The 71,038-nt window shown below is 46.5% G+C and overlaps 1 protein-coding gene across 1 annotated transcript; it reads left to right on the top strand.

The window, feature by feature from the left end:
- Nucleotides 1–242: 242 nt before the first annotated feature.
- Nucleotides 243–31,157, top strand: NSG2 (neuronal vesicle trafficking associated 2). Its single transcript, XM_056502542.1, has 5 exons — nt 243–412; nt 1,375–1,525; nt 13,463–13,582; nt 27,910–28,020; nt 29,355–31,157. Exons 2-5 carry the CDS (start codon nt 1,397–1,399, stop codon nt 29,544–29,546), a joined length of 552 nt encoding a protein of 183 aa, XP_056358517.1. The 5' UTR covers nt 243–412; nt 1,375–1,396; the 3' UTR covers nt 29,547–31,157.
- Nucleotides 31,158–71,038: the final 39,881 nt, after the last annotated feature.

Raw genomic sequence — 71,038 nt, forward strand, 5'->3', positions numbered from 1 at the left:
AGCAGTGCCCGTGCAGCCCCGGAGTGTGCCAGCAGTGCTCGTGTCCCCACGCAGCCCCGGAGTGTGCCAGCAGTGCTCGTGTCCCCACGCAGCCCCCACGATCGCGGCGCTGGCAGTGCCGGGCAGAGCGCCGGGCCGCGCTGTCCCTCCCGCCATGGCGGCTCCCTCAGGCGCGGCCGCCAGGGGGCGCTGTCGCGCGCGGGCGCTGCGGGCCGCCAGGGGGCGCGCGGGGCGCGGCGCTGAGGGCGGGCGCGGATGGCGCCGGGCGGGGGGGAAGGAGCCGCCGCCCCGCCCGCCTCAGTCACCGGCGGAGCCGCAGCGAGCGCAGCGCTGTCCCTTCAGCACCGCTCCCCCCGCGGACACCGCGGGCTCCACACCGGCCCCGCCGCCGCCTCTCGCCGCCTGCTTGGCAGTAAGTAACGGAGCCGTGCCCGGACCGAGCTGGGGGACGGGGAACAGCCGAGTGCTCCGGGATGTGCAGGGGACAGGGATCTGAACCCTCGAGGGGGCTGCAAAAATGGGAGAGGGGTAAAAAAACCCTCCTGGGGTCAGTGGGAGACGCGCCGTGTCCCGCTGCGTGTCCGCGGTAGTGGCGGTGCTGGTGACATCCCGGCGCTGCTGGTGACATTCCCACCGGTGATGGTGACATTCCCAGTGGTACTGGTGGCTCTCCTGCCAGCACTGGTGATATTCACGGTGATGCTGGTGACATTCCCACCAGTGCTGGTGACATTCTCAGTCGCTTTGGTGACATTCCCACCAGTGCTGGTGGCTCTCCCGGCGCTTCGGGATCCGCCGTGTTTGGGCTGACAGCGAGAGGTTTGTTTAAAGGGTATTTGTGGGATTAAAGGCTGTTTGTGATGGTAAAAGGTTTTATGTGGGGTTTGGAGGCTGTTTGTGATGGTAAGAGGATTTTTGTGGGGTTTAAAGGCTGTTTGTGATGGTAAAAGGATTTTTGTCGGGTTTGGAGGCTGTTTGTGGAGTTTAAATGCTGTTTTTGGTGCTAAAATGCTGTTTTGGGGGTTTAGATGCTGTTTTGGTGGTTTAGAGAGTGGTTTTGGGGTTTGGAGGCTGTTTGTGGCGTTTAAAGGCTGTTTGTGATGTTAAAAGGCTGTTTGTGGGGTTTAGAGGGTGTGTTGGGGGTTTAGAGGGTGTTTTTGGGGTTTAGAAGGTGTTTGTGGGGTGAGGGCGATTTTGGGGGTTTAGAGGGTGTTTGTGGGGTTTAGAGGGTGTTTGTGGGGTGTCGGTGTTAAGGCGAGTGCTCTGGTGAAGTGACATTCCCTGAAACCCGGGCACCGCCACCTGAACCCAAAGCTCGGCAGGAATTGTCCCTTCCAGCCCCCCTGTGACACTGCTCATCTCCCCCGCTGCCAGGTCTGGAAAGCCGGCTGCAAGGATGGTGAAGCTGGGGAGTAATTTGAACGACAAGAACAACAAACCACCATCCAACGAAGATGGTTTTCAGACAGTTCCTTTGATCACGCCTTTGGAAGTAAACCACCTGCAGTTCCCGGCTCCGGAAAAGGTAACACAAAATCGGAATGTGCTCCTGCATGGCTGCGCACACGGACGTGTCCCTTGCTCTGCTGATGGCAATTGTGGCACATTCATTCAATAAATAAAAAGGGCTCATCTTTCACTGTGTGTTTAAATGTTTAAACGTGGCAAATAAGCACGCAGCAGTCCCCCAGTGCTCTCCCTCCTCAAAAAAGAACCCCAAATATTCATAAATACAGCTGGAAAAAAAGGTTGGTGTGTTTCTCTTGCAAGTGCTGGAGAAACTGAGGAGCAGTGTGCGATATGTTATTATCAGTGAGATTAATGGTCTGCTTTGAGAGGAGGTAATGTGATAACTCTGCCGAAATAAGCAGCTGTTTTAATTATCTCAGTTAAGCTCCGCTTTTTTCTCTGGCTTTGCAAAGCTGATTCGGGCGCTGAGGATGCTGATTTCTCTGGGGAGAGTGGCTGAGTTCCTGGGGGACAGGGACATTGTTCTCCCCTGCCCTCTCAACTCTCTCACACCTGAATGCAGCACTAAAAATCCCAGGAATGTGCGATTGGCTGCGGGTTGTGTTGGGATTTTTTGGCTGCGGCGTGAACTAGGAAATCTTTTGTCTACATCCCCGTGGGGATGATGCGTATCAGTATAACCTGGTGAGGACATGATGAGACTGTAAAAATCCGTATTCCCCAACAGCCCTCACCAAAACAAAGCCTGTCTGCAATGTAGTTCCCAGTTACCACAGAGGTGGAGCCAGCCCACCCCAAAGTACAGACAGAATTATTAGATCTCGCAGGGTAATGGAATAACAGCAAAATTAACACTGATGGTTATTGAACATATATCCTGCTTTTACCGTGGTACAAAGTGAATTTTCCCTAAAGACGTTAGGAGAACATGGTGATGGATGCGATAAACCTGGCTAGGTAGACAAACCGTGTTTATTTTAGGATAGAGCTGAGTCAACTGCCTTGACATCCTGGGAACCAGAGCTGTGCCAAACAAAGGAACTGGTTCCATTCTCCACGTGCCTCACCGCAATCGGGAGCAACTCGGCTGCATTCAGAGAGCTAGACTTCTATGAACTGTGAATCAGAGGCTAAACCAGCCCTTATCTGTGACTCTGACATATGAGATTAAGCAAAATAATTCGTACAAAACAATACGATTTGTCATGAATTTCTGAAAAGCTCAGGAGAAACTGTGGGTGTGTAAAAGTCGCTCCTTTGATACCAGTGCTGAGAGCCCGTTGAGATCACCCATTGTCACATGACAAAGTGGAAATTAAATGACTTGTGGGGCAGGTGAGACGTGGATTACCCAACAAAGATCTTTTCAAGCTGATCAAGTGGTAACGAGTGTTCTCAGGACCACCGCAGTTCCAGTTGCATGTTGGTGAACAAACACTGGCATGGATCAGTGTGGTGTGATTCCATGCTGATTTTTCTGTTCAAACATGCCCACATCAATAATTCACGTGTTGTTAGGTTACATTACCTTCATTAGCATATATTACTGCCAATGCAGCTACCGACATCCATATTTTTCTTTGCTGGAAGTGTGGGATGTATCTCCGGGCGTGCTGAGCGTGATTTAGAACTCATTAGAGTCAGAGCTATTGATTTCTGCAGGCTGTGGTTCATCTCCTCCGTGCAGCAGGCCTGGAGTTAACGGGCTGGAAATCCCTTCACCAGGAGGAGAGGTTATTTATGAGAAAAGCAAAATAATTCACGAGCTGTTTCCTTTGCTCTCTGTAGAAGGGGTTCTGGTAGGGTGAGTTCACCCCGGGGCAGAGGGGCTGTTTAAAGAGCTGATAATAGGGAGCTGAGCCTCAGGTGAAAAGCTTGGGCAGAGGTTAAGTGAGAGGGGCAAGTTGCAGCTTTGTTCTTGAGAAAGGAAAGCTGCTGCTGAAGTCAGGCGGGCTGTCCCCCTGAGGAGGAGTGGACATGGATTTCAAGTCTTTCAGGGTATTTTTTTGTTTGGACTTGCCTTGCTCTCAGGAGACTGGGTTGAGAAAACACCTCAAATTGAATTTTTGCCCGTCTCTTCCTAAAACCTGCGAGCATTTGATTTTTAGCCAGGGAAAATAAGATGATGAGACAAGGTGCTTCCTGTGCCTGGTGCTGGGATGCTGCAGGAGCGAGCGGTGCGTGTGTCAGGGTCACGGGTGTCAGGGTCACGGGTGTCAGGGTCACGGGTGTCAGGGACAGCTCCGTGGGCTCTCCAGCCTCGGGCTCTCCTGCCATCCCCTGCCAGAGTCCCAGGGCGGCAATGCTGCCGGGCAGCTCCTGTATCGCATCCCCGGCACTCCCCAGCCAGGCGTGCATTGTCCTGGCTCTGCCCTCTGAGTGAAACCTGAGAAACATCCAGCCCTGCCAAGTGTTCCCCTCGCTGGGCTTCCCTGCGCTGTCAGAAAGGATCTTCATTGAGGCAGCTCTGAGCTTTTGACCTGGATCTAACCTTGGGGTCAGGGCAATCCAGGGTGCATCAAAACCAGGGCAGGGAGGGTTGGGTGCAGCTCAGGGCTCTGTCCTTGCTCTTTCTAGGGCAGGAGGAACAGCTTTGGATAGTGACCCAAGGGTGCACGAGGCTTGTGCTGGCAGCCCCGCTGCTGTCCCTGCCTTCACCTGGGCTGGATTTGCAACTTCTGCTCCTTTATAGGCTTTTGGTTTCAGGGGAGTCTTAGATACCTGCATGCAAGCTGAAGAGCATCAAACCAGTTGTTTGTTGGATCCCTAAAAGCACCCCACAAAGCCTGTGGAATCTACAGACTGCAATTTACTGTTTAAGGACATTAAATTCCTGATTTTTATTTTTTTTTTTCATTTTAAGGACATTTTTGTAGCTGAATCACTTTGAGAGTCACTCGAAGTGACTCTCAGCATTACCTATGTGGGTGTTTCATAGTTTCCATCATCTCTTGCCAAATGTTTTTTGTGTCTGGCTCCTCTGTCAGAGAAAGGATACAGAGATAGAATATAAAAAAGAGGCTTTTGCTGATGTGATGTAACCCCTGAAGTCCAGCTCTTTTCAGATAGTTCCTTGAAGAAATCATATGGGGATTGAGAAAGGAAAACTCATAAAGGTGTGCTTAAATTTGCTGTCTGTCCTTTTGGGGGTGCTTTCCTAACAGGCTTGTTCTCCAAAGCACTGAGAGCTTAGCAGCTCCCTCTGACTTCCACCTTGCTGCTGCTGGAAAAATGCAGGCAGCATTTCAGGAGGCTTCAATCTGGCAATTTTTCTTTTTTAAAATTGCAGGACTGGAATGTCTTCTTTCTCCCACCAAAGGAGGGTGTCCCTTCCTCGTGCTGCTCCTCCTGCAGCATCAGCATTCTCATCCTTCTGTCAGCACTTGTGTGGCTGCAGGGAGACAAATGGACCCAGGACAGGAATTGTCCCTCTAAGGTGCTAAGCCTGCTGTGCATTTAAATTTATTTACAATCTTCAAGCATTTCCCTTGTCCCCTGCTCCCTTGCTGGAGCAGAAGGCAGAGTCAGGTGCTCCTAAATCATTTTTGCATGGCCTTTTTGGTGAAATCCATCCATGTAACAGCAATAATAGCCCCATCAACAATGACAAGCCCTTGACCTGGCTTTTTATATCTCTGAATTTCATTTCTTCTGATTCAAAAAGCAAAAAAACCCCAACATAAGTCTTTTATCTTTTAGGACCAAAGGGAAAAAGAGGAGCTGTTGCCTTGTTTTCCAAGGCATAGACAAAAAGCTTCAGCTGTCATTGTGCCCCTGCAATGATAATCCTGAAAGATGTGCAGCTTTTCAGGGACCATTCTGTTCACTGAAATGTTAAATGAGACCAACAACTGGGGACCCCTTGGTCTCTTGGCTCGTTTCAGTGTAATCCAGCAGGAAATACCTCTGTTCTGGCAGTAAAATCCTAATTTTACATAACACAAAAGTGCATGAAAGCTCTTGTCAGGCTGTAAAAAACATCCTGCATCTCTTTTGTGGTGAAGGCTGCAGAAGGCTTATCATGTGGTCCATTGTTCTTTATTTTGAATGCATCAGGAGGCTCGAGAATTAATTTCTCTAGAGGCAAATTCCTGCCACCCGCCTAGGAAAAAAAAAAAAGAAAAGAGATGTAACAGCTCCGTTCAAATGCCTTTCCCACCCTGTGCTCCTGCCCCTGGCTACATCCCTCTCGGAGTGGCTGGGGCCGTGCATTTGCACAGAGTTCCTGGTGTTCACAGCCTGTCCCTGTTGGTTTAACAGAAAATAACGTTTGGTCCTGGCCAGCTGAGCAGGAATAATTAAGAGGAGCTGGATGAGTGCTCCTGTACCTCGGGGACTGCCTGGAGCTCTGTCCTGGATCCCGGTGTCAGGCAGCCACGAGCTGTCGGGGCACTGTGGGGCTGCCTTTGGGGAGCTGCTGCTCCTGCTGGGGCTGGGGGCGGCTCAGCATTCCCGGCTCAGCATTCCTGGGAAGCTGCAGGAGCTCTGGATCCGCCGGGGACAGGCGGCTCCTGCCCCTCTGCTGGTGGCATGAAGCAAATGGCAAAAGGAGGGATGAGGCAGGGGAGGAAGGAAGAGGGAGGAGGAGGATGCAAAGGGAAAGAAAACATGGATAAAACAAAGGAAGGGAATAACAAATAAAAAGGAACAGCATGTGTTGTCTTTTCCCATCCTTTCCTTTCTCCACTTGGAATACTCTGCCTCATGCTGACAAATAGCAAAGTCTGAGTCTTCTTCTTGCCCCCCTTCTACACCTCCCCCCTTCTACACCGTGCACATTCCTTTGTCCTCTGGATGTGTATTAGACCTGAGCACCACCCCTGCTCATTAGGCTCATGAAGCTGTAATAAATCCTTGCAGCACAGCAGCGTTTGGGGAACCTCCTTGATGTTGTTTGCACGTTTTGGACAGCCCTGCTCGTGTCCTTGGCAGCTCCTGCTCCTGTTTGGATGTCACTCGGTGCTGGCCTTCCTCTCAAACACCAGCCCCTCCACCAGGGCTGCTCACACGGTGCTCACAGGGACCTGGAGCAGCTTCCAGCAGCCTCCCATCATGCAGAGAATGTGCTGCTGCAGCAGAGCTTCACTCTGAACATCCCAGGATTTGTGGAGCCTGGGCAGAAATCTCCCTCCTTAACTGCTCTGCCATCAGTGCCTGAATTAGGGGCTTTAAGGCTGCCTGGGTCTGTGAGCTCCATTACCTGTCTTAAGCCCAGCTTTGTCTGCACTGCCATTCCTGGAGCTGCATCCTGCACAAACAGCAGCAATGGACACGGGAATGGGTGTTGGGCTATGGAGTTCTTTTTTCTGCCATGAAAGCCCACGGCTGAGGGTGCAAGTGATTTCAGCAAGACTGTGAACCCCACACAGCAGTTCCTTGGTCTGGAAAGGAGAACTGGGCAGGAATCTTGGCTGCTGTAAATCAGAGCAGCTGAAGGGAAATCAGTGGAGCTCTGCTAATTCACCCTGGCCAATTTGTGACTGATTCTTTTGTCTGCTTTGCCAAACCCTCTCCTGGATGAACCTACTGAAATCAATTTTTTTCACCCCATCTCCTATGGGTTCCTGGTGGTTATGGGCACCCAGGGATTTGTAGGGAATGGCTGAATAAATTCCAAGCCACTTTTGTTCTTGGGGCTGTGCCTTGCCCTTCTCAGCTGCTTTCAGCTCCCAGTGCAGCCTTTGCATTCTGTGCTGCCTCTCACTGGTGATGCCAGGGCTGATTACATTTGCTGTCTTTGTCCTTTTGCAATGTTCCTTATGCCTGGAATATCCTCCTGGCACTGAGTCAAGAGACCATTTATTTTCCTACCACCCTCTGTGAAACTCATTTCCAGCACAACACCCATTAGATGAGCTGATAGAGGGTAAAAAAATAGCAGAGTACTGACCCTGCCTTTCTCCAGGGACTATGGATTTGATCCAAGGCATCATTTCCTTAAATTTTTCATATTTTTACTTTGTTTGCTGCTAGATATTCCAGGTATTTTATGTATTCAAATAATGACTAGGATACCATTACCTACATCCCAAATGCCAATTTTAATATCAGCCTTTGGGAAGTCTGCTGAGGTGTAGATTTAGAAGCACAGCTGCCATTCCTGTAGGATGGGACATAGCCATAACCATTTGGGGAAATTTAAAGAATTAGATTCTTGAAAAATCTGGGAATTTGCAGCATGAGCATTGCCAGGCAATCTGAGATTTGTCCACTTTATCCAGTTTCTGGCAGTAGCCAGGGCAACAGTCAGGAGGAGGCACAGGAGATGCTGCATGGAGCTGCTCATGCCTATCAATGTTTCATCCTAAGCCTGCAAGGCCAGGATTGTTTTAAGCCCTGAAACACGATTTTCCCATCTCTTCTCCTCTATTCTTTTAGTGCTGAGCATTTTAACTTCAGCTGCCCTTGGCAATGTGCACATCTCATTTGCTCCTTGGAGCTGGCTCTGTGTGAGGATTAAGCTGGAGGATTGTGTGTGCAGCTGGTGCATCCTGGCCATTGCTTGGCTTGGAGCACTCGAGGGGAGAACCTGCCCCAGTCCCAGCAGGTTTGGTCCCAGCTTTAGCCTGGGGGCACCTTTTGCTGCCACCTGGCCCTGCTGCACCCTGAGGTGCTGCTCAGCTGCTCAGGCTTTGTTGGGTGACAAAGGCAAAGGGAACCACTGCAGTGCTGCCAGTGAGAAGCTGATATTTTCCCTTCTGTTTCTGCAAGGAATGGAGGAAAGTGTGGAAAGGGAGGAAGCTGAGTCTCATTTTCATTTAAAAGTGAGCCTGACTAATCTGCCTGGAAACGGGTGGGGGTGTTACAACCATTTTATGGGACTACAAAGTCCAGCTTTGAACTTGGAGGGACCCTTTCTCCTTGGTAGCAGCAACACATTTTGTTTATCACTTCTGTCAATCTGACAGCCACTCCGACTGAGAGTCTCTTCATTATTAATAATCCCAGGAAGTAGTATTTTAAATTTTTATGGTTTGTGCTTTGCAGCACCTGAACCACAATATATTACATGCACCGTGGCAGTGGAGTGGGAATTACAGCAGGGCTGCATGTCCTTTTCCAAATGAATAATTTAAAGTTTTCACAATGCCAGTTATGTTAAATATTATTACTCATTTCTTCAGGGAAAACCATAGAGCTCGAACGCAAATATAAAGTGGCAATAAATGATGTTACATTTAGCCAGTTGGAGACAAGGCTCAGAATTCATATCAGTTCATTTTCTGAAACACTTACTTCATCCCTTTGCTGGAAAATCCTTTTCAAGGTTCTGTGCTTAATGGGATATTTTTCAATTTGTCACATTTCACATCGACTCTGCTCCTTCCTCCTCACAGCAAATGCTTTTAATATAGCCCACTTGGTTAGAAGCTTGCTTTCTTTTCCCTTTCAGCAGCCCAAATCCCTGGATTTCCCAGCACTCTCCCACTGTTTACCTTCTCAAGGTTGTGGATGATGGATTTCCTGCTGATGTAGGCAGACTCTCATCTGTTGTTTCTCACCTCAGCACACATATAATTTTCCAAAGCATCACTACAGAGAGGGTGCATGGTCCTGCATCCATTAAAGCTGAGGAAAGATTTCCTATTGATCCCAGTCTTGGCACTGGCATTAAGCCTGGAATAATAAGAGCATTTAGGTTTGGGACTCAATAAATGTATTAGCAAACAGCATCATTAGAAACATCTTGTGTGGAGCAAGGTGATGGATGTGGCTTGTGGTCCTGTTGTGGTGGGTTTCACAATTTCCTCAGGCCATTCCCTGCAGGCTGCTCTGAGCCTTCAGAAGTGTTTGAGGGACTGGAATGAGGACCCAGAAGATCCAAGGAGGAGAACAGAATGTCAAAACCTTTCCAGAAACGGAATGATGTTAGTGCATCTGCTGACCTGGGATGGCTGAGGGGACAGTTCTGCAGAGAGCTGCCATTTTCCATAGGTTGTGTGGCTGCCTTCCCACCCCTCATCCTTTGCTAGCCCTTAAGCCCAGAAATGGGATATTTGTGTGGAGAACCTGCTGGAGCTGCCATTGTCTCTCATTAATGAAAGTCTGAGAAAACAGTGCCTTGTGAGCAATGAGCCAGCCCTGGTGTGAACTCCTGACTCAGCCACCAACTGGGACTCAGAACATTACTGAGATGCTTTTTTGTCTTTTTTCCCTACTCCTCCATGAGTAATATGGGATGCTCGGGTCATGCTGTGTGTAGAGCCCTGAGCAATTGATGAAGAATTCCCCAGGATCCCCAAGCATGTGAGAAGGAGCCTGAAGCCAGCTCGACAGGCCAAAGCCTTTAAATGCACACTTAACTCAAAATACCCGGCTCATCCCGCTGATGTTAATAGGACTACTTGCATGCTTAAGTGCTTTGCTGAATTGCTGGTTAATTAGCTCAAATTCTAAACCAGCCTGGTTAAGGAGGAAGCTGCAAGGACTGCAGTGTGGGTTCCCATAATTAGGTGTGACTTTTTGCTGGTCCATGGATGTGGACACTGCAGAAGGCTGGTGGAGAACCTAATCTGTTTTTTTCTGGAGAACCTAATCTGTCTTTTTCCCAGGTTGTTGACTTTTCTCAGCTCCAGCCTAATTCTTTCCCAGGCTGGAAATCTTTCTCAGAGACAAAACAAGGAAAGGTAGGAAGAAAACACAGACACCTGGTGTTGACCACCGAGCTGTGTGAGCGTGTTGTGATATTTTGCACAAAGCATGTTTTCAAAGAGGTGTTGCCTTCTTTGACCAGTGAGTCTTTTCTACTTTGTTTTTCTCGATCTCCCTTATATTAATGCCATGGCTTTTCAATAAATCACTCCTTGCTGCTTGGAAGAGGAGTCTGTTGCTGCATTCTTTTGCCACTTTCCAGCCCCACAGTGACACATGGAAGCCCTTTCCCTCCTCCCATATTTTCACAATCACTCTGCAAAGCCCATCTAGGAAGCAACTTTCAAAGAACAGCTTTATTTTGGATGTAAAGTGAAGAAAGTCCCAGGTAATTTACTGGTGTCCCCTTTACTGCATATGCAACGAACAGCTCTGTTCCTGCCACTTTAGGGTGGTGTATCTCTGGGAAATGGTGTGAAAACCTTAAGAACAGATCACAGGAGCGAGATCATCTGCAGGGAGATTCCCTGAGCTAAATCCATCTGGAAGTTCCCCCTTGGAGCAGCTCTTTTCCAACGTGCCAACATCCCCGAGGAGGGAAGAAGATTTTCCCTTCAGCTTCCCTGGAATTGCAGCCTCCTCAGTTTCCCCCTCCCTTTCCCTGATTTCAGTCCAGAACAATTCCCAGGGCAGCACCGCTGCAGAACAGCCGAGGAGAGGGGCTGGGGAACATTCTGTGGGTTGTAATAAACGGCAGCAGCTCTCCCAGGAAAGCTGTCGTGGTGCGAGATGGATGTTCCTTCTTTGTATGGGAACTGTGGGATCTGCAGCTGCTCGGGGGCAGCCGCTGATAAACGAGCGCTGCTCATTGTCCCCACTGCCGAGTCTGGAGGCTTTTATTACTCGACGTTCAACAGCAATTTGGGGAGAATTTCTGGAAGACTTCACTGCCAGGATTTTTTTTTTTTTTTTTCTCGCTGACAAACTGGAAGAAAGAAGGTGAAAAAGGAGTGATGGCAGGGAATGGGGAATTCAAATCTTTCCCACCCGACTCAAATCAAAAAGCTGGAAAGTGAAAACAGAAAAAGCAAAAAGAAGAATTTTTAAAAAGCTAAAAGTGTGGAAATGTTCCTTTATAAGATTATTACTCCGTTTCTAAATTTGCACTTTTAGCTCTGCAAGAGTGGCATCCATGCTCAGGCTGATTTATTTAGCCTGTGGGGGACTGAGCAAGAAGCAGCTCAGTTCTTCTCAATGTACACCCCATGCCCTCAGCAAAATTACATTTTTATCGTTGCTGCCACAATACTGAATGGTGCCCCCAATGCAGGTTTTCAGTTTTCTGTTTGACCTTTGTCACTTCTGTGCTGTCCTCTAAAAAGGAGACTTCACTGCCTGCCTTTTCTTCTGCTGAGTAATTCCAGTGAGTGTCTGGCAAAGACACTTCTGGAGAGCAGCTTTTTAACTTTTGCCATGCTAAAAGCCCTTTAGCAAAGGTGCTTCTTCCCTCTTCTACCAAAGCTTCTTGATACCTCTGCAAAACACTGCCCAGGGTGACTCTGGCTCTGTGCACACTCATTTCACTGCTGGCACACTCAGCAAATTGTGTTTCAAGGACCTTCTGATCTGGCTGGGGCCTGAGCTTGTTTATTTATTCCCAGATGTGACAGAATTGCTGCTGGACCTCAATCTGATGCCTGGTGAAGGAAGAGCTGTGTGGGTTCATTTTCAAACTCTGTATTCCTACAGACAGCATGATTCAAACTTTCCTACTTATGGTGCAATGGAACAGTTAAAAAAATAACCATAACAAAATTGGTGTTGATGATGAAGAAAATTAAATTATAGCTAGAAACAAGGAAAGTTTTTAATTTGATTTTTTTTCTTATATTCTGCCTTCATGGTCTTTCATTAAGACCCAGCATTACAGTTAGTGGAAAAGCTCTCATATAAGTTTTTAAAAATTGTCTGCAGCTAAGATTTATATCAAGCAAGAAGCATGAATTTGGGAGAATTGGATATTGTCTGAAAACAGAAAGAGAGCAATTTCTAAACACTGGCTGGCAGGTGCTGCTGGCTGATGCTCTATAATTTACTGTACTGGGTGTACAAAAGGCCAGGGAGAAGACTGAAGGCTGGCCAGCTGCACAAGGCTGGGTGCATTTGCCTCCTTTTGAGGGAAAAAATGAGGTTATTGCATGTTTGGAGCTCAGAGCTGACCTGGGCCACTTGGTCTTGGCTGCAGAGGGAGCTTTGCTTTATTTTGCCCTCAGTGTACTGGACAGGGTGGGCAAAATGGGACAAAATTCAACAGTGGGTTCAGAGCAGGGTCAGGATCCAGCCCAAACCTGCCCAAGCTTGTCCCCATGGGTCATTTCCCCTCTTTGTGTTGTGTCATCACAAATCCCCAGCTCCCAACTGCTCACAGAAATGTGTTTGAGTGGCTTTTTGTCCCCTCTTCTCACCAAGTATTAATATTGCAAATGCTCCTGTAATAAATACCATTGAGAGGGATTCACTGGAGGATGTAAATATTCATCAGCCTTTAATGATTTGCATTTGAATCCAGAAAATTGGCTTATGACTCCTCAGTGCTTTTCTCTTGCTCTGATTTCCACACACATTAAATGCAGGAGGATTAAATACCTGGGGTTCTCTTTGCTCCAAAGCAGACTTTGCTGTCTTCATTTGGCAATAAGTCCTTGATTAGCTGGGAACTCAACCTTGTGCATCACTTAATCTGTTCCAATCCTTCACCACGGTTTTGTTTCTAACTAAGAGCTTTAGGATCACTCTTGTCACTCTCATCTGGAGCAGCCTCCACTCCTGGAGTTTTTCATGTCCACCAGGCTGCAGCTCAGAATGGGGAGCCAGAAAGTGGAGCCAGAAAGTGGAAGGGTCTTCTGGTGTAAATCACCTCATTTTATTACATTAGTAGGACCTGGATTAATCAGACAGATCTTAGGGGAAAAGCCAAGGTGATAATAAAAGATAAATATTGATATTCTGGAGCCTGAATGAATGAGTCACCAAATGGCCTAAATTTAAATCAGCTTCAGCAGAACTTGTTTGGACAGAGCTTTTAATTAGTGAGGCTCTTCTTTAGGATGGGCTATTCTTCTGCCTGTTGAGCATGATATAAAAATTAAATACTCCTAAACAAAAGTGGGTGTCAAACATTTTGCTGCCAGCTATTTTAAGGCTCAGTGTGCTAAGCTCACTGTCCTAGTTCTGTGTATCTGCTGATTTATCTGCCTCTCCTGTTCCTGAGGGGGTGATGGTTGGTGTTCATTTATGGTGCTTGTGTAGGTCCAGGGGAAGGTTTATATAGAAAAGCTTTGATAACAACCCAAAAATCTCTGCTGTGGGCAGAAGCCTTAAAAGTGTTGTTATTTTCCAGGTAATTGTGAAAACAAGAACAGAATATCAGCCTGACCAGAAGAACAAAGGAAAACTCAGAGTGCCCAAAATTGCTGAATTCACAGTCAGTTTCACTGATGGGGTAACAGAAAGACTAAAGGTAAGAAATGGTTCTTCTGCTGCCTTCTGATGCAAATGCCATTCATTTTAAAACAACTGAATCACAGTGACAGGAAAGACATAACAAATTTAACACTCCACTCATCACCAGGGTCAAAAAGAGGTTTATCTGTATGAGTGTAAAGTTTTTTTTAGGACAGGCATGAAAATACCTCCTTAGCTACATCTCAAGTAGGAAATGCTTTTCTCTCCCAAGAAAATGATGAAAATATATTCCAGCCCAATCTGAAAATAAACCAAATTTGAATCCTTTTTCTTCTCAAACATTGGTGTTTAAAAGGAATATTTTAAAATCCCAGTGAAGATGGATTGAAATATTTTGTTTAGCCTTTTAAAATTCCTTTTGTCTCATAGCCAGACAACCCTTTTCATATTTAAAATACTTTATTATAATTATTATATTACTACAGATTAAAAACTACTTCAAAATGCACAGAAAAAAGGTATTAGAGAAGTATCCAAGCATATCCTGTCCTGTAAGCAGTTTAGCTTCACAAGAATTAGAATTTTCTGATGGAAAATGTTTCCTTGGGAAATTTTCAACAGGCTCTGCTCAAACATGGAAGGAAACTCATGAATTATTGAGTGCCATTGGTTCCTGTTGACTGCAGCACATTAGAATGGCTCAGTTCCTCCTAAAATTAGACTCCAAATGTGTAGCTGCCCGTTTTTCCTCCCTTTTCCCTGGGAAGACCTGGTGCTTTTTCTGAGCCACAGAGCATGGCAGTGATAGAAGTGTGAGATCTCATTGCTCACTTTCCAAGTCAGAGGAGATCTCAATAATTTTGAGTAGAAAACAAGAAAGTGGGCAGTGCCTGGTGACATTCCTGCTCCTTCCAAGGCATAACTTATTCTTAAGAGTTGTGGGAATAAACATTTATGGCTCTTGGTTTTGGATTGTTTTTTTTTTTTTTCCAGTGGACATCACAGCTTGATCTAAAAATTCTTAGCTGCTCTTGATATTGACTGAATTCTTCCCTGAGCTTCTTGTGTGTAGTAACCATTTACCACCAGTGGTAACATTCTATTGAACCAAAGTGAATTAACCACAGTTAAATCCCAGTCTTGGAAAGCACAGCAGACATTTCCAGTGTCACACACAAATCAGAAGGGGACACGAAGTGCCTGAGAACCAGCAATAAATTCAGATTGTCTGCACGGGTGTGTTGGCTCTAACCACAGTACATGACCTGGCTGGTGCTGTAAATGCTGGTGCCTCTCTGGGTATTTCACACTCAATCCTGCAGCCCTGAGGGGTGTGAGAGGCACAGTAAAACCACTGAAAGATCTGGTTTTGTTATTTAGAAAAAACAGTCAAGGACATCTCCTTTCACACCTAGATAGTTCATGGATAAATTCTATTTCATCTACTCCTTCTACTATCTTGTTTTTCCTGTTCACATTCCCAACTTGCTGTTGCATTCAAACCTCTCCTTTCATGCATTTTTTTCCTCTTCCCATCCTGTTTTTGGTGCAGTTTTCCCTTCACTCTCACAGCTCCAGCTGGGAGCCCTGGCAGAGGTGGGAGCTGGGCCTCTTCCTATAGAGCCTGGCAGCATCACAGTTTAAGTTTTGAGCAATTTCCTTTCCCTAAAATCCATATGAGTTTCATTCTCTGCTCTGTAAAGTCGATTTATTCATCAGGCATCCACTGCTCTAATACTGGATAAGACTCTAAGCCTCTCCCTGCCTGCTTTTCATAAGTCTTCCATGTATCCCATTAAATTAGTACTATTATTTCCTGACAAAATGAGCTGAGATAATAGCTAATATTTATTACCTTTTGTACTTTTTATTGCACCACATTTTTGTCCCAGTGCATATTTTTAGTGAAGTTATTAAAACCCCTGCCCTCTGGTTATAAGCTGCCCTATTATCTGGTACTGATGAAATCATCTTACATTTGTTTTTTTGTAGGAGGAAATCACGGTAAATACTTAACTTTTATTATCTCAGTTTGGCTACATTTTTAAAAACTTTAAAAAAGATGATATAACTGTGATCATCATATTCCCTCTTGCCCTTTTGAGGGTGGAAAAGCCCTCCAAGGCCATTGAGTCCAAACTGTGACCAATGCCCACCTTGTCCCCAGCCCAGAGCACTCAGTGCCACCTCCAGGGATGGGGATCCAAACCTCCCTGGGCAGTTCCAGTGCCTGAGCACCCTTTCCATGGGGAAATTCCTGCTGCTGTCCACCCTGAGCTCCCCTGCCCAGCCTGAGGCCATTTCCCTGCCTAGGAAAAGAGGCTGTGATTCTGTGATTTTGTGCTACAGAAGACCAGGATGTCTGGAAAACAATTTGAGACCACGTGAACCTGCCAGCCAAGCCCACAGATGCCCTTTTCTCTGCCTTTTGGGTATCTTTTATTGAAGAGACTAATGAATTATTAGACAACTTTCTCACATGAACAAGCCCAAGCCAGAATTTAAGCTTATGCTTGCATATTTTTCATCCATCCAGAATAGCCCAGATCTGAGCTCTTTAATTATCATAAAGAAGAGACTGTCCCTAGGCAACGGTTCTTATTTCACACCAGCTCTTCCAGGAATCTGAGCTAGCTGCTGCCTCTTGTCACATCCCCTAATAGATGAGATTATGATTCTCTCCAGCTCAGCACACCGTGTCCTGGAAGTTTGACCAATTAGGCTGATTCTTCAGCTGCATGAGTCAGCCCATACATCCTTTATAGAACTGTTTAAATAGTTGTGTGGAGATGGGTTACAAGAAAATGATGTTAAAAGAACCTTATGGTTGAGCCATCCACACAGAAAAGAAATTTCTCATTTTACTCCTCCACAGAGAAGCAAAGAGAACATTTTTCTAAGCTGACAGGCAGTGATTTATAGACCTTGCCTTCTCCAGACTGCTTCTACCTTTGGAGTGTGCTCCTCTAGGAAGTTCTTGAGCTGCAGAGATCTTGTTTGGCAGCACTCTGTGAGCTGAGGTTTCCCAGGCTGAGGGGAAAGGAAGGCTGCTGATTGCTGTGCTTTGCAGTGCTGTGAAGAGAGCTCCTGTTCCTGGGCTTGGCCATCCTGGACAGCACTGAGGTGCCTTAGAGAGGGTTTGTAAGTGTGTCTCAGGTTCCTTGGGGTGACAGCTCTAACCTCTGCATCTGGGGCTTCCTGCTCCTCCTCACCAGTGAGACCCCATCTTACAGATTCTAAGAACAATCTCTCATCATTCTGCTCTTATTTCTATCAATACTGAAGAGAGATTGAATCCCTTTTGCTTTTCAAGCAGATTCGCCACCAAATGGAGTCTTGAACAGGGTTTCCAGTGACTCCTTTTCTATTCCAACCAGCCCAGATAGCACAGAAATCATTGAGCAGCAGTGATTTATTTAGATAGCACCTGAAGAGGTGCTGGAGTGGCCTTTCTGTGTGGGCTTACAGGGTGGGCACCTGAAACTGCTGGCCCCTTACTGGTTTTACACGAACTGGTCTCTTTGTTACACCAGTCTGAGCCCTTTCTCACCACTGCCATAGAACTATTTGTTATCTTCAGGATTTATTGACTATTAGCTGGGTGATAGTTACCTCCCATAGTTACCTGATTTCTCAAGTCTTCTACAGTTCTTTCCTTTTCATGGATCAGCTTCTTTTAAAAGTTTATGTTTTCAGAGTTGGAATAATTAAACTCAGTACTTGTCTTTGCAGAACAAGTTGGGAGTGGGTGTATGGGGGAGAAGTCGAGATATTTAAGATGTTTTTTGCCAGCAATTTATCTACCTGGAGAAATCATCTGCAAGTATTGATGAACTTCATTATTCTTGCTGCAATTTGGCAAGATGCATTTTCAGAGTCACTGGCTGTGTCATCTGTCCCTGTTAAGTGTGCAGTGACAATTATTTATCATTAGATCACCCCTCTCCTCCCTCCATCCTGAAGCTGCTCTGCCACACGCTCATCCAGTGGATGTAATTATTGCCCACACTTTTCATCAGGTCCTTAAAATATAGTGGAACCCATTCAAATGCTTCTGTAGTTGAAATGCTCATACTGGAGCAATTCTTTTCCTCTGACTTAGTATGAAAGATTTAGAACAAAATTGCATTGTCTCCAGCCACACCCTACAAAACAAACTGTGATGCAAGAATTGTTCATGATCAAACCTCAGCCAGTATCTCAAATGCCTGGCTCTAATTAAGAAAGATTTTTCTGGGCCAGGGAACAATTGGGTGACAGGGAATAAGTGGGTGATGGTCTCCCCACTGAAAGGTGAGCCACCAAATCCCAGGGAATTTGCTGTACACACAGAGCCCCAAACGTGCCATTCCTGCTCCCCTTTCCCAAACTTCCCATCCATGCCTGCATCATGCAAATTCCTCCTGGGATGTTCTGCTTTCACCTGAAGCTGTTGCTTCATGCTGACAGTTCTTCCTCTTAACTTACAAAGAAATCCCAGAGAAACGGCTGGGGCTTTTCATTGTACCCATTCATAGGTAAATAGATTTTAAAATCTCCTTTAATTGTGAGTTCCCACGGGGCAGGAGTAGCTCCTAGTGAAAGGACTCTTGTTTTTCACTCCTGTCAGCAGCAGCGTTCCACGGCAGCTGCCACATCCCGTGGGGGATCGGGGCGGCCGCTGCAGGATCCCTTGCCCTGACTGACGGCAGGCTGCTCCGCTCCGGGGCTGTGCGCTGGATTCCTCCCTCCGCTGGGAACTGCGCAGGAAAGGCAGAGCTGGGACAGGCACAGGCGCTGAACCGGGCTCTTCTCCCGAACCTGCACTCAGAGAGGGCTTGGAGAGTGTCGGGAGGAAGGGCTTGGTTTCAGTCCCCAGGAATATTCCCTCCCTCTGGCAGTTCCCAGCTGTCTCCAGGCGATCTCCTTTCCCTGGGGATGCAGGGTGTCAGGCAGCTCTCACTGCACCCAGGTGTTCTCCAGACTGGATGATTTGAGTGTGGAGCCAAAGCTGCTCTTTGGAGGCTGATTATTTTCCAGTGCAATGCAGCAGCTCACAGGTTCCTTTTTCCCAAAAAGCCACTGCCCAACCCTGCCATACACACCTGGAGTGAGAGCCTGAAGCCACACAGGTGGGAGTCTGCAGGCAGGGGAGCAGTGCTGCTCCCCATCTCTGTGCCTGAGCTCGGAACTGCTGCTGAGGATCTCTGGGACCAGGACAGCTCCCAGCTGTGGCAGTGGCTCTCCCAGGCTGCACAGGCAGATTGATGGAGCCCTTTGTGATCCTCAGTGACAATCAGGAGCTGGGAGGATGAGCTGAGTGGGCATTTGTGGCTCAGATCTGTCTGATCACAGCCCCAGGTGTTGCTATAAACCCTGCAAGGTCTCCCCTGCCTGGGTCAGGGTCTGGGGGTTTTGTAGGAACTCACAGCTAATTCCCTAATTTTTTTGTACAGGCAAGGGCCCAAAAATGTCATGTTCATGTCTAAAACACACAAGAAAAATCTGGTTTGATTTAACTAGAATGCTCTCCACTGGCTTAGGAACCAACCTAACAAAGCAAAGAAAAAAAACACCCAAATATGTTTTTTTAATAGGAAATGGACCATTTCTTACAATGCATTCTTGTTTTATGTTAGTTTTACACACATAGATACTCTTACAAATTCAGGAAAAGCCTCTCAACTCTATTTTATTTTTGCCATCTGTGAGCACTAAGAGCAATTAGCTGAAGAGATTTGTTCAGTTTTGGTTTGGGTTTTTTTCCATTTAATTGATTTTCAGAGAGAAGAAGTAAGTGAATTGTTATGCAGAAAATCTCTAAAAGTGAAGTCACAGAGAATATTCCCATGCCTAAATTTTTGTGGGGTTCACCTGCTGAAAGTTCATTCTTCAAACCAGGATATATGGAAGGAGAAAAGATTCACAGAGCAGAAACCTCAACTGACCCTTGGCTTTGGAGCAAAATGCTTGAAAATATTTCCATAAGTGACCACATGGAGATACCCCTGGTGCTAATTACACCAGGGAGGTAATTACACAGGAGGTAATTGCAGTTCTCATTGGGCCTGGAGGATTTCTTACATCTCTAACTCCACCTTGCACTTACCTCTGGCACCCCACAGGAAATCTGCTGTGCTGGGCAATTTTCCTGTCAGCATTTGAGGTGAAATGAAAGATATTTAATGCTGGTGTGCCCAGTGTAGCAAAAGAGACCAAGCAGGATGGAGGAGCAGGAAAGAATTTTCAGCTGAGTGAAAACCAAAGCAAAGTTCTTGCCTGTTGGGAAGTGCATTTGGAGCCTTGTAGCCAGACCACTGAATTCTAACAAAAAATAATAATCAAGGAAGTGCAAGGCTTCACTCACACAAATTTCTCCATGCAATGTTTCACTCTCTCTAAAGCAGCACAGGCTGTGATTGAATGTTAAGCAGAGCTGAGCTGCCTCTTGTTGGTACTTGCAGATGTATTAGAGCCTGTTGGGTTGGATCCACAGCTAATGGAACTGGCCTGGTGCCTTTGGAGGCAGCATAATCACCTCGATTATTCATTTCTGTTGTTTGCTTTTAAAGAGTAGCTCTTGTAAGTCATTTGCAGCAATAAAGCTTCATCTTTCTAATTCAAAATGGAAAGGCTTTTAATTCTTAAGGTACCCAGGGGACACTTTGCTCACCAAGTCCTCACTTTGTTCTCCTATAAAGCACCCACATAATAAGTTTTTAAGGAGAAATGGGTGTACTGAACCATGAATGCAGAAATATTATTTCCTACTCATGATGGGAGACATAAATGCTGAAATACAGGTGAATTTGTTGCTCTTCTTGAAAGAAAAAACCTTCAGGTGATTTTTTTCTTCAGGCACAAGAGTGCACTGACCAGAGGTGTTTAAATTCATGCAAGCCTGACCTTTGGAAGAAGGTAATTTCACACCTCAGCTTTTCCCTAGAGCCAGCCTGATCCTTGGCTGTGGCATGGTGGTGCTCTTGTCTTTGGGTGGTTTTGCCTCAGACAAAGCCAGGCTTTGGGGAATTCAGATGTCTGCAGCCTTGGTGGCTCTCACTGGGCTGTCTGAGTGGGCAGTGAGCCCTGGAGCTGGGTTTGGAGGGATGTTGGGTGGCAGCAGCAGAGCAGGAACACAACCTGCAGTTCCAGGTGTGCTGCCATCAGCTAATCCCTGAATCCATTCCTGCTCAGGGCTCCCAAAGCTTTCCCTGCACCAAAATCCAACACCATGGAGAGTGAGAGGGACCATTTTGCATTCATGAGACTGTGCAGAGGTTGAGTCTTGGCAAGCAAAGGGCAGGCAAGGAGACAGTTTATTGATGACTTGATTTATCTTGGGTTCCTGTTAATGCATTTAAAAAGGGCTGTGATGAGCTGAGGCATCCATTGCCATGTCCCACGTGCAGTGACCAGAGGAAATGTCACAGCCAAGGCTCTGCCAGGCCAGCAGGGAAGGGCTGGAGAGGATGTTCCTGTCTGCTGCAGCCCCACTAATTGGAAAAACACCTCAAATTAGGGATCTGGAAGGAAGCCTCTTCCAGCAGTGCTCAGCTCCTGGAATGGGCTGCCAGGTGTTCTCAGGATGTGCTTTGGGAAGAAAAGCTCCTTTCTGAGCAGTTCTTGAGTCACCCCACTTGTTTAATTTGGGGGGTCTGCTCTGTTTCTTTTGGAGGTAACAGACACAGAATCATTGAATGGCCTGGGCTGGGAGGGACCTGAAAGATCACCTAGTTCTAGTGGGAAGGCTTCTGACAGTTGAAAAGAAAGAAAATATTCTTATAGAAGGAGGGGAAAAACACCTTTAAAAACCTGTCAGGTCTGCCAAAATGGCCATGTATTTATTTGGTGTTCCTAGAAACAACATCACCCCATCTCACTGTACCTGCCTGCTTGATGAAGGAAATTTTTATGGCATTAAATGGCAGGAAAGAGAAAGCAAACCCAACAGAGCTTTTTATTTACCTAAATGGAAATTCACTGATACTCATTGGTGAAGCAGCCTTATTTAAAATGGCATTTAGAACTTCCATAAGGAAAAGGGGTTTGGAAACAGTGCAATGAATTTTCCATGCAAGGGGTTTGACTTGGCACAGGGAGATGTCATGCAGCCCACAGCTGGCACCAGACACTGTTAAAAAGATCTGAGGCTATTAGTGCCTAAACAGCCACTAGAAATTATATTACATGATGGAGACTGGCTAATATAATTGAGCCAGCTAGTTATTGTGTGCATAATTTAATTTTTTGACAAATTGCTTAGAAACACGATGTGCTCCTTCCACACTCGTGCTGCTCTCACAGCTTTAGGAGTGCAGGGCAGAGGAATTGCTGGTGGCTATCCTGGAAAAGAGATGTTTCTTTTTAAGATTTGCAAACTTGGAGAGGTTCTCTGGTGCTGTCAGGTGGGCTGGGGTGTGCAGAGATGGGTAAAGCCCAGGGGGACATGGCTGGGAGGGGAAATTGGCTCAGAGACAGCCAGAGCTGTTTCAAGTGGATTCTTCTGAGCCTGAGGAATAAATGAGCCTCTCTGTAGTCTGAGTGTTTTGGGCTTTGATTGCTGGGCTATGTGGGCTGGAAGGAACCTGTGGAATAGTGGAGCAGAGAATTCCAGAATGGTTTGGGTTGGAAGGGACCTTAAAGCCCATCCAGTGCCACCCCTGCCACGGGCAGGGACACGTCCCAGGCTGCTCCTGGCCTTGGCACTGCCAGGGATCCAGGGGCAGCCACAGCTTCTCTGGGCACCTGTGCCAGGCCCTCACCACCCTCACAGTACAATTTTTTTTCCCAGTATCCCACTTAACCCTGCTGTCAGCTGAAGCCATTCCCTGTGTCCTGTCACTCCAGGCTCTTGTAAAATTCTCTCTCCATCTTTCCTGCAGCTCCTTCAGGCACTGAGGTCACAGCTGTGTCACCCCAAAGCTTCTCCTGTGCAGGTGAACAATCCCAGCTGTCCCAGCAGAGCTGCTCCATCCCTCTGCCCATCCTGGAGCCTCCCCTGGGCTCTCTCCACAGCTCCAGCTCCTCGCTGTGCTGTGCTGGGGCAGCTCTGCAGGGCTCTCACCTGAGCACAGGGACACAGGGACACAATCCCAGCCCCTTTCCTGCTGCCCACTGGGGATCAGCCCAGGAGCAGATGGAAGAAGTTTCTGGCCCCCAGGATGATCCCATCCTCATTTCTTCTTATAAATTGGTTTATGGTTATGAATTGTAACTTAAAGGACCAAAAAATCCCATCCACCTTCAAACTGCATTAAGAAATCTCACAGCACTGGAGTATTTCCCCATAGCCCTGAAAATGTAGAGATATGAGTAAGGACATTTTTCTCTTACAAAGCATCTCCTAAACAATGCTTCTTAGGAATCTGGACACCATCTGGAATAAAGCTGTGCTGTAATAATAAAGAACAATCCTGCATCTTCTTGAGCAGTACTAAGCAAATCTGAAGACCCAATTGTGTCACTTTTTTTGCAGTTAGCCTTTCAAAATTTCACAGGCAAAGCTGTTGCCAGAAGATCAGCAAAATCAGCAACTTATTACAAAAATATTTTTAACAGTGGGGGATGAAATGACATTTTTGAAGAAGTGCAGTCAGATCATTTTCACTGCCAGGGTGGATCAGGGTGTCTAGGTGCTGGCATGGCACCACAGCAGTTCTCTGACAGAATTTGAGCAGTGGGGCAGCTCTTCCTGGGGTGTGTTTGGGGGGTGTCTCATCCCCTACTTGATCCATCTCAGTGTCCTGTCAGCCTGTGCCTCCCTCCCTGCCAACACATCCGAATTTTCTTGCAATAACAACCTGGATTTGGGTGGTTTGCATTTGGATTCCATCCTGGAATACACAGAGGCTGCCAGGATAGCTGGATCCAGGAGCTCCTGGTCCTTTAACTGTACCTCCCATGTGGAAATCTGATGGTGCCAATCTTCCATCTCATTGTCAGCTGGAAGAAGTTATGGGATGAAGGGAAAAAACTGTCCTCCTGAATTTTTCATTGTCAAGCAGAAATCCTTATAATGGATTCAGGAGTGCATGGATGTATTTGGATGCCCTTAGATGATTTTGTATTTTTTTTCCTGCAAGTTAACTGGGTTGTCAGGGATTGATGGGTTTTCAGGTGTAATGGAATTGCCATAAACTATAGGAAAAGCTTTGCTGCCTCTCCAAGCACAGCTCTTAAGCTCCTCTCTGAAATAACCTTGACAGAATTTCTGCCAGTTTTGTTCATAACAAATTCTGCCTTGTTCTTTGCCTTTCTTCTACAAAGAGGAAAAATTAAAACCAAGAGAATTTCTTCGGCTGAATTGCCTGTTAAAGGTTACAAGATTTCCCAATACCCAGCAACACTGAAGGTATCTTGTAGAACCAGACAGGGCAGCAGCAGTGGAATCCTTTCCTGATAAACTGGAATTTTTTGAAGTGGCTGAGAAGAGTGCAGGAACAAAAACAGGCAGCAGGGGCTTCTGAGGTCCCAAATGCACATTACAGCTGCAGAGAGTAGGGAAATGGTGCAGAATTTTGTAGGGATTTCTCTGTGAGAAATGATCTTGATCTCTTCTCTGGGCCTGGCTGCTTTTCCTGTAGGCAGCAAAGCTTTTCTTGGTTGGCATCTTCTTGGCTCTGCTCCTGGTTTAAGTGTATATAAACAGGGAGAAAGGTGTCCAGAGTCAAACACTGATTTACCAGGTCTAGAAATAAAATCATGCCTGATAATCTAAGAAGTGCCATCCACGCTGAAAGAGGGGAAATTTAGGTTGGATTTTGGTAAGAAATTCTTCTTTGTGGGGGTGGGGAGGCCCCTGGATCCCTGGAAATGTCCAGGGCCAGGTTGGATGGAGCTTGGAGCAGCCTGGGACAGTGGGAGGTGTCCCTGCCCATGGAATGAGATGATCTTTGAGGTCCCTCCCAAGCCAAGCCATTCCATGAATAAATATTATACAAATAAGGAATAAAACTGGGAAAACCTTGCAACAGAAAAAGCTGTTAAATAAATGCCCTGCTGTTTGGATGTGCCATTGTTCTTTGGTTGCATTTTAAATAAAGCTTTGTAGTGGAGTGACAGAGGGAAAAAGAGAATTTTTGATGAGAAAGGAGATCCTGGGCAGCTGATGAAATCACAGAGAGCAGGGAGGATATTCCATGGGCTGCATGAAAGCCAGGATAGCTGGAACACCACTGCAATTAAACATCCTGTGCCTGGCACAAAACCTGCTGGCACCTGCTCTCCTGCTGCCTGATGAGGATGGATCCTTTTATTCATCTGGGCTGTGTGCAAATGCAAAAAATGTTCTTTATCTGTGGGGAAAGGGGGGAACCACCCCAAGTGTGCTGCTGCTGATGAGAGCTTGACATGGATGCTAAGGGCCTCTTCCCACATTTTTTGGAGGGTGGGGGAAGTGTTGTAATAATGATGTTCTCTCTTCTCTGTTCCCTCTTCAGGGAACCTTTGGGAATCATGTGAGATTTTGAGGGGAGGGCAGGCAAATCCCCCCCTTCTTTCACCCACTCAGTCACATGTGACAGATTCATGCCTGCAGCACTCCTAGGTTTTATCTGTTCACTAAATTTTATTTCCCCTCTGTGAGTGTTTATATTGCTTAGAGACTGCCAAGGTTCGTGTTAATCATAAAAAAAAAAAAAAAAAAAAAAAAGTGGAGGTTTATTAGGTATTGCAGCTCTGTGATTCTTTGGTGTTTGAATGTTAATGAAGCTTTGTATGCTCTGGAATAGTTGGAGAGGTGGATCTTAGCTCTGGCATGGCAGAACATCTGGGGGTGGATGTTTCTTCCTTTCCTTTGGGTTTTAACATCTTACATGACATTTCATCCAGAGCAATTTTCCACCATTTATCAGCAGGTGTAATATTGTCACACCAATTCTGCGAGTGCGGGGAAGGCAGGAGGGTGAAAATGGGCTCAGTTACACCCTGGAGGGAGGGGAGAGCTCAGCTCCTGGGCCATCATCAGCTGGGTGTCAGCACTTGGCCAGAGCAGAGGGGAATTTGTTATTTTTAGGGACTCAGTGGGTGGGGAAGAGGAAAGAACCCCTCAAACTGCAATTCTCATGCCTATTTCCATAGGCTGTGCCTGCACCTGGGATTTCATTCTCACTCCAGACAGATCACTTCTTTCTTCTGAAGGCTGAGTTTCAAGCAACGTTCCTTTTCTGCACATGTAATTTGGGGCAGAGGAGCCAAACTGGAGAGCTGAACATTTCTTCTTTCTGAATTTCTAGCCAGGGCTGCCCCTCAGCATTGGCTTTGGTAGAACAAGATGTACATCTTGCTCTAGTGCCTTCAAATGAACCTCAGGGGACACTGGTGTCATTGTCATCGTGGGTTTAGTACCTACACTGGAATTAGAGGAAGATTTACATGTGTTCTACAGGGGAAAATCCCTCCTGTCAGCAGGATTGTGGGGAAGGATCTGTTTGTCCCAAGTGTCCTGTTGGAAAAAGTAGAGCACATTTAATACAGGAAGTCTCTCTTTTTTACTATTTAAAAGAGATTTTTTTTTTTTTCATGTGTAATACAACTTCTTTGGGGACACAAATCATGTCAAGTTCCATTTGCATCTGCTTTAAATCCAGCTGAGCCTTTAGCACCATGAAAAGGGACAGACTCCTCTGAGTTGAAATATTTCTGTTCATCCTTCTGGGCACTGAGAGGAGGTGGATCCCCAGTTTTCTTGGTCAGACTGGTTGAGTTCATACAACTGCAGTCCTTTTGTGCAGCACTCCAGGACTCCCTAGCAGTGCTCTCCTACACCCAGCAGTGAATGCTGCTCCCTCTGCTGCTGCCTTTGCTTTAATGGGCCCATTTTGCAGCACGAGGCCCCAAGGAGAGGTTAATCCAAGCAGGAAAGTTAAAATGCAGATGATGCTTCAGTGAACTCTTTGTCCTTGGCAAAGCCTCTTAGCCCCAGTCTCACCTTTTTACCCTTTATTCTAAAAAATTGATTTAACAGTGAATTCAGGAATCTTTCCTGCTAGAAAGTCTCCACAGCCCTCTCTTCCCTGAGTTTGGGATGTGATGGGTAAGATTTGACACCAAGGATACAAATTTACCTTCACTCTTGTTTGAACCACCAGAATTGTAGCTCTGGATCTTCCAGGAGTGATCCCAGAGTGTAGGAACACCCTCACCACCAAGTTCATCTTTCTGGGGGATTGCTGGGAAGGCTTTCCTGCAGGATTGCAAATCCCACTGCTCCCAGAATTGTAGCTGCTGGAATGATTGAAGGGGAAAATCAGAGCAGATTTCAATGTGAACCAATCTTAAGCAATTAATAATATTTACTAATATTACGTATTATTACTGTTGTAAAAATAAGATTGTATCAATTAATTCTGAGCTATAACAAGCTTGTTCTTTATTAGCTGCTGTTCCTGACAAGCCTGTCCCCCTGCTCTAGGAAGTATCAGTGTTTTCCCACTTGGTACCATCACCTCTCCTGCAAGTTAAATCTTCCATAGATAGATAGAACACATAGATCCTGCAAAATCCTGGTGCAGCCAGCTCTAATTTAGGCACTTGGTATCCAGAGCCATTTATGCTGCATTTGTGGAATTATGGGACCAAGAAATCTTTGGGAAAGGGGAGGATGGGAGTGTTTTACAGCTCCTTGCTCAGTCCTTGAGGAATAGACATTTCAGCAAAAATCAGTGATCAGGGCCTCAGTCCAGACATGGAGTAGGGACAGAAAACTTGCTGTTGGATGAACTCTTGAACTATTTGGGAAGAACCTGGAAAAGCTGGAGAGAAGGGAGCTCCAGCAAAGGAATAAGCAGCAGGGTGACCTGCTGGGCAATGAGGAGAGGGGGAATATTTGAGTCCCAAAGAGGGAACTGTGTCTGGTACCTCCAGCACCAGCATCTGCTCCTGGACATGCTGTGGGATTTTGTCAGCAGTCAGGATATTGTCCTTTTTCAGCTTGGAGAAATAGAGAAGGGTCCCCTTTCTCCTGCAGGACACAGTTTATCTTGGTGGGATTGCCCAGGAGGCACAAAGGGCTGTGAGATACAAAGTCCTCACTGCTCCTCCCTCACCTGCCTCTTCTCCAGAAAAGTAGGATCACTTCATCCACACACATCAGACCTGGAGTGTGGATTCTGGCTGCTGCTGGGCCAGAGCTGAGAGCACAAAGAACACCAAATACTACAGCAAAATCTACATTTGCAAGGGGTTAAACACAGGAATGTTGAATGTCTGTGGGGGGATGGGAATGATGTGGGAATCCAGGATATTGGATCCAGCATTCAGTCAATTACCATGCTTAGTTAAGTACTGCACGGTGGAGTGAAGGCTGCAGTCTGTTAGAGTGTCTGTTCCTATAAGTCATTTAATTATGAGGTTGCTCATATGCCATTTTAACATATGTACAGTAACATTATCCCTCTTTTCTAGGTCACCATCCTCATAAGCCTGGCTCTTGCATTCCTTGCCTGCATAGTGTTCCTTGTGGTGTACAAAGCCTTCACTTATGACCACAGTTGCCCAGATGGATTTGTTTATAAGGTAAGGAACTTCAGAAGGATGAATTGCCTGAGCTAATGACAGGCTCTAATTGCCTGCATGGTTGCAGCCCAGGCTGCTTTTTTTTTTTTTTTTTTTTTTTTTTTGACCAGGCCAAACAGAACATTTGGCAGGAATGTGTTGAAATGGAAAAAGTGTTCTGGGAAATGTGGACATGCATCTGACTCCATCAGCTACTGTTACAGTGTAATTGTTGGATTAGCATTTGGTGAACACTACAGACAGATGTTCAGCAACAATCCCTCATATTTGTGAATGGATTTATTGCAGCTGGGATCCTGCAGTTGCTTCCCACACTCCCAAGTAACTGATGTTTATGGCATACAATGTAATGCAAAGCAAACTGCTGCAGTGCTGACACTGTCCTTTGTTAAAGAAATCCAAATTTGCCCAAGTAGTTCACTTCTAGGTGCTCTTGAGCCTCTATCAAGAACAAAACCTTGTAACAATTGCTAAAAGCCAGTGATTTTATATTGAATGTTCACAGAACTGTTTGTGTGGTCTGCTGAGATAAAGAAAGTATATTTTTCAAAATAATCCACTGTGAAGAAACTCATAAATCACAGGAGTCTTGACCACACTGGGGATAATATGTGTGCTGAAAAATAGAATAAGATGTTGGTGTATTAATCATTGTGAATTATTCTCTTAGGTTATATAAAAGGGAGACTGGAAAAGAAAAGGCTTTGGGGTGACCTAATTGTGGCCTCCAGTACCTGAAGGAGCTACAAGAAATATGGAGAGAGACTTTAAAGGGCCTGGAGGACCAGGAGAAGGGGGAATGGCTTCAAAGGGACAGAGAGAAGGCTTAGTTGGATATTGGGAAGGAATCCTTCTCTGGGAAGGTGGCAGCCTAGAGCCCAGAGCTGCCCCTGGATCCCTGGGAGTGCCCAAGGCCAGGCTGGATGGGGCTGGGAGCAGCCTGGGACAGTGGGAGGTGTCCCTGCCCATGGAATGAGATGAGCTTTGAGGTCCCTAATAGGTTCATGAATTTCAGAATCAAATCCAAACCTGACCCTGTGAGAAGAGCTGAGCCATTGGGCTGTGCCTGGTGCTCATCCCCGGTCAGGGATTTTGCAGCTTTTGCTGCTCTGCCGTCTGGGCGCTCCCAGTCCTCAGCCCGCAGTGCGGAGCGCTCAGCGCACAGCGTGTCACGGCCGCTGCTCCGGGGCTGCCAATAGCAGCAGGTTCGGGGTTCGGGGTTCGGGGTTCGGGGGTTCGGGGCGGGCTGGGCGCGTTCCCGGGCAGGAGAGGAGCTGCAGCCTGGGAGCGCACAGAGAGCCGCTGCCATCACTGTGCTTCTCCTGTTCCCCCAGCACAAGCGCTGCATCCCCGCCTCGCTGGACGCCTACTACTCGGCACAGGATTCCAACTCGCGGGGCCGCTTCTACACCGTCATCAGCCACTACAGCATGGCCAAGCAGACCAGCTCCAGGGCCGTGTCCCCCTGGCTGCCCTCGGGCTCGGCCAGCCACGACAGCAAGGCTGCCAAGACAGAAGGTCATTAGAGGGAGCAGAGAGAGCGGGCGGCGCCGGGCGGGCGGGGGACACCGCGAGTCCGAGCGCCAGGAGGGACCCGCCCGGGGCAGCAGCAGCTTCATGGGTATTTCTTTTCGTGCGTTGTTCTCGTTGATTTGTAACCGAGTCGAGCTCTTGTACAAAGGCATGTTTGATGTTGACTGTACCTTAACGATGTAAAAATATTTTTAAATCATTGCTTAACTATTTGTTAGAAAAATAAATTAAAAAACAAAAAAAGCAAGTTAGGTAAACAGCCAGAGAGGATAAAAGCAGCAAAGAGAATCCCACCAAATTTTGTCAGTGCTGGAAAGCTGTGACAGAGGCTCCACAGGCACTGAAGGAAGAGCTGGAATCCTTTCAAGAGGTACAAAGGTTCAATTCTGGTACAAAGACATTGTGGTGCTGTTTGGTTTGCCAAAGGGGAAATACTTTGCTGTCAGATTGAATCCAGTGTCAGTGTTCACTCACTGATAGAGAAATACAAGCATCCCCTCCTTCCCCAGACATGTTCCCATGCAAACACAACCCTGCACAGTGCCCCAAGGAAATCCAGAAGGTCCCTGGCATTCCTAATGAGCCACCAGAGTGCTGCTGGTCCTGGCCAGGCTCTGGGGCTGAAATCCAGGCTGCTGGATGGAGCAGGATGGGAGCAGGCAGAGGCTGTTTAGTGAAATCTTGAATAAACTTTTGAGCACAGGACTCAGAGTCAGGAGTTCAGCACTCTTCTGCTTCTGGCATAGAATCCCTGCATTAGCTTTGGCAATTTCCATGAGGCTTCATCCTTTGGGAATCTCTCCTGAGGGTGACCAAAACTCAAAGAAATGCCATTATGATCAGAAGAACATCTCAAACATGCTGTTACTATTGAGCCTCTAACTTTTCAGCCTCTAATTTTCCCATGAAATGGGATGCTCCTGCTTCCCTCCTTCAGCTTCAGTTCCTTCAGCATTTCCTGTCATTCCAGGTCACTGGAGAGAGGCACAAATCAAATCTCTGCTTGCAAACCCAGAGCAGACCCCAAGCTTAATCCAGTCCTGCCCAGAGGAGCACATCATCTCCCCACAAATGGCACTTGGGATCAGTGCAGGCTGGTGGGATTTAAGAACCCCCAAGGATTCTCTTTTTTCAGAGCTGCAGGAGCAGGAGCAGAGTGCACAGGCAGGGCAAGGCTCACCTTGGGCTGAGCTGCTTTTTCAGATTCTTGGCTGGACTGGGATGGAAATTAGGAACTGGCCCCTTCTTCCCTCGCATTGGGCAGTTTTGTCCTCCATGTCAGAGACACTGGGCAGTGTGTGAGGGCAGAACTCCCCAGTCCTGCAGGCATCATGAGAAATAACTGTATAGTGTAGCTAAAACTGTCGTGCCAAACGCCATCGTCTGACTCCCTCTCCTCCTCCCCCTTCCACCTGTAAATTCATTTCTCACTCAAAATGTACAAACCAGCCCCTCCACCAACAACCCCGACTCCAGCAAAACCACTGAACAGTTTATAATTTTGTGGTGTATTTTTTGTCAGTAGGTAGCAGAGACTGAAGTATTTTTTGGTGTAATTCTTGAACTTTTCTGACGGGATTAAAATAAAGTTCGATGTGACTGAGCGTGGCTCCCGTGGGTTTTCTGGGGAAATGCTGGGTGGGATTTGTGTGGTGCTGCCAGGCAGAGGCTGCACCTTGCACCAGCCCCAAGGTGACTCTGGATTTCAGGAGGCATTTCCAGAGCTTCCTATTTTCCCCTTTTAATGCCTGGATTTTATTCCCTACGTTCTCACCCATTTCCAATAGGAAAACTGTAATTAAACTGCAGCTCATCTTCTACTGCTTTACAGTGGATCTCCATTCCCATTTTAATGGGAATTCCTTCCAATGGACTTCCTTCCCATTTGAAAACCAATGGATTACAGGAACTTTTCCTGGCAGCAGTGTCTCCCTTACCATCTTTTCCTGGTGCAAGCATTCCTTGGAATGGGGGGTTAAAGGAAATCCAGCTGACCAACCAAGGGCTACAGCTGAACTTTGGGAAAGTTGAGCTCTGTACCCAAACTCTGCAGCTTCATTTGTAACTAGCCCACAGCTGTATTCATCTCACATGCTTTAGAAAGCAGATTGTGTTGCCTCAAATCCTTCGGCTCTTTGAAATGGAATGATACCCTGGCATTAAATTGACTCATTCCCAAAGGCTAAAGAACATTTTATAAAACCTTTGGATAGCTTTCCTTCCAAAAAGGAGGAAAAAAAAAGTGTATTCACAGTTGTGAAATTGAGCTTCCACAGGAGAGAAACCACTCTGGTGTTAGAGGTCAGCACTACTTGTGAAATACATTAAAAGGATCCAGTGCTGTGCAGGATTGAGTCACGGGATAATTTAACCATGGAATTCTATTGCCAGTTCCCCAGTAATACTCTGTGTTTACTTGAATCAGAAAAACCCAGGAATCAAATCACTTGAATTAAAAGAGTTCTAGCTATTACTAGATAAGTGAGTCAGAGGGGATAACCATTCCTATTTAATAAGGGAAAGATCAAAATCTGTATAGAGCAAAATAATAATAAAAAAAAAAAAAAACAACTAAGAAAGACTCAGGGGGAAAGTAAAAGAAACCAAACAACTCAACTCAACTCCTGCTGTAAGTTTCACCACTGTGAATATTGTTATTACAGCTTCTGTACAAGCTGCAGTTGAGCTTCCAAGATTCAACTACATATTTTAATCACAGGAACAGGGAGAAAATTGGAATTGTAGTGCATCATCTTATTATTTCAGTCTTTAAAAGCCTCCTTCAAGGCTGATCATGAGTTTTCAGCTCTGATTAAAGAGTGTGTTGGTGACAGCCCGAGCTCATCAGGCTCTCTGTGCAGCCTGAAGCTCTTCAGGGGCTCTGGAGAGCAAAGTTTGCCTGAGCTGTGCCTGAGTGAGGGCTCAGGCTCAGCCCTGGGGGATCTGAGGAACAGGAACCCTCCCTGAGCCTCTCCCAGCATTTCTGTGATGGCTGAGTCCAGCAGCTCCAGCTCCCCAGCAGGAATCTCTTTGTGTGATCTTCTCCCTTATGGTAGAGTTTGAACTCCCCCCAAAATTCCCTTGTGGCCTGGAGTTGTCAGTCCTGCAGGGATGGGTGCCTGGGCTGTCTGTCTGCCCCACTGGAGTGGCAGGGAGGGTGGGAGGAGAACTGGCAGCACAGGGATGAGCCCAGCTGGCAGGGACAGGACACCCTGGACAGGCAGAATCCTGGGGAACAGCTGGCAGAACAGCTGGAACAAAGAACTCCAGCAAAGGTGTGGTGATGGCACGGTGGGAACTCAGCTGAGAACAGCCCCAGGAGGAGAAGGGAAGGAAGGAAGAAACTGGGGCTGTTGGAGCTTGGGAAGGATGGAGAGCAAGAGAAAAGGAGATTGGCACAGCCAAGGCCTGGACAGGAGCTGCTCTTCTGCTGTCAGCCCATGACCTGAAGCACTGCACCCCCTGCCTGATGGAGCCTCTCTGGTTTGGGAAAAGCCTCTCCCAACATCTGCAGTGCCCTGGGGGATCACTCCAGCACTGACTCCAATCCTCTTGCACTGCCTGCAGATCCAAACCAGGGCAGGGAAAAGAGGTGCCCACAGGGCTGGCAGGGCACAGGGCACAAACAGCTGAGCTGTGCCTGTCTGGGGTCCTGGAGGTGACTTTGTGCTTGGATTGCAGAGACAGCTCAAGGCACTGCCTGAGATCGGGAAAGGAACAGTCCCTGTCCCTCTCCATGTGATTCTTTTATTCCCTTTATCCTCCCCCGTGCTTGCCAGCTGTTGCTGGTTTGTAATAATACCTGCAGTGATGAGTGTAAGGGTCGTGCACTGAGCTGTCTACAATCACATTTTATACGATTAGTCAGGGGTTTTTAAAGCACCCTAATTATTACAGTCAAACCGGATTAAGCCATTCCTCTAATAGATTTTCAGTTCCTGTAAAATAGGCCAGGGAAAATGACTTACAGGAGGAGATGGGGGAAGGAAGGGCTCTTTCCTTCCACCCCTTTGGCCTTTGGTTTTTTAAAATGCCAGCAGTGGCAGGGGCACCACAGGGATCCCACTGGGAGCACTGGGGGAGGAGTGCCCAGCAGGGTCGGGGTCTCTGGTGCTCAGCTCCCCTTCTCGCTGCACTGGTGCCCTCTGAGGGGCAAAAGAGGACAAATCTTTTTGATTTAAAATGTTATTTCACCAGGGAGGGTGGATGACAAGTCACTTGAGAGGCTGTGGGTTGCTTCCTGATGGAAAATAATCCAGGGGAAGCACAGGAAGGTGGGAAGTGCAGCTCCGTGGTGGCTGAGCTGCTGTTGCTGGGGAAGGCTGGGCAGGATTAGTGCAGGATTTGTCCTGCAGCAGGCAGATGGAGATGGGGAAAAGCAGAGAGACAGGACATGGAAAAGCCTCTTAGCAGCAGGGTGCACAGCTCATCCTGGCACAGCCAGTGCCCTGCCCTGCCCAATGGGATGGCCTGATCCCAATCCCAATATCCCAATCCCAATCCCAATATCCCAATCCCTTTGCTGGGCAGGATCTGTGCTGGAGGTGCTGCCTCCATCCAGGGCAGAAATCCCCTGCTCTGACACGGTGTGAGCCCCACTGGGGTGAGCAGGAGTGGGAAGCTGCCAGCAGAGCAGCCCCTAAGGAAACACTGAGCCCAGTTTTGAACAAATCACCTGTGGGGGCTTCTCAGGAGGGGTGGGGACATCACCCTTGGAGCCCCAAAATCCAACTCCCAAGCCTTGCAATCCCCAAATTCCTTCTCCAGACTCTGCAGGGCTGGGGGTGCCCCCAGCCCACCTGGAGCAGAGCCACCAGCTGTCCCTGTCACCTGGTGGCATCACCCAGCTCACAGCTCTGCTAAACCCCCCCTGGCAGCCCCTCCAGCCATGGCCACTTTTCTGGGGAAATTGATTTCTCTGTATATTTTTTATGCCAGGTTATTACAATTACTCTTCAGCATCCTTTGGGATGAAAGGCTGTTATAGAGATGAAAGCTCATTAACAATAAATATAAAGGGTCAAAACTCCCCATAAAAATATATTAGAAACAGATTTTAGTTTGGAAATGTAAATACAGCATTTGGCAGCAATCACTGGCTGGTCTGGTGTGCAAGAGAGTTTAATCCACTGGGAAGATGGGGCTACGTTTACAGCAGAATTACTGGGTGAATTATGAAGTTTTGGCTTGCTGGAAAAACAACTTCTGCCTACCATCAATAAAAAAAAAGGAATTGTTGCAGGAGGAAGAAGATTTCTCCTGCTAAAACAGGATTTTTGTGGTAGAGCTGAAGAATCTTTGGGAATTTTCAAGTATAAATGCTGAGAAAAAAAAAATAAAGGTGAATGGAATTTTGAAATGACAGTGGTAGGAATGAAAGTACCTAACTCACCTGTTTTTTTTCAGATATGTTTTCATAAATTCATATATGAAGGGGAAGCTGAACCTGGCTTTTCCCAAAAACATTTGAAGCACCAACATTCCCAACATTCCCTGAGCAAATTCCAGCTCCTCACCCACCCAGGGCTGTAAATGAGCCACATCCCCCCAGCTGCTGATGGTGACCCGGCCCTGGGGGTGCCAGGGCTGCTCCTGGAGGTGGATCCGTGGGGAATCTGTCAGAAATCTGGGGACAAGGATTCCAGCAGAGCTCCAGCACAGCCTGGGCTGGTTTCAGTTTGTTTCAGGTGCCACAAACCCATTGGAGCAGATTTTAATGCCTCAGATAAAGGGTGTTTCATTTTCCCCATGTCCTCCTGTCTTGGGGTGCAGTACAGGATGTGACCAGAAATGTGAATTCTGTCCCCATCTGGGTGGGGCAGTGACCCTGATCTCCGTGGGAGATATCTCCTGCTCATGGGCCATCTTTAAACCAGCTGGGCAATCATCTTTATCTTCCCACAGCCCATCCTCCCTCCAGGAGATATCTCCTGTTCATGGCCAGTGAGTCCCAGGGCATGACTGATAAAATTCCATCATCCCACTGGGAGATGCTCCAGCCAGGGGAGGAGCCAAGCCTTTCCTACCCAGATAAAAACTGAGATTTGGACACCAAGGAACCTTCTTTCCACTGGATTCCAGAGGAAAACCAGACCTTTCCACATCATCCCTGGAGCTTCAGAGGAAACTGCACCTTCTCCAGGAGCACTGCTCCAGCTGAACCACATCTGCCCCTGCAGGAGGATGCAGCCACCATTGAATGGGACTGTGCCAACACCCTGACTGACTGACGGGTGTCAGCTTGGATTCTGACTCTGGCAGGGCTGGGATTGTTCTGTGTAATACTGCATTGCTATTTTAATTTTCCTAGTGAAGAACTGTTATTCCTAATTCCCATATCTTTGCCTGAGAGCCCCTTAATTTCAAATTTATAATAATAATTTGGAGGGAGGAGGTTTCCATTCTCCATTTCAAAGAGAAGCTCCTGCCTTTATGGGCAGACACCTGTCCCCCAAACCAGGACACCTCCTCAGGCTGAAGGTCTGGAGGAGCCCAGCAGAGGGAGAGAAGTGGGTTTGGGGATTCTGCAGAGGAAAAGGCTCTGGCAGCAGCACAGGGGTCCCAGGGGCTCCAGCTCAGCTGAGCTGACTCAGGCTCAGTTCACCTCATGTTTAAAGATGCAGCATTCCCTCCCTGCTCCATGTCCTCCCTTGAGAAGGCATTTTCTGGTGGTTTTCATCAATTGGCATAATCACTGAGACCTTCAGATGGGTAATTAAGATGTTAAAGTCTTTGGCTCACACCAATTGCATTAATCTGTGCACGCTGTCACCCCTCCCTGCACCCCACCCCACGATCTGCTCCCTTCTGTGCCTTGGCCACGCTTAAAAAAACACCAGTGAAGCTTTTTCTCGAAATAAAAACAACTAAGACATGCCACTTTCACCTCCTCAAGCTAAATAAACAAAGAAGGGGAGAAAAATCTATTCCATGCCTTACTCAGCTCAGTTTATTGCTTTTCCCTGCTGCATCCAATCTGCACAGCACAGCCATGGCTGCCTGAGAAAAAGGGATGCCTGGCTCTTCAGCTCTTTTATTCCCAGTGAAATTTTGCCACTGCATGATGGAGAAGCTGTTAATTTTTGTGTGGGCACATATTAATAACAGAATCCCAGAATGGTTTGGGTTGGGAGGGACCCCAAAAATCACCTCATTCCATCCCCTGCCATGTGCAGGGACACCTTCCACTGTCCCAAATTGCTCCAAGCCCTGTCCAGCCTGGCCTGGGACACTTCCAGGGAATTATGATGGGAAAATTAGTGTATTTTGTATAATACATTATATATTATATTATAATATATAATTAATTTATTATATTATATATTATATTATAATGTATTAATATATATTTACCTATCTAATTATTAAACTGATTAAATATAATTTCCCTTTCTCCCTCCCTTTAGAGTGTGCACATCTTTGAAAAAAGGCTCAGAAATGCTCAGAGTCCTGGATTTCCTAACTCCATCTCCAGCCCAGCAGAACCAGCCCCTCAGGGAGATCCCTGAACAAACCCACAGCTCCACGGGGGAGGAAAGGCTGTCCTGGGAATTGGCACAGGTGATGAAACTGTACCTGGGGGAACCCTTGAAAACCAACATGAGACAGCAAAATGTGGGAGAGGGGAGGTGGGGGGAGGTTGGATAGGAAGAGGAGGAATGGGACTGGAGAACAAGCAGGGTGGTTTTCAGAGCTTCACATCTCAGAGTGTTGGTCAGCCTGAGCAGGGATTTTAATAATTCACACCATTGATTTTTTTTCCCCTGTCTGTATTCCTGCAGCCACCTGCAGCTTTTGCAAATGATGATGTAAACCCAAACTGGGCTGCACTCAGCTCTATTTTCCTACTACAGTCCCATCATTTCTGCCCTTCAAGGCCCCTTTATGCCAGCTATAACTCTCTTTAATAGTTTTGTCCATTTTCTGCAATCTTCCTGCTTGGGAGCTGAGAAAACTGAATGGAAATGATTGAACTTAGAGAGGTTTGGAATAAAGAGCAATTATTCCTCCTGTTCATCAAAGTCTTTCTATTCCTGCTCTCAGCACCTGCATTCTGTGCAAACACCAACACAGGGTAGCAGAGCAAACCCTTTGATCCCATATTAATTGCAATAATGCTCAAGGTTAAACCTCTGGCATTGCAGAGGGAAGATGCACTGCAAGCATTGCTGATGAGATCACAAATTTCTCTGACCTTGCTCTGCTTGCTGCAGCTCTCAGACTGAAAACTCCAGATTTGAGCTTCTCCTCCTCCTTGCTATGCCAAACCAGGATGTGCTGTGCTGGGAAATTCTGCAGGAAATCCTCCCACTACTTTTTTTCCTTCTTTTTTTTGGGGGGGAGAACAGCTCATTTTTTATTTTTTTTTTATTTTTTTTTTAAGTCTGAAAGTTCTTAGTGCAGGAGGAGGAGGTGGAAGGGGGTACAAAGTCGTGGGAGGAGCTGGGGATGGAGGATGTTTCCTTGACACTCTCCTTTTCACATCACCCTTCTCCCTTTTTTCCAAGTGCTGAGAATTTTAGTGCTTCCACCCACTCCCAGCAGGGGGTTAGGAAAAAGAGAGAGGTTTGTTGGGTTTTTTTAGTATTTTTTTTGTGGTTGCTTTTGTTCCAGCCTGTTCTGCCTTGCAGAGTCTGTGTGAGCCCTGATAAATATCAGGGATGAGATCCAGGGTGCTTTAAAAAGAATTTGTGCTTCTCTTAAACAGGGGATGACCCAAATATCCCCTTTTCTCTCCCATTTAACCCCATTGATGGAGAGGGATGGACAGGACTGGGCTGGGAATGTGACACCTCCAGGAATTCCTGGGACACTCCAGGGATGGGGATCCAAACCTCCCTGGGCAGTTCCATCCCTGAGCTCCCTTTCCATGGGGAAATTCCTGCTGCTGCCCACCCTGAGCTCCCCTGGCACAATTTGGGGCCGTTTTCTCTCCTCCTGGATGCCCACCTGGCTGTCCCCTCCTGCAGAGCCAGAAATTCCCCCTGAGCCTCCTTTTCTCCTTCTGAGCCCCTTCCCAGCTCCATTCCCTCCCCTGGAAAAGTCCCAGCCCTCACATTTTCACTGTCTCTGTCCCTTTGGAAAACCCCCAAACCTCCCTTTGCCCAGGACAACCCCTCTGGGTTAGGAAGGAGCAGCTGAGGATGTTTTACTGTCCTAAAAGAGGGAAAAAGAGAAATGCCAAACTGGGATGGAAAATGTGAACCATCCAGGTGGTTCAGGATGGGAGCAAGGATCTCTCTGATGGGTCACTGAGGATTTTCCTCACCAGAGCCTCACCCTGCACAGGGCAGAGGATTTCACTGAGACCCCCAGATCCAATCTGGTCCTGGCAAAGAATTCTCACAGGGAGCAGCTCCTGCCACAGGGTAATTAACAGATCACAGCACCACTTGGGCCATTAAAGACTCAGCAGAGCTGTAAATTCTGCCAGGCTATTTCAGCTCTGATGCATTAAAATAAGAAGGGAGAGAACAGAAATAAATAGGCCCAAAGTCTCTCACACAGCAGCTCTGAGCTATTGCTTTTTACCATCTGAAATCTTATTAACCTGCAAGTTGTTGGGAGGTTTTTAATTATTTTTTCACTGCACTTTTTTTTTTTTTTTCTCCCTCAATTTCTTAGTTTGTGCTACAGCCAAACGACTCTGGGGTGAATGAATTCCAAGAAAGCTTTTGAAGTAGTTTGTAAATGCAGCAGAAAATAGTTGTAAACTTAATTGAAAAAGGCAAGAAGAAAGCACTGTCTGCTTTTTTTAAAAAAACCATTGTTCCCAGGGAAGATCAAATGGACACTCAGCTCATGTGGCATGAAGGAATTAAAAAGAGAACAGAAACCTCTTGGTGTTTGCTCTGCTGGCCCAGGTGAGTGCAGACTCTGCTTTTTGGGACAGGGCTGCCTCCTGCCCCCTCTGGTGTCACCTTCCCCTCTTGCACCAGCTGGAATAATGTGAAATAATGTGAAATAATGTGAAATAATGTGAAATAATGTGAAATCTGTGAAATAACCCAGAGCATTTGCTGTTTGCAGGTCAGGGCTGCACAAAACCAGCACTGAGCTCACCCAGACCCCACCAGCAGCTGCTCAGAAGAAATTCTGCAGTGAGGTTATCACAGAAGTGTCAGGCACCAGCAGCTTTAAAATGGATGTTTTTAAGGGGTTAAAGATCATTTTCAAAGATCCCCAGCAGCTACAGAGCCAAGCCATGAATCTAGAGCCAGATTCCAATTCCTGTCTGTTCTAATTTAACCTGTTTTTCAGGACTAATGGCTCTATTTTCTAGCTCAAGCACTTCCAGGAAAACCAGTCACAGAAAATGACAGAAAACCTCAGCAGGAGACACACAGAACAGTCTTGCTATGGCAGAGCTGCACTGAAAACAACATTTTTTTTTATTTTATTTTGTTGCTAAGAACTTCTTAGGTTTGAAATAGGAAAAAATAGAGCAGGGGCAGGGAGGAGTAATTTTGGCTTTTCCCCATCACTAAGGCTGGGAGAGGCTTCAAAATTCAGGGAGGAGAGGGAGGATTTGTGAGAAGGGAGAGCTGGAGCTGCTCCTGCTCAGTCCCAGCCTCACCCTGCACACACAGGGGGGGGTGAGGGATCCCCTGCACTTCCCAGGAAAAGGGGGAAATGCTCTCAGACTGTGGGTAAAGACAGAAACCATCCCTGCCAAGCCCAGCCTGATTCCCTGATTAACCAGAAATGCCCTGCCAGCACTCTGGTAGCCAAATTTGGCCAATTTTCCCTGGGCTGCTGTCACTACTGTCTTCACCTGAGCCAGAAAAAGAAATATAAAAATAAAAAAATAAAAAATAAAAATAAAACAAATCCTTCTCTCCTATTGCTCAGCCCAGCTGATGGATTGCTGTTCTAGCCACAAAAATCCTTCCCCAAACCTTTCCTCAGGGGTTCCCTGGAGTCTGGGGGTGCCACCAGAGCTGCTCCTTGTCACCCCCCTGAGGACTTTCCTCATGCTAGAACACCCTAAAGACTCGTTGGAATTTTATAATTTTTATATAGTTATTTTTATGCCATATTTTATAATTTTGATTTCTTTTCCTGATGCCCATCAAATCCATTTCTCCTGAGTGGAGGGGTTGCTTTTGGTGCAAGGCAACTTCCAAAAATGGGATGTGGGAGAAGGACCAGCAGGAGAACAGCTGTGGGATCTTAAAAAAGAAAATCTAAATTAGAAATTTTGTTTTTTTTTCCTCATCCCTGGCTTTCCAGGGGTGCCATTCTGCAGTGCATTTTTTAATCTGATAAATAATCTGATGTCCCAGATTCCTCCTGCAGAATGAAAATCAGTAAGGCTTTTAGGATCCTTTCTAAATCAGCATCTTCAGCTTGTCTAAGCCTGCCATCACTGAAGTGTCTGGATGCCAAAATAAATAAATAAATAAATATAGAAAAAATAAATAAACAACAAATAGCAAATAAATAAATAAATAAATAAATAAATAAATAAATAATAAACCTATTCTCCAGAACAAACAAACAAACAAATAAATAAATAACAGATAACAATAAATAAATAAACCCTTTCTCAAGAATGAATAAATAAATAAATAAATAACAAATAACAAACACATAATAAATAAATAAATAAATAAATAAATAGATAAACCCTTTATCCAGAATAAATAAATAAACAACAAATAAATAACAAATAACAAACAAATAAATAAATAAATAAATAACAAATAACAAATAAATAAACAACAAATAATAAATAAATAAATAAATAAATAAATAAATAAATAAATTCTCCAGAATAAATAAATAAAAATAACAAACAAATAAACAAACAAACAAATAAATAAATCTTTTCTCCAGAGTGTCTTCATAAGACTTCAAGCATTTACAGAAATAAGGAAAATAAACCTGGTTATTGTCTGAGTAATCATTTGTTCATTGATGAAGACAAGCCTGCTCATTTTTCTTGCTCCCTGGTGATTGGATTATGATAAAATGTGACATTTGGTGATAAATTTGATGTGGTTGGTTACCTACAGTTTAAAAAGGGACTATTCAGTTATTCCTTGCTGTGCTTTGGCCTTTGGACAAGCAGAGCCAGTTCCCAGCTGGGGCTGTGCAGGGCTCAGCTCCCCTGGCCCTGGGTCTCGGATTTTTCTCATATTCCAGCAGAAGCTGGAGCCCCAGGCAGAGCAGGAATGAGGATCTGCCCTGGCTGAGCAGGGGATGGATGAGAACAGCCAGAGGAACCAGTTCCCACTGATCAGGACTTTAACTGGAGCTGCTCCACCCAGAGCATCACTGGGAAGAGCTCAGGGATGGATCCCTTCCCTTGGCAATCCTGCTTCCCCCTCACTTTGTCTGAGTTTTATGGCAGCTGGGGTAAAAATAATCAAGATTTCCAAAGGTGAGGATGAGTTGTGGAGCCTCAGCACTGATTCAGAGCTTCAAATACCCCAAAAATGGACAACAGCTTTACTGAACACCAGCAGCCTTCTCCAGGAACCCTGCTTTGGCATCCAGGGAATGGGAAATGCTGCTGAACAGCACTGAGCTGCATTTCCAGGCCAGTCTCCCAAGAACTGCACACCAGCCTGCTGGAAACAATGGTTTATTCCACCTGTTTGCTAATTAGAACATGAATGGGCACTGAGAAGAAATGTATCAGCAAGGAAAAAAAAAAGACATCAGTGTGCAGTGACATGTTCCTGAATTTATTCTAAATATTCTAAAACTTTTCAGAGCAGCACATCTTTGACTTTTCAGTGTTTTATTTCCAGTCTGCCCTCAGAGCCCCCTGGGACTGTGCAGATGCAAAATCTGCCATTCCCCAGCTCCCACCTTTATTCCATCAAGGCTTTTGCATTCAGAGCATCCCAATGAAACAGAATTAAAGTTGTTTTTTTTGCTGGTCCCTGGCACTACATGGAAGTGGAAGAGGGAATGGTTTTTTTGGGTTTTTTTTGGCCCTTCCTGAGCTCTTTGAGGATATCTCCTACCCACATTTCCCAGAATTGATTCAATTTCTTTCATTATTGCAATTCATTCTGAATTCAGTGCCAACCTTGGCTCCATGGGGGACTTCCAATGTTTGACTCCTCAGATTTCCTGCCTTGGAAATGAGAAAAAAAATCCTTGCCACATACTTTATTTTTATATTTTTTTATTTCCAGCTTTTATTTAGTAGAGGCCAGAAATAAAAAAAAAAAAAGAAGAGGGAGGAATTTGGACACTTCCCTTGCTCTTGTGGCTTTAAGGTTCTTTGGAGAATCAGTTAGCAAGAAGTGGCCTTTTTTGGGGAAATTAAATTGATATTTCAATGTTCAATTAAGCTCATTGAAAGGAGATTAAGAGAATTTAATCACAGTCTGTGAGTACCTACACAGGGAGAACATTTGATACAAGAGCATCCTTTAACAGTTACCATTGAATTTAGAAAAAATTACAAAATTAAATTAGATATAAAATTATTAATTTTATTATTTTTTTTTTTAACCAAGGGAATTTACCATTGTAACAAGTGCTGAAGACAGGAAATCCTGGTTTAAAGCAGAGTGAGGGGAGTTGATGTGCTCTGTGCTGAGGCTCAGGGTGTTGACCTGGGGAGGTGAAGGAATTCCAGAATGGTTTGGGTAGGAGGGACCCCAAAAACCATCCCAGGGCCACCTTCCCCTGTCCCATCTGACAGGGGGACCTGAATTCTCAGAGCTCTCAGGAGTGCCTGGGGGAGCTGGCAGGAGCATCACACACACTGGAATTATTCTGTCAGAAGGATGACACTTCCTAACCCTGTCAGTTCAACCCTGACCAGAAACATGGACTGCAAGGAAATTAAAAAGAGAGTCCAGCTCTGAAATCCTAAACAGATTCCCATCCTGTAAAAACAGGAGATGCCTTTTCTGAGCAGCACAAACCACTGGGAGCCATAAATCTCCCAGAAGGGAACTTCTTCCCCCCTAATTTCCATGTTATCTGCAGTCCCCTGCCTTCCCATTGCCAGTTTTGGCACTGAGGTGGAGCAGTGATGCAAACATTAATATTTTAATGTCAGAGAAGAACACAAAACAAAATTGAATTCCAGTAAGTGTAAAGGAAACAGAGCAATGGCTCTCCTGTTGAATCCTCTGCAGATTCCAGATAATGGATTATTCAGAGACCTTCAGCTCATGAAAAAGTGCCCTTTATTCCTGGAGTTTGATGCAGCTCTCCCTTAAACTGTGATTATTTTCTGATTCTGTTACCAAGTAGATTTTGACACAGTGGCACAATTTCCTTATCTCTCTCTTAGAAGCTGCTGCACTGGGCTGTGGAAATGAAAGCAGCAGCATTTTCCACGTGGATCTTCCCCCATCTGGGTGATGTTTATTAAAAGGAATAAATCTGAGGGACACTTCCCAGCCCAGCAGGATGGGAAATGCAGCTGCTCCCTGCAGGTGCCTCCAGCTGATAAATAAACCCCACGGCCTGGCCACACACAGCAAGGGATTTCAACACACAGGAAAATCATCTGGAGCTCCAAGCACGAGCTGGAGGCAGCAGAGATGAGGAATGGCTGTGACAGGCAGAAACCATCACTTGGCTGCTCCCTGAGCACTCAGCCCCCAAAATCCTGCAGAGCTCCTCGTGCCTGGGCTTGGTGGGGATGGGAACCATCAGCTCAGGGGTTTGGGGTTGGTGGGGGTTGTGTTCAGCACAAGGATCTGTCCCTTCCTTGGGAATCTCATGGAAACGTGGAGCAACCCAGAAATGCAACCCAGAAATTAATCCAGAAATGAAAATCCAAAAATGCAACCCAGAAATGAATCCAGAAATGAATCCAGAAATGAAAATCCAGAAATGAAAATCCAGGAATGAAATCCAGAAATGCAATCCAGAAATGCAATCCAGAAATGAAAATCCAGAAATGAGAATCCAGAAATTAAATACAGAAATGAAAATCCAGAAATGAAAAAATCCAGAAATGCAATTCAGAAATGAATCCAGAAATGCAATCCAGAAAATGAAATAAAAAATTAATCGAGAAATGAATCCAGAAATGCAATCCAGAAATGCAATTCAGAAATGCAAGCCAGAAATGCAAGCCAGAAATGCAATTCAGAAATGAATCCAGAAATGAAATCCAGAAATTAATCCAGAATTGCAATCTAGAAATGAAATCCAGAATTGCAAGCCAGAATTGCAATCCAGAAATGCAAATCCAGAAATGAATCCAGAAATGCAATCCAGAATTGCAAATCCAGAAATGCAATCCAGAAATGAAATCCAGAAATTCCCTGCTGAAATCTCTGGAAGGGAGAATTTGTCTCTCACAGATCTGGAAGTTCCCTAATCACCCAAGTCCCCCACATTTTTGAGGAGGTTTTGTTTCTAGGACATTTCTTTTAGATATAAAATAAGGGTCCAGATCGATTTCCCACTTGGCAGCACAGAACAATCACCCAAAGGCTCCGAATTTATTTTTTAAAGGAATTTTAAAAACCTCTGGTGCACAGAGCAGCCCATTATTCTTGCAGGATAATCCTGCATTAAAAGGGGAGTGATTCAATGTTCTCACAGGCTTTTCCCTCCCTTGGCTTTTCATGATCTTTGCCCACTGATATTCAGAGTGGCTTTGGACAAACTGGACTTTGAGAGCTCCAGTTTCATTGGGAAATGCTCATTGATTTGACAGGGTATTAGATGGCTTAATTAACACTGCAGACCTTTGATGGGCTCAGATGAGACCCTCCAGAAGTGGCTGTGAAGGAGATAAAACCATCAACTTCTCTTTCCTAATGAATTCCCAGTGATCAGTGGGATTGGGCTGCCTTGTGCCTCCAGCTGAAATCCTCTGGGATCCTGATGACCTGTCAGTGTTCCTTGGAGGAAAAAATCACAGCCAGGGCAAGTTTATCGTGGAGAAGCTCCTGTTTAACAGCAGAGCTCAGCAGAAGCTGCTCCCTTTGAGGAGAGAACTGACCCCAACACAGCTCCCTGCCTTTGCCTTTGGCTTGGGGCACACAGCTGGATTTGTGGGCACTCACAGAGGGAGCAGGAGGACATAACTCAGGGTAAGAAGAGGTGGACACAAAAGGAATAACTCTGGGATTAAAGTGTCCCTGAAAAGATTGTCCCTGTGGGGACACAAACTCTGAGCTCTGCAGGGTTCCAGCAGAACCCTGGGGTTACCTGGGCAGGTGACCCATATAAGCATTTTTGGGATGACTCAGTGTCCTTTACATTAGAAATGGCACTTTCAAACAGAGAAAAACTGATTTCTGTGCTTTGAACCATTGAGTGGCCAAGAATCCAGCCAGGCTCAGCATGGCATGCACAGGAAAAAGCCCCAGTGGTGGCACATCCATGCACAGCCCTCTGGAGAGGGAGGATGCATCATTCAGGGTTAAAATTAATGAAGTGAGATTTAGGAGGTCAGAGCTATATTTGATTTCATGTTAACAAGTCCTCCTCAAGGTAGGCATGACCTTAGATAGCTCACCTCTCCCTCTCACCATCTGAATTCCCAACCCATAAAATGGCAATAATTACATTTATACACCTCCAGCCTCACTTACTGATGTACATCTGGAGATCTGCATGTAGAACTTGTAATTTAGGAACTGCTGTAAGAAATCTTTCCCTAAAAAATGTTAATTTTAGGGTTTTATGATGCAGCATAACCTAATAAAACCCAGCCCTGAAAGAAGCCAGGGTGCAGCACAGAAAGGGTGGCAGCCCCTGAGGATAAATTGAGAATTCCTGAGCCCACAGCTGCCTGCAGTGTGCAGTTCTGCATCCAGGAGGGGTGGATATGTGCCTGCTCTGGGATGTCAGGGTGCAGGGAAAGCAATGCACCACCCAGAGGAGGAAAATCCACTGCAAAAGCAGCAATCCTGTGTCAAAAGTGAATTATGGAAATAGCCCTGAACAGCCACAGAAACATCTGGGTAACAACCAACAGCAGAGTGCAATGGCAATAACAATGCCCAGAATTATTTCCACCTATATATATATTTTTTAAAAAAACCATTTCAGTTCTCTCTTTGATCCTGTAAATGGGAGTTGAATTGATGATAAATACAAGCAGAGCAAGGAAAAGATTTTGCATTCCATTCCATTATCCTGGGAGTGGCAGGGGATATTCCTGACAGCTGAACTGCAGATGATCCTGTGCCCAGTGAACTGAGGTTTGTACAGAGGAACCAGGAGCTGGGGAGGAACAAAATCCTCTCAGGTCACTGAGTGATTCCCAGCAAGGCTGAAGGGATCTGTGTAGTTGAATATTCCAGCTGAATGCAATTTCCCTGCTGGGGTCTCTGAGCACTTGGCAAACATTCAGGCTGGAGGGACACGGGTGGGAGATGGAGTTCTGCTGATGCTCCACAGGCACAGAGGGGCTGAGAGACCTTTTGGGGAGGAGACTTGGGATCAGAGAGGGCAAACATGATAGAGAGAGGGTGGAGATGATATCAGAGAGGATGGACATGATATCAGAGAGGGGAAATCTCACCAGGCCTCAGTGAAAGGTCTGTTGGTGCCTCAGGATTTCAGCTTTTCTATTTTTCATCTATTTGTAACCCTGCAATTCTTTCATGTAGAACTCTAAACTCCATGTACAGTGTGAGCTGCTGCTGTCCCATTCTGGGCAGACACAACAATTCCTCCCCAGGCTGGGAATCAAGGACACCTCACTGCCCCAGGCCCTGAGAAATGTAAAAAAACGTGAGTTGAGGGCAGAAAACTTGGGGTAAATTACTTCATTACCTGAAGCTTTAATTGGAAGATTAATCCCCAATATGCAAATGGACCAAACTTATAAAAGTGTGAAAACCTGTGACCCATCATCCATTTTTGGGTGAAACCACTGAAGGCCCTTCAACAAATATAACTGCTTTTTATTCCTTTAATTTAGGCTATTTAGGCATGGGGGATCATTATTATTATTATTATTATTATTATTATTATTATTATTATTATTATTATTATATTATATTATTATTATTATTTTCTGGATGCAGCTGGGGGTGGGTAGAGGGCAGGAGGGACTTCCCTGAGCTTTTCTGGGAGGTGTGGGTGGTGCAGCAGCCCTTCCATCACCTCACCCAGTGAAGAGCAGGAACACACTGCTCTGTGTATGGGCCTGCCTCTGGCAAATCCCATATTCCTGCTCCTCCTGCAGCTCCACCACAATCCCTGCAAGTCCAGCCACCTTTCCCACTGGGATGTGGAACCTGAGACACTTCTGCTCGTCTTCCTCCCTCTCCTGAGGTTCTCATCAGCCCAGGGGTGTGTTTTAAACCCCAAATCCTAACCAGGCAGCAAACCCAGCCAGGCTGGAGCTCATGGCTGTGCAGACAAGCTCAAATCAGCATCCTGCCAAATTGCAGCTGTTTCTGGCACCTGGCTGGCTCAGGATCCTCCCAGAGCAGAGCCATGCTGCTGCTCTCCCAGCAATCCAGCCGTGCCCCATGTTCTGGGAGCAGCCAGCCTTGAGCAGTGAGCCAGGGCATTGCTTTCCTTCTACCAGTCTGCTTTAAACAAATATTAGAGAGCAGTGCTCCCCTGGGCGCCCTCACAGCAAACAGCAATTTCCAGGCAAGCTGCAGAGTCGATTGCTGCTGGACTGGTGGGGTGTGTAAGTGCACTTGTGAGAGGGGTGATGCTGGGGAGAATTCCCTGCCCTCACTCAGGAGTGACTCTGTGCCAAGTAATCAACCCTGCACTTCCTCACAGCTCCAACAGCCTCGTGTTTCATTTCCTTCTGGAGTGCAGAGATGGCACAGATGCCCCTGCACAGTGACAGGGCACAGATGTGTGCTGTCCCCTCCTGTGACTCACCTGTCCCTTCCCCTCGTGTCCCCCTGCTCCTGGCAGCGTTTCTCAGCCCTTCTTCCCCCAAATTTCCTTTTCTCCCTTTCACTCCCCCCTGCCTTTTCAGCTTCTCAGCCCTTCTTCCCCCAAATTTCCTTTTCTCCCTTTCATCCCCCTCTGCCTTTTCAGCTTCTCTGCCCTGCTCGGCTCTTGCCATGGAAATTGTGATGATTTCCATCCAAGTCCTGCCCTTCCACACCTTTTTCCCATCTCACATCCCCAGAACTTTTCCCCCCACTGGGTGCTGCTGGGGTGGCAGGGTCTGTCTGTCCTGTCCTGCTGGAGGAGGGACAGTTCTCCCTCAAAACTCAAGGCAGGCAAGGAAACACCATGGCTGCAGATCTGTTCCTCTCTCCCAAATCTGCACCTGAGCTCTCCTACACCAAGGCTCTCCCCAGCAGAGCTCACAGTAAAAAGGGTTAAAAATGACTGTAATGAGACTCTCAGGTAAGATAAAGGTGCTTGTTGATAATCAGCTGCTGAGATGGGTGAAAATCCGAGTTGGGAGAGAATTCCCCTTCCCAACTGAGGGGCTTGGCAGGGCTGGGAGGGATGAGAGCATTCCAGGAGGGATGAGAGCATTCCTGAGAGTGTGGGGAGGGGAAGAAGAATTTGGAAGAGTCTCCAAGCCAGGATCAGGGCAGGCAGCAAAGGCAGGAGCTGCTGCCTCAGATGAGCCTCGTGGGTATTCTGCAGGCAGCTGGGTGGAGGCTGCACGAGATTATTTTCAAACAGGAATTACAACTGGCAAGGCAAAACGAGAGAGGTGGAGAGAATTTGGGGGGCATTTGTCAGCTGAGAGCCTCAAGGTTGTCTTGGAGCTGATGGCAGAGTACATACAAGAAAAGCTGGAACAAATCAGTGGATCCAAGAGTGGAGATTGTGCCACAGATACTCAGCAGCAAAAGGCTTTTCATGGTGGAAAAAGGGAGAAATTCCAACGTGAACGCACCATGGATGGAAAAACAAAACTCCTGAGCTGCCAAACACAGGCTGGGGAGGGAATGCAGGTTGGGATGAGCCCTGAGCATCCTTCCCCAGGCATCCCCCTGGCTGCTGGGCTGACAGAGCCTCCACCCTGCCAAATTTGTCAGTCTTGACCTGCCAGTGTGATCTGGGGGAAATTCTATTCATTGCTGAATAAATAATGCATGGGCAGCCATGCATTTTTCATGCTAAGACTTTTAAAGGCCACTGTAGTGATGCATGTAAATTCTATTTCTCCCCCCCTCCCACACACCCAAACTCCTTTCTCTCACACTCAGCTGCTAAATAATTATTAACATCTGACTCAGGCAGGGTGAGGGCTCAGAACCCACTGCTCTGACACTGCTGCCTCCACAAAGTCGAGGAGAGAGAATTCCAGGCACCAGCAGAGCAATCTGGATCTTTTCTCCCTCTTTCCCTGCTGCTTTGGGGTGTTTTTTTTTTTTTTTTTTTTTTTTTTTTTCTTTATTTTCCTTTTTTTTTCTTTTTTTTTCTTTTAATTTCTTGTTGTTTTTTTTTTTTTTCTATAAAGCCCTACAAAAACACACGTGCATGAAACAAAGGGAGCAGCTCTTGTATTAGACATTCTTCTGGAAGCACATTCCAGAAGCAGCAAAGATTTATTTGGAGTCTTTATTTATTTGTATTTACTTTTCTTTGTAGCTGGTGGCCGGAGTGTGTCAGGGACCTGAGCTGGTTTTGGTTTCAGTTTGAAACTGAGCAGAAATATTAATTTAATGTAGTGGCTTTGGTTTATTAATTTGAAATTTTATTATTGTGAGATAGGATTAGGAGGAAGGTAAAACAGGCTTAACTTTAAATGATATAAAGAGAAACTTTATTCTTAGAAATTATAAGAAAAAAATTTAGAATGAAATTTTAAACTATTTTTTTCTCTCGCATTTTTTTACACTGCACACATAGAGAAAATGGCTTAGTTTACTATTTTTAAATAGTTTTTTATTAATTTATTTGGAAGAGGAAACTTTTTTTATAGTTTATGGAGATTTTTTTTTTTTTAATAAGAAACACCTGGATTTTGGGCACTTCCAGACCTGTTAGCAAAGTGCTGATAACCCATATACTTGAATAATTCCCCCTGTAAAGGTCTACAGGTGATGATTTATGCCTGAATTACTCTGATTGGCTTACACAGTAACATTTTGGGCTCCCAACTCCCCAGTCTGGCAAGAACAATGTAATTTTCCCTCACCAAAACTCTATTTCTGCACACAGCCAGTGAGATTCCTCAGGTGCTTCCATCAGAGCTCAGGCTGAAATGCTTTGCTGCCTTGGGACTGGTTTTACCATTAAATGCTTAACTTGGTGACATTTCTAAAATCTGATGTGAAATCAGGGTGAAGCAGATTGAAGGGTTGTTTGCTTCAGTGATTTTTTTGGGCTGTTCTCATGAAATCCATGAGGCCACTGCAGAGGTCAGGAGAGGTGAGTGTGCTTGCCCAGAGAGCAGGGCACTGCACTGGGTTTAAATGTGCAGAATTGTGGCATTTTTATTCAAAAGTGGCAGAGAGGAGGAAGGGACAAAGGCAGATGAGTGCAGAGTCTGTCACCTGTCCCTGGGGATGTCACCTGTCCCTGGGGTGTCACCTGTCCCTGGGGATGTCACCTGCTGTGCTGCAGTGACAGGAATGAGGAGGAAAGAAATGGATCCAGATGTGGTTTGTGTTTATCTCTGGAGCAGCAGCCTGCACTGAGAGATTTGGGCTGAAGCCACTCACACAACAGAGGCACAAACAAACACAAACACAAACACAAACACAAACACAAACACAAACACAAACACAAACACAAACACAAACACAAACACAAACCTGCTCCAGGGTCTCCTCTCTGGGCTGAGGAGCATTTTGGAACAGGGATGAGAGCTGCCTGCACACACATCCAGAGAGCTTGGAGGGAAACCTGAGACAAATGATGGAAATGGAATGCCCATCTCTCCAGACCAGTGCCAGGCACTCCCTGCTGGGAGGTCACTGATCATTTAATGACTTCTCATCCTGCTCCCTGGGCTCAGCCCCAGAGTGCCCTGGCTGCTGGGGAGCTTATTAATAGCACTGGCATTAGGGAATCAGCCACCTCTGCTCCTCCATGGACTCCTCCTGGCCTTTTTATTTCAGGCTCGTTCACATTCTGGTGACAGATTTGCATTTAGATGAGGGTAAAGCTGGCCACAGTAAGGACAGGAGGGAAGAGGCTCCTCCCTTGCTGATCCTGGCAGAGAATCCTTCCCTCAGCCAGGCTTTGACTGACAGCACAATAAATGCACAATCTGCCTAGAAAAGGGATCAAACCCTTGGTTTGGGGTCCTGGCCATGCCAAGGTTTGTGTTGCTGTGTCCATGTCCTGCCTCCCTCCTGGACAGGTTTGGGCTCTGTCACACCAGCCCAGCTCAGATCCTCACCCTGGGACAGGTGCCTGCTCTGAGCTTTCCTAAAATGCCCAAATTCCTCCCCTGGGCTGGGCTTTGCTCTCCCTGCCTCAGAACTGCTCCAGCACAGTGTCAGTCTCAGTAATGAACAATAAATCAGAGCCAGGCTTTGCACTTTGAGGGTGCTCCTCGTGCCTGGCTCTCAGAATGTGAGGAACTGAGGGAGATCTCACTGTTCCTCCCTAAAAATGGCAAAAGAGGGAGACCAGGGAGAGGAAGCAGGTGAGGGTGAGAGGAAAGGCTCTGCCCAGGCTGGGAGAGCAGATTTGGGGGTGCCAGGAGGGTTTGAGGGGCAGGGAGGAGCTGAAGGAGCAGCCCCATGGAGGATGAAGCACCACTGAACTTCCAGCAGAAGCCCTGTGGATTTTTTCCCATCCTGCAAGCACCATGAACTGCAGGAGGTTCCTGCTGGCCATCACTGAATCTTTGTGTGTGAGGGATGGGATTAGAGACAAAGTGTCCTGGTGGCACCACGGGGACAGTGACAAGATGCTGTGACAACGTTTTCTGTCGGTGTAACCCTCTCCTCCCCAGCCCTGACTCCTTTCAGCACCCCAAAATTCATGAGGACAAGCTGAAAATCCCTCTGCTCCACAAAAAACCACCTGGCAGCAGGGTGGAGACAGAAATGCAGCAGCAGCCCTGGCTGAATCCTGATTTTTGGGCAGGCAGGAGAGCTCAGCCTGTCCTGCTGCCACTGCCCCCACCCCAGGAAAATCAATCCTCCTCTCCTTTTAGTCTGGACCAGCCTCAAAAAGCTGCACCCTGTTGCTAGGCTACCTGGCTGCCTTCCACACATCCCAGAGCTGCTGGAACCTCACAGCAAACACAGCTCACATGGTGGGCTATTTTTAACTATTTGGGAAGAGGGGGGATAAATGGGCAGTGGAAGGGAGGGGGAAGAAGATATTCCAGTTTTTGGGTGCTCTGGTCGTTGGGTTATGACCAGAAAAGCCTGGAAAAGGGAATTGTGAATGTGTTTCTCTTGCTTAAATAGGTAGAAGATGTGTGGGATAATGATGAAATATCTGGTTGGTTAATGAGTATCAAGTGTCACCTTTTGTGCTGTTTTGGATCCTTGATAATTTGTCTTTCCAGCCAGGAAAGAGCTGGAAACAAAATGCACTGGAGCACCATGAGCCCCGTGAAGGGCTGGAAGTGTGGCATGGAGAGCTCCTGGCATTTACCATGTGGCTTGGGCTTGGATGATCTCACCAGGGAGAGGGCAAGAAAATGGGGTGGAAAAGTGAAAAAGGGTTGCAGGGGCATGATTTTCACAAGATTTTAGTCCCTTTTGTCCTGAGCCACCTGTGGCACCCAGCCCTGGGGGCTCCTGCTCATGGAGGAAATCCCTCAGCAGCACTTTTCCTGTTCCCAGGGCATTATCCATGCCTTTGATAACTCTCAACATCGTGTTTTCCCCTTTTTTTTCCACAAGTGATGGAGCTGAGGCTGAGGAAAAGCATGGCTGGATCCCACCATGAGCCATGTCCCCTTGAATTAAAAACACCTATTGAACAAATAATTTCTTATATAAATATATAAATATATAAATCACCTCATTTCTTCTGTGTTGCTGTCAGGATTGAGGGTTTCCATACAGACCAGCAAGAAACTGCAAGAAAAGAGATTTCCTTTATGGTTTTCTCTGTCCCTTTTCTTCCCAGAAAAGTCATATGAGGTGAGCAACCCAGTGCAGTTCCCATCACTCCCATTGCTCTGTGCTGGGTTACAAAAAATCCTTCTGGACTCAGTTTTCAGGTTCAGAAGAGAAGGAAAAAGGCTTTAAAGGGGCTGTTTTAAATCCCCATTTTTCTCCTGCTTTGCATTGAGCTCCTCAGCTGGGAGGTGGGTACAACCCAAGGGATCTCTCCTGGATACCAAGGGATCAGGAAGGTCTGGGAAGGAGAAATGTCAATCCCCAGGTGCCAAAATGCCCCTCCACAGTTATTGAGATGCTGCTCAAAGTGGGCAAAAAAAAGAAGGGAACCCCCTCATTGCATAAAATCCATTTAAAGCTCCCTCCAGAAACCTTTCCTTGCTCCCAGCCAGGGGTGCATTCTGCAATCACCAATTAGAAATGAAATAATTCCCAGCCCCAAACAGACCCAGAGCAGGTTTGCTGCCTGGTCCCTCTGCTCTCCTGACACCAGCAGCCCCAGTCCTGGGCTCCAGCAGAAACAGGGAGATTATTTCTATTTTCTCAGCAGCTGTTTGAAGGGAAATAATCCTGGAAGAGCCTAATGAATGAGTGTTCTGAGAGTTATCTGGACTAATGAGAAGGAGTGGAAATAAGCTGAGGGAAAGGGGCTGCTTTTCAAAGCAAGGCAGTGCCTTTATTGGCTCTCTTCTCTTTGGAGGTTCAAAGGCTCTTTTTTTCTTTTTTTTTTTTTCCTTCCCTACAGCAATTTATTTCCTGAGTGATTGAAGAACAAAAACAATTACAAACTGTACCATTTTCTTTTTTTCCCCTCTGAGCTTTCTCCTTTCCACTTAGAGAGATGCTCAAACTTCCTTCCCATCTCTCCTTTCCCCTTCCCTCTTCTGCAAGACCCAAATAATTAGGGACTGGGCACAAAACCTAACCAGAGTAGCAGAAGTCTTGTGGGCTATGCAGGATCAGGTACTGAGCCACAGCATGCTAGAGGAATTTAAATAAAAATGGGGAAAGGAAGGAGAAAAAAACCACACAAAAAAAATCTTTCTGGTGCTTCTGAGATCAAAGGAGCAACTCTTGAAATTTGATGGTTGGGAACTTGTGAGAAAGGAGGTTGTTAAACCATCCCTGACTTCTGTGGCTGCTTTATCAGCAGGGAGACAGTGCCACTGTTTGAACTAGATACTGACTTTTCCCCACAGAGGTCGTGTGATGGTTTCTGAGCTGTTCCCCGAGGCTCAGGGTCAGGAGCAGGAGCAGGGGAGATGCTTCCACTTCCAGCAGGTTCCACAGAGGCAGCCAGGAGTGGGAGCTCCCAGCCCTGCCCTGGCAGGCACAGCTCTGCACCTCACACAATTCTCACTGCTCTTCCTCCCTCCCTTCCTCCTCTCCTTCCCCAAATCTCACATCACAGTTCTGCAAAATCCACCCCTCCCTCCTTCCTGTTAATTTTCCTCCTCAGCACCAAACCCATTTGATGGAAGGTGTTTAGTGTTTGCTCCTCTGCTCATTACCCCTGAGACAGCAGGGAAGGGTTGGTGCAGTCAGACATTGAGGGAAGGGTTTAAATCAAACAGCCCTGAGCAGCAGGGACTGATGCTGTTGGACACAGGGCTCCTTCTGGCTGGGAAGTGTCCCCACACCTGTCCCCACTGCCCTCTGGCTGAGCTGCTGTGCCACTGCTCAATGACCTTCCATTAAAACACACTAATTTAGCTGGGATCTGCTATTTAAAGGAGTTTATCTTTGCTGGAATAGCCCAAAGAGCAGCCTGGTGGGGCCAGGCAGGCAGAGGTGGGAGGCTGGCAGTGACCTGACAGGGTTTGGGGCACAGCAGCAGCTGAGAGCAATGAGGGATTTGTCCTTACAAACAAACTGTGGGTCTGCTGGTGGATAAAACCTGCACTGGGAGATAAAAGAAACAGTGGGATGGATTCCACTGATTGATGAATGGAAAAAGAGATTTGCCTTTAGAAACAAACTTGCTGATAAATGAAATTGGATATTGGAAGATGAAAGAAGCAATGGGGAAAAACCATGAATTCTATAAGAATTAAAAATGAAAAGGGAGGGTTGTACATCAGAGGGGAATCTCAGGTGTCAGGTGTTTTTGGAATTCTCTACCTCTCATGTACCTCAGCAATGGGGAAAGAGAGAGGGAAATTGGGGTAAGAGGGAGTCTACATCCTCCAAAAATTTGAGAGATCCCAGGGGAATATCCCATGGCCTCTCCTTTTATTGGAATAAAGTAAAAGGATTCCTCTGTCTCCCTTTTGGACACAAACCTCTGGTGTTTGTGGATTCATTTTCCTGACACAGCCCAGTTATTGAATCCCATCTACCTCCTCCACCTGACCTAATGATTAATAAAATCTTTATCTTTTATCTGGGTAAATTCTAGGAAGGAAAAACATCTCAGCAAGCATCCATATGGAAAAGGATTTGGCAAAGGATTCTCCTTTGAATCTCTGCTTCTGCTTTATTTCACTGAGGAAAGAAATCTCATGTGCCAGAAATGCAAAAATAATACATGAATAGCAGAAAGTAGCTTAAATAGTTAGGAATAGGAGTGAAGCTGCTTGATGAAGGTTCATCACTCAAAATGAAATGTGTAAAGAAAACACAGAGCAAAAGAAAGGGAGAAAAGTTGAAATGTGAATTCAAAGTTTCAAATTCTCGCCTCATTTACAAATGAGGAATTGTAATGGTGGGGGATTTGTTTAGAAATAGATGAATGTTGTGTTCTCTGTCTCACTAAAATTATAGTTTTGAAATTACATGAAATATTCATGGAGGATGAGGGGGGAGCTAACATCACCTTGGCTTTGCTGCTCACATGGAACAGGGAGTGTCTGAGGAGCTTTTTGCATTTCAGGAGAGCAGGAGAAAAGAACATTTCCCTTTCCTGTGTTCAACGATTAAAATGATAATGGCTACACGAGAACCTAGACAGAGAAATTTCCAACCCCTCTGAAATTCTCTGCAGCTTGCAGTTCCACATGGGCAAATTTATCAGGGGTGCCAGATGGCACAGCGAGCACATTGGCAGGGATTTGTGAAAGAAAGGAGGAAAAATAGCTGGCCTGTTCTGTGCCTGGCTTGCCTTCCCTTCTCCCTCCCACCCCCAATAACCTGCTCCTATTTTTTCTCTCCATGGAAATTTTCCTTCCTCTGTGTAAACCGGTAATTTGGGGAAAGAAGCAGTTTTATTATTTGGGGTTAAGGCTTCATGTGAGATACCCACGGGCTCCCTGTGCTGCAAATGGGTGAAATCAGAGTTCAAAGGCTTTTCTTGCAGGCAGCTCTGTTATTTCCACTGGGATGAGAGTGAGAACAGACCCTCAGTGCAGTCAGTGAGGTGGGCAGGGAGGTTCTGGTGTCAAAAACTGAATGCACAAAGATATTTCTTTGTGGCAAATAAACCCCTCGAATCCCAAATCAATGGATGATTCCTAATCCAGGTTTTGGGAGGGTTAGAATCCCATTTTCAGTGGCCAGCCAGCCTCTGGTGTCACTCTGGTCAGGTTTCCAGAGCATCCCCAGCCCTGCAGGGTGACAGGCAGTCTCCAGGAGGGAACTGCTCCCAGATCCTGGCCATGCCATCAGTTTTGGAGCAGCTGAAGGAGCCCAGCCAGTGCTGACTGGGCTGAGCATCCAGGGGATGGAGCTGTGGCTCAGCAGGGAGCTGAGCCAGGTGAGGGATCCCTGCCACATCCCTGTGCCTCTCAGAGTCCCAGAATCAGCCCTTCCTACTGACAGAAACTTCCATTCCATGAGATCATTTGAATTCCTGCTTTTTGTTTCTCTGGGAGTGAGCTGCCTGACTGCAGCTGGAGACACAGAGCCTGGTTTGTTTATTTATTTACCTGGGTGTCTCTCCTGCCATCCACCTGCTTGATCCCACTCCATCATTCCCATCCCATCACCTGCTTCCAGAGCTGTGTGTCAGGTGCAGCATTTCCATACATATAGATATATATTTTATTTTTTTCTCTGAGCAGTGTTGACAGCTCTCACTCTCAGGATATTACAGGTTAAAAGCTTTTGTCTTCCTGTGTGCACACACTCTGTGCTCAAATGAGCATCAGGAGGCAGAAAGGAGGCAGGAAGGGAATGGTGCTGTGGCTCCAGCTGCCTTTCATCTCAGCCCCTGCACACAGCACTGCTCAAAGGAAGAGCACTGACCCTGCCTCACTCCACAGTTCTGGTTTGCCATTCCCTTCCTGAGTGGGTGGGTGGCTGTGGATTGATCAGGAGTAAAAAGGAGACTGCACTCCTGCAAAGGAGTGAAGAAGGAGGCAAGGATATTCAGAAATATCCTCAGCCAGCCCTGGGCTGTGTCCACCTTCCCTTTTGGCCAGTCTCGCTGGTTTGGGGCACTCAGGGATGCCTGGAAGGTTGAGTTCACCCCACTCCTGACTCCTGCAGTCCCCAGGTTCTCCCCCATCGTGGAAGGGGCTTTTCCAGGAGCAGAAATGGGAGCTGAATCCTGAGATCTGGGTGGTGAGTGGACACAGACTGAGGCTCTGATGGAGAGGCTGCTGCCTCAGAAGTGTGTGAAGCCAGCTGAAGAGCAGTCACTCAGAAAATTAAATGCCTGCTTTGCTCTCTCTTGCTCATCTTCTGCTCCTCAGCATGTCAGCTCTAATACCCCCTTGTCAGCAGCTTGCCCTGCGTGTGGGGAGCCCTGGGGATGCACTCAGCGTGCTGTGCCACGAAAACAGCAAGGTAACAGCACATGGGGCTGCCTGCAGACTGCAAATTTCCCTGCCTTGTCTTCTTCCAGCTTGAATCAAAGCATTGCTGAGCAGTGGGGAGGCCCTGCTCTCCTCCCTGCCTTGCAGCTTGTTGATATTTCAGAGTGCAGCTCTGGCTTTATTAACTCCTGCCACTGTCAGTGCCTTGGGTTTCCACGTGTGTGGGAGACCCTTGGAGAAAAGGGAAGCAAGCAAGAGGGGAAAAAAAAATAATAATGCCACAAATGATTGTCTTGGCATTGTGGAGAAGAAAGGCAGAGGTTTGTGGTTTGTCTTTAGTACAGGATGATTGCAAGCAGATTTCCTGCAGACCCTGGCCACACACTGCACTCATTAAAAATTGAGTTCTTGTTGCTCGGCTGCCACGCCTTGTCCCCTCCTGGGAGGTTTGGACAGCACCCCTGAGCTCTCAGGGTGGTTCTGGGGTGATGCCTCCTGCCAGGCAGGGACAGAGCCAGGGAAGCTGCCAGGCTGCACTGCATGGCCAGGAGGGCTGGGGATGATGAGGGATGCTGAAGGCTCCCAGCTCCTGTGGGATGAGGCTGGAGATTCCTCCCTGTCCTGTTGCCTTCCCTGTCCACACAGGGTTTGTCCCTGGATTTGAAGGCTGTGAGACCTTTCAGGCTGTAAGATTTGTGTGCCTCTGATCCTGCATCCCTGATTCTGCTCCTGAACAACCTGGTTAACTCTGGGGTACCAGGGCTGAGCAGCACTGAGCTGCCAGGGGAACAGCAGCCCCAGCCTGGGGGATGGGCTAGAGCTGCAGGCAGCACTGAGAAATCCCAAAAGAGGGGCTACAGCCCCCCCTGCCATCCAGTCCATCTGTGCCTGTCTCAGAGCACACAGTGCACAAGCAGGGCTGGGGATGGGGGCACAGCTCCTGGGCAAGGGTTTAATTCTCCTGCCCCACAGAGCTGGGGATGGAGGCACAGCTCCTGTGCAAGGGTTTAATTCTCCTGCCCCACAGAGCTGGGGATGGAGGCACAGCTCCTGGGCAAGGTTTTAATATTCCTGCCCCACAGAGAACATACAATGCACACTCAGAGCTGGGGATGCAGGCACAGCTCCTGGGCAAGGTTTTAATATTCCTGCCCCACAGAGAACATACAATGCACACTCAGAGCTGGGGATGGAGGCACAGCTCCTGTGCAAGGGTTTAAATTTAATTCCCCTGCCCCACACAGAGCTGGGGATGGGGGCACAGCCCCTGCACAAGGGTTTAATTCTCCTGCCCCACAGAGCTGGGGATGGGGGCACAGCTCCTGGACAAGAGTTTAATTCCCCTGCCCCACACAGAGCACAGCAATGCACACACAGAGCTGGGGATGGGGGCACAGCTCCTGCACAAGGGTTTAATTCCCCTGTCCCACAGAGCTGGGGATGGAGGCACAGCTCCTGTACAAGGGTTTAATTCCCCTGTCCCACAGAGAACTGGGGATGGGGGCACAGCTCCTGGACAAGGGTTTAATTCCCTGCCCCACACAGAGCACAGCAATGCACACACAGAACTGGGGATGGAGGCACAGCTCCTGGACAAGGGTTTCACTCTCCTGCCCCACAGAGGAGGCTGCAGCCTCCAGGCTGGTGATCCCCACAGCTCCCCTTGTCCTTCCAGCCTGTTCTCTGCCCCACAGCTGGGTCAGAGTCCCAGGAGAGCAGAAGCACCTGCCCAGCTCCCTGTGCGTGGGGACAGTGACATTTCAGGGCTGCTCAGGTGGGACTGAGGGGTTTGGGGTGCAGAGGAGGGTGGAGGCTGCAGCCCTGGAGCAATGCTGGGTTCAGGATTCTGGCCACTCTCCTGATGCCACTGCCACAGCTCCCACCCCACGTGAGACTGGGTCAACCTAAGACAGGGCATGGTTGGTTCCTGAAACAGAATTTTTGCTGAAGACTCAATAAATCTTTTCTCTCTGAAGCATTTGTGGAAATTTCAATATGCTGCTTCACTCTGAAGCCAAGGACATCACCAGAAACTGAGACTCATTTCTGAAGCACCTAGAAATGGCCTGATTGCTAAAAAAAACATCCTCTTGAGCAAAATTCTGAAAGCTGGGCTCTGCCAAACCACCCCTGGCAGCTGTGGGCCTCCAAACCACCACTCCCTGCTGAAAATTGTCCTCTCAGGGCAGCCCAGGGCATTTTAATGAGAGAAAACCAAGTGGAACAGCAGCTCCAGAGCCCAGAGCTGCAGCACCAACCATGGCACTTCAGACAGGGGATGTCTGAGGAAAGGGTTAATTCTGTTTTCATGCCTTTTAAAAATAATTATTTGTTGTCACCGTGAAGAGTGACTGATAATAATAATTACAGCTCAAGAGCACTGTTCACTTGCTTCCCATCAGAGGGGCTGAGTGCAAATCAGCCAGCCCAGGTTTGGTTGAGAGTGCTCATAATTATGCTCCTGCCATCATTTTCCTTCTTTTCTTACAGAAAAGGAGGAAATGCCTCCTGAAGTATCCGAGGGAGTTTTGCCTAATAAGATGTCTGAAACACAGGGGGGAGGGGAGAGAATGAGCAAACAAGGGCATGATTTATCCCACAGCATCCATTCTTTCTTCAATTTTTTTTTCCTAGTTGCCTTATAATATTTTAAAGAGAGCCACAAAATGGTGCTTCATTTAACACTGTGCAGGACTCAGCTAAATCTTTTCCCTGATCATGTTACATTTTCATCCAGTGGCTACAGAGTCTTGGAGGCACAAATAGTTTTTTTCACCATTGTTTGGTTTGTGGTGGTTTGTTTGGTTTGTGGTGGTTTGTTTGGTTTATTTGGTTTGTTTGGTTTGTTTGTTTTGTGGTGGTTTGTTTGGTTTGTGGTGGTTTGTTTGGTTTGTGTGGTTTGTTTGTTTTGTGGTGGTTTGTTTTCTTTGTTTGGTTTGTTTGTTGTTTTTGGGTTGTGGTGGTTTGTTTGGTTTGTTTGTTTTGTGGTGGTTTATTTGTTTTGTGGTGGTTTGTTTGGTTTGTTTGGTTTGTTTGGTTTGTTTTGTTTGGTTTTGTTTGTTTGGTTTGTTTGGTTTGTTTGGTTTGTTTGGTTTGTGGTGGTTTGTTTGGTTTGTTTGGTTTGTTTAGTTTGTTTGGTTTATTTGGTTTGTTTGGTTTGTGGTGGTTTGTTTGGTTTGTTTGGTTTGTTTGGTTTGTTTGGTTTGTGGTGGTTTGTGGTGGTTTGTTTGGTTTGTTTGGTTTGTTTGGTTTGTTTGGTTTGTGGTGGTTTGTTTGCTTTGTTTGGTTTGTTTGGTTTATTTGGTTTATTTGGTTTGTTTGGTTTATTTGGTTTGTGGTTGTTTGTTTGGTTTGTTTGTTTTGTGTTGGTTTGTTTGGTTTGTTTGGTTTATTTGGTTTGTTTGGTGTGTGGTGGTTTGTTTGGTTTGTTTGTTTTGTGGTGGTTTGTTTGGTTTGTTTGGTTTGTGTGGTTTATTTGTTTTGTGGTGGTTTGTTTGGTTTGTGGCAATGACAAGAACTCAGGGACTCAGACGGAGAAGAGAATTGAGCAGGAACACCCGGTGGCCTGGGGACAATGAGGGAGAGCTGCTGTGACAATGGAAAGCACTTTCCCTAATGGGGAACATCCTCACCCTGCACCCCACGCCCTGCCCTGCTGAAATCAGGAGGGTCCGAGCCCCGGAGCCAAGGGTTCTGGTTGCTGCCAGTGTTTTCCTGCTCGGTGGGACACAGGAAAGTGGGAATGGCAGCAGGCTGTGCCTGGGGAAGGCAGCACTGGGCACAGGATGTGCCACACTCCTAATTTTGGGGAATCAAGGGACAGGGGGGAATCAAAGATTTCCCAGTAAAAATCTGAAATTCAAACCATCCACTGCATCCCTCTCAGAGCTGGTGTGGTTTAACAGGATGGGTTGGGAATTTAAAGGTGGAAGAGACCTTAAAGATCGAGAGGAATGTTGGATTTGTCTTTACAAACGAGCTGTGGATCTGCTGGTGGATAAAACCTGCACTGAGAGATAAAAGAAACAGTGGGAAGGATTCCACTGATTGATGAATGGAAAAAGATTTTTGCCTTTACAAACAAACTGCAGGTTTGCTGATAAATGAAATTGGATATTGGAAGATTAAAGAAGCAATGGGGGTAAACCATGAATTCCATAAGAATTAAAAATGAAAAGGGAGGGTTGTACATCAGAGGGGAATCTCAGGTATCAGGTGTTTGGGAAGTCTGTGCCTCTCAAGTACCTCAGCAATGGGGAAAGAGAGAGGGAAACTGGGATAAAAAGGAGGCTGTGTCCTCCAAAAATCTGAGAGATCCCAGGGGAATGCCCCATGGCCTCTCCCTTTATTCAAATAAAGTAAAAGGACTCCTCTGCCTCCTTTTTGGACATAAACCTCTGGTGTCTGTGGATTAATTTTCCTGACAAGATCACCTCATTGCCATGGGGAGAAACACCATCCACCAGCCCAGGCTGCTCATCATCCACCCATCATCCACTGCAGTACAGAGAATTTCTGCTCTTTGGCCATGGAAGGATTTCTGTTTTTTAATAATAATCACATATCAATCATCTTTGAAAGGCTCCTCATCCATCACAGGCAGAGCATCCACATGGTGCAGCACCAAATTCTCACCAGCAGCTTCTGCTCCAGGCAAATGTGTCCCTGTCACTGTCCCTGTCACCAGGCAGGGAATGTCCTTAGTTTGGCAGGCTGGAGTCTGGCTGGACAGGCAAGGCACTCTCAGTGAAAATTCCCTCCTGGCAGATTTCTCTGGGAGCCCAAAGCCTGTTTGCAGCTCTCAGGGTGCATCTGCACTCCCAGAAAAGTGTGGATCCAAGTCCCTCCAGACTCCAGTGGGGTCATAAACCACCCTGCCTATGCTGAGAGACCTGTACAGCTCAAATTTTGGGGCTCTACAGCCAAATCATGCCTGGTGAAATCATATTTTAGCATGAAATCCAGCACTTATCCACTTGGCAGAGCTGCCAGGGCTGAGCACCTTCCTGCAGGAAGAGGAGGAGAAGGGCAGGGGATTTACAGCTGTGGCAGAACCCAAAGGCAAACCCTGCCTGGGTTTTCCTGTGGCCATGGGAAAACAACCCAGCCAGAAAGGCAGCCAGGAGACAAACCAAAAAGGGAATGCTGATACCTTTCCCCAGAACTCATCTCTGCACTGGTGGGCAAATTCTGAGCCAGGAATTGTTTTACCTCCATCACTTCACATCCCTCTGATCCAGTGGAATAAATGAATAAATGCTGTTGCTCCCTTTTTGGAACATGCATTAGTTAGAACCAACCAACCCATTTCACAGCAAATAATTTATTCCACCAACACTGCTTCCCTTCCCAGCTCCTGAATCTGTTCTGGACAGTTCACAAAATTCTTAGATTTCTTTGTTATTTGGAACTGCTGATCAATTTCTTCCCTGAATGATGAAATTGGGCTGCAGATTGTTCACTAACAGCCTCGTGTGAGCAGCTGCAATTCACTGTACAAAACCCACGTTGTGATTTGATGTGCTAGCTGTGTTTGGTGATGTTTTCTCTGGCTGGATGAATTATGTGGCTCACCAGGGAGCATGGCAGGTATTATGATTTTAAAAATCTTGATTGGCCATTCCAGGCAAAGTGGGGGAAATAATCTAAGTGTGGATGTTTGTTAGTGGCAGAGCTGTTTCTCCATCCACTTACCCTGACATAATTGGGAGATTGCTTCTCTGATATCAGCAGAAAGGCTGACTGTAAAACAGGTACAAGAGGCATTACAGGCAGTGTTCCTGCAATAATAGTCCCTGGGGGCTTCCCAGCTGGCAGCAGGTAGAAATGACAGGAGGAGAGACTCTTTTAACCATTGTTTCCTGTCACTGATATGGGATTTTTCCCCATGAAACTGGTGCTGACAGAGTTGGAGCTGCTCTTTGCAGTGGTACAGCAGGAAGTGTTTTGTTCCAATTGCAGGTTAACAGAGAGGACAAACACTGGATTAAACCATTCCCTGCCCTAAAATCCCTCCTCAAATCCACAGCTGGGTTTCTCTGTCCCCTCTGCTATTTTCTGCCTGTCCCCCAGCCTGTCACTGCCCATCCTCATCCCTGGGACAGGAAGCAGGAATGCCAGGGATCAGCATCTCCAGGGAAAGCTGAGCCCATCCTGCTTTAAGGACAACACTTTTTAACTCTTCTGTGGGATCAAAGCCAAATTCCCCAAACTGGAATGCAGCATCTCTGCCTCCCTCCTCCTGTTGCTCCAACCAAACCATTCTGAGGGTGGTGGGAATGTGGAATTTCCAAACTGTTCCCAGAGCAGAGCCCCTCATCTTTTGCCAGTGCAGAAGGTGTTTTTTGTGGTTTTTTTTCCCCTGAAACAATTTGAATTGATTTTTTAAACGCTGTTTATTTTATTTGTCACAAGGTCTAGGGCAGCCCAAGGTGAGAGGAGGGTAAAACACAGACAGCCCTGCTTTGCAAATCCAACAAACCCAATTCCCGTGTCGGGAATATCGAGCGCCGAGGCTCTGAGAGCAGGAACACACACACACACACACACACAAACAAACAAACAAACAAACAAACCTCCCCAAATGTCACCTGCTCCCCCACGGGGTTCACATCACCAGGAACTCTCACTGTGAACACACCAGGCTCTCCCATTCCCAGCTCTCCTCCTAGATTCTGGATTTTGGGAGGGGAGGCAGCGCTGGGCTCATCTGGATAATGCTGAGTGCTCTGCAACATCCACGTTCTGCATGTTTGTGATCCCTCCCTCTCCAACTCAGAGGTACAAAAGCCATTTGCTGTGGCTTTTGTTTCTTTTTTTTTTTTTTTTTTTTTTTTTTTTTTTTTTTTTTTTTTTTTTGTCTCAGGCATTGATGTGAATTTTTCAAAAAAAACCACCTTTACAAAGGAGAAGAAAAATCCAAGCAGTCTTTCCCCAAAAAAATGATATGGGGGAGGGAGATGCTGCTCTTAATCTGACAAATCTTTCCTGATTTTGGGGTGGGATTTTTTTTTTCTTTTTTTGTTTCGTGTGCCTCCCTTGCTAATGAAATTCCTAAAGATAAGATGGGTTGTTGTTGCCATAGAAACTTGGCCCTGGCAGAAGCTAAGGCTGCAGATTTATTCATGCAGCTTGTTAGTCAAACTTGATGCAATAACACAGAATTAATATTTCGGTCTCATCGAGATCTTGCAGCTTTTGCCTGTCTGCAGGAGCTGGGGGAGAAAGGAAATGCTGAACCCTGCACTGGGCTGAATCCCTGATTCCTCCCTGGGCATCACACCCAGGGCACACACAGCCCCTGGTCTGCTCCCCAAATTCTCCAGGGAGCTGATCCTGCCACCCAGAGGCATCTCAAAGGACAAAGAGTCCTCAGCCCCTCACTCAGGGGGTTTGTGCTCTCTTTTGCATCTCCTGGTGGATGCTCTCTTGGGATGAATAAGGATCTCCAGTATTTATTGGATAAATGAGCATTGATCCTCCTGGGAATGGCAGATTGAGGTGCTGTGCCCATGGCAACTCCAGCTCCATCCCACAGAGCACAAGAGGGGGAGAAATCCCAGCCCATTCCTTCCATCAGGTTATTCCTGCCTGCATTTGTCCTCCTTGAGCTTTGCTTTTTGCTGATCATGAGAATCACAAGACATGAAAATGGTGACTGTGTGTGGCTCCCCTTCCTCATGTTGGCTTCCACACAGCTCTTCCAAAAACCACAGAAAGGGCTGGAACTGTCAAAGGGGAGATGGGCAGCAGTAGCAAAGTCCCAAAGGGTTAGAGAAAAGGAAATCTCTTGGCTGTGAAGTCTGGTGCTGGAGCTTGGGTGACTTTTTGGTTGTTGGGCACGAAGCCCAAGGGATGCCCTGAGCCTCAAGACACTTTTTTTTTTTTTTGCCTCCCAGACATGAAAGAAGCCACCAGCACAAATCTGTGAGCAGAACTGCTCAGCAGAGAGTGAGAAATCCTGAACCCCTTCAGCTCAACTCAGCCTTGCTTGGCCAACTCCCAGAGCTGAGCCTTTGGAGGGTGAAGGATCCTCCACAGCTCATCTGGTGCAGCATAAAACAAATCAGAGTTCCAAAAAGTTCTCCATTTCCAGCTCAAATTTATCTATTTTATTGGATGAAATGTAACTTTTCTGGATTCCTTCCAGGCCCCTTTGTGTACTTTAAAACACAACACACCAGGCAGTTAACAACACATGGACACAGAGAAGGGAAGAGCAGGGTTTGATCCCAGAAAAATGAAGAGCAGGGTTTGGTCTCAGAAAAATGAAGACCAGTTTGCCCACTACTCTGATTCAACTCACAGATTCCAACCAGAACAAAACCCAGCCAAAATCTTCTGTTATCCACCCAAACACAAGTTTCCTGCAGGTATCTCAACAAATTGATGAGTTCTGGAGGGAACCAGAGGTTGAGGGTCATGCCAAGGAAATGCTGTTCCCTGTGTGTTCCCTGGCTGTGCTTGCTCCCATTTACTGCACCTAAATAGATGAGTTTGCCCTTTTGCAAAAGGCAAATTTCAGCCCAAGTCTGCCTGATGGATCCCTGCTATAAGGATGGAAAAGGCCACGCTGAAGGCTCTGGATGAACTGGCTTTGAATCATGAAAGGTGAAGGACATTAATGCTCCCTTGGGGTTTGAACTCTAGAGAATTACACTGAGAGAAGCAAACCTGTATTTTAATAAAAAAAAAATTCCTTATTTCATACACAGGATTAACAGTTTAAGCCCCTCACCAGCATCTCCTTGTTATCTTTGCTCTCCAGGAAACTGCATTTTCTCTCTGAGTGCTTTTTTCTAAAGGAGCAGAACCAACTGGGAGAGGTTTTTTTTTATGGAGAACTCAAGGCAAGGAGGTTCTCCCCCTCCCATCTCCCCTTCAAAGGCTGTCAGTGCCATCTGAGAGGGCTCAGCACCAGCACCCCTCTCCCAGAACCCCCCTCCTTCACAATTGATATGAGAGAATTCAAATCTGAAACCAATAAACCTCTGAGAGCAAAGCCTGTTATCTATGATCACTTGGCCCTCAGATTGCTCAGGATGCTTCAGGATTAGGCAAACCAGGCAAGATTTTCTGCTTCTCTATTTCACTGGAGTTCCTAGAGGTGCAAATCTGTGCAGCATCTGCCCTGTAATCATTAGTAAAATAAATTAGAATGCTTGAAGGAGCAGCCTGATTAGGAAGTGAAGTGATCACTAGCAACTATTGTCAGTGTTGTGTGCTTTGTTCCACTTACAAGGCTAATTACTGTAACAAAGTGGATCATTTCAAATGGAAATGCTGGATGGCTGTCAATGCAAATGTTCGTGATTTTTTCCTGGATGCATCACAATCGCATATGGGGAAACACAGGACAATGGAAATAATCAAAACACAACCAAACTGAAGAAACCACTCAATAGACTTTTGTTAGAGCTCATTAAAAATGTGCATTTATCCTCATTCTTTCGCAGGGCTTTGTCTGAGGGCCCCTATCAGACTCCACCATCTCCAAACAATTCCACAAAGGAGCCTGTTGCACTTTCTGACTCCAGCCACAGGAACCCACAGCCCCTCCCAGGGGATTCTGTGACCTCCTGTCATCCCCAGAGCCAGCACTGAGCAGAAATTCCCCTTCAGTCACACCCCAAACTCAGAATTCAGGGATTCTCTCGCTGGGCAAAGCTCCTCAGGGTTTGATTTGGATGAAATAAACTTTGGGATTTGGCACCTTGAGCCCTGGAATCACCTGGGCAAGGTGCTGCTCCCGTTCTCAGGGATGGGACAGCTGGGAATGTCAGGATCCTGCAGGATCCAGCCAAAGGTGGCTTTGCTTCCATGATCCATCAATGGTTCTTGAGGCAGGGAGGAATCCTGACAAGGAGCATTAAGGTGCAATGCAGTTTCCAGGAAATTCTGAACCTTGAATAGTCATCAGCCTATTGTGATCCTCACCCATCCACTCCAAAACCTGAGGGTGTTTTTAACAGGGAATGTGCTTAGAGAAAGCTCATTTCCATTTGAACAAATCCCTCCTGGCCTACTCACTCATTTTTGGAGAGGAAATGGGAGAGGAAAGTTGTACATTTAGACAATGCATGAGAAAGCTGTGAAGTCATTCCCTGCCAAGGCAAAATCAGATAAAATCAGATTCTGACTTTTTTCTCTCCTGTATTTACTCCTGGTTTGAGCTGTAATGTTTACTCATAGGAAAAGCACCCTGGAAAAAATGCATGAGTATTACTCTGCATAGGAAATTTTGGCAGGCTTGGACTGACAACTGTTCATTCTCTCAGTGAATTCACATCTGGGGGTGTGAGAGCACCAGGCACAGCAAAGCCACCAGTTCTCTTGCAGGTGGGGTTCAAAGCACTCAGATCAGACACAATGTCCACATCCCACAGCTGATATCTCTGGAGTTTAAAATAACCCCACACCTTCCCTTCCACACCTTTTTGAACTGATAGATCTATTTTTTTTTTTTTTTTTAGTGAGAGATTGCAATCAGTCTCTCACTGTGTGCCCTTTCCTTCGTGCAAGAGTTGCATCCAGAGCTGGGAAAGTGGCACCAGGAGACTTGATCTGAAACCAAACAGCAAAAATACAACCACATTTCTTGCAGGGGGCGGGTGCAGGAATCCCAACTCGTTGCTTTAGGTGTTCCACTGCTGCTTTCAGAAATCACCTGCACATCCACACAGGGTCCAACCCATCTTTTCTGCACCAGATGTGCTGCAGAGGCTCCGACCAACCCTGCCTGCACAGCAAGTCTGCTCAAAACCTGTTGGTCTTACTCTTTTTTAGGATGTGCCAGCTTGGTTTGTGCCTGTATAATTGGACAGAAGTGAAACAAAAGAGCTGATTTGGGCTGTTTCATCCCAGGCAGCTCTGTCTCCATAAAGGGGGAGAGGAAGGAGGAGAGCACATTAAACTTTATCCTAAATGCTCAGACACTTTCCAGGCCACCAGTGTGGTGGTGTCAGTGTGTTTTACTGGTCTGAGTGTTATGTCAAGCCAGTAAATGAGGAGCAGTTATTGTGATCCCTGTCATGAAAAAGCAGAGTAAGTGGGATGAGAGCCTGGCTGTGCCAGCAGAAAACAAATGTTTGCAATAAATTGCAGCTTCGACTGATGTGATGGTACAAAATGAATGGAACTTCTCCAGCACAGGCAGGAGTGGGGAGCAAACAAATCAAGGGCATGAAGGGCAATCACTAAAATGCCTGATGGGTTTGCAGGGCTTTTTGGCATCTGTGGAAATCCATTGATTTCAATAGAGTTACCCTAAGGCAACTGAGGGAGGGAGAAGAAAACATTTTTGTGCTCTGAAAACCAGTAAATGGGAATTATTAGGGAAGAAAGAGTAAAATAGAGGAAACCAAAAGAAGTCAAACTGCTTGTCTTTCCTAGAGGAGCTGAACAAGGCACTGGTTTCAGGTGTGTCTCCTACACCACCAGATTTCCTGGGGTGAATTAACTCTGATTTTAGCAAATGAATGGTTTCTAAAGAGACTGAGGGCAGAGAAACCCAGGGAGTGTTAAACCTGGGGAAATAAAAGATCAATATGCCTTTGTCTAAAGCCAAATATTTGCAATTCTCAATCCAATATTAGTCTGCCACGATTTGCCTTGGGTAGTCACTGGGACACTGAGAAAAATGCTTTTTGAAAATTCATTTTGTGGGATCCCATTGGGCTGAGTGCAGGTTCTGCTGGGCTCTGCCTAACTGAATGAGCAGAGATAAGCTCCAGCCCAAATCCACCAAAAAGAGAGGATTGGGTGGCACTTTATCCCTGTGAGCTAATACAGCACAGAGGCTTTCCTCATATCTTCTGGCCCTCAGGAACTGGGAGGTGCAGAACACCCAAACCCAAGACTTTGTGAAGTTAGTACACCTATTTTGATGATTTTTTAAAGAGAGCAAGAGTTGCTGTGATTTGCTGCTGCTCCTTGGCCATTCCTTTGACAACAGGAAACTCAGGAGGTTAAAATCACAGAGAGTTTCCTCCCAGGAAGAATCACCAGTGAGCAGAAAAAAAAATAAAAAAAAATAAAAGAATCACTGCTGGACACAAATCCTTATTTCCCTGCCAGTGCCATGCCCATGGCTGTGGATAATTCCAAATCCCTGTGACCTCAGGCAGATCCCTCTGGGATTCATGGGTGTGTTGGTGCTCTGGGTAATTAACTGACAAATTTTATCAGTGCTCCAAACTCCTCCTGGTGCTGGTTTGGTTGTTTTGTTGTGACCTGTGAGGACACAAGGGAATGAGAAGGTCACAAATCCTCTCTTGCCATCACCAAGGAGATGTGGAGAGCAGGAGCTGTTCTGACTGGGTGGGGTGGGCAGCTCTGCTCACTTGAACACGTTATAGGGATTTGACAGGAAGGTCTCACAGATATCTGATTGTAGAATTTGAAGAAGGAATAGAAATGAAAGAAGTTTTGATATAGAAGAAAAGAATTGCTGAGCCAGTCTTACTGAATAACTAAGAAGGCAAAGGGTGTGTTAGTATGTGAGTTGAAAATGGTTTTAATAGCTCAGAGCAAAGGATAAACCCACCTCAAACAAAAGAAGTTTTTATTAGGCAAAAAGATGTTCCAGGCAAACAAGAATGCCAATGCTGCAAGTAGAAAAAAGGTCTCAGAATTTTCTACTGCCAGAAAACTGAAAAACAACTTTTAGCTTAAACTGTAACACCCTTTTTGTGATTGGAAATAGCAACATGCATATGGTAATGTTAGTAATTATATAGGCTAATAGTAAAAGTATTGATTGGTTGTCATGTTTTAATGTGCTCTGCAATGAAAAGTGAATAATGCATTGTAACCAGGACTAGAGTTGGCTTCAAACTTACAGCTGTGGCTGGAAGGTGTAAGCTGGGC

The sequence above is a fragment of the Oenanthe melanoleuca genome, chromosome 13, assembly GCF_029582105.1.
Source record: "Oenanthe melanoleuca isolate GR-GAL-2019-014 chromosome 13, OMel1.0, whole genome shotgun sequence".
Taxonomy (NCBI): Eukaryota; Metazoa; Chordata; class Aves; order Passeriformes; family Muscicapidae; genus Oenanthe; species Oenanthe melanoleuca.

Coding starts and splice junctions, on each gene's coding strand:
- NSG2 (XM_056502542.1), top strand. CDS start 1,397: ATGGTGAAGCTGGGGAGTAATTTGAACGACAAGAACAACAAACCACCA. Junction 1,526..13,462: donor AGTTCCCGGCTCCGGAAAAG/GTAACACAAAAT, acceptor GTTATTTTCCAG/GTAATTGTGAAAACAAGAAC. Junction 13,583..27,909: donor GGGTAACAGAAAGACTAAAG/GTAAGAAATGGT, acceptor CCTCTTTTCTAG/GTCACCATCCTCATAAGCCT.